Source organism: Papaver somniferum, chromosome 1, assembly GCF_003573695.1.
Source record: "Papaver somniferum cultivar HN1 chromosome 1, ASM357369v1, whole genome shotgun sequence".
NCBI classification, from domain to species: Eukaryota; Viridiplantae; Streptophyta; class Magnoliopsida; order Ranunculales; family Papaveraceae; genus Papaver; species Papaver somniferum.
The window spans coordinates 50,699,421-50,771,509 of NC_039358.1; the positions used below are offsets into that span (position 1 = coordinate 50,699,421).

Sequence of the window (72,089 nt, forward strand, 5' to 3'; positions counted from 1 at the left end):
CCATACAGATTGCTAAGCGAAATATTGGGTGTGGTTGTTGTACTCCCACTTTTCAGTTTACATCGTGGCTATTTTTACATTTTCGTCCATTTAAACAGTATCAAATTTTACATGTCTTTTCACCCAGGATTTATCATTATTGGATTAATTGACCTATTTTGTGTTAATTGTTTTAGTGCCCATAACACAACTTCATGTTTAATCAAATTATCAACACTCAATATCAAAATAAGTTTCACCAACTTCTTCACCAATATTCACCAACATAACTCCATATTATATTTGGTATATGTATTAACAATAATTAGATTAATAAAATATTTCCGGTGTATTATGTGCATAATGGTCAAATAAAGAAGAAATGTACTTTTGATCTTTCTTTTGCAAAATTGTAGAAGAATGATATGAAAGATTGTAAAAGATCCCAATGATCCCGTACATAGAAACTAACAACAAGTTAGGCACCAACATCCTTTTGAATAACAACCCTTTTAAAAAGTCAGTATTTTTTTCCCTTTTTTGAGTGTTGATTTGAACTCCCATATTACCCTTCCCAAATCAAAAATAAATTTTATTAATTATCTGAAAATAACAATTAACCCAAATTAACAATAACAAAAACCTACAGTTAAAGGGAAGGAAAAAAATGATCTGGAACATTATCTCGAGAATCTCAATACCTAAATAAAAAAAAATATATGATCTGATCGTAATGATGTTGATAACAATTGTCAAACTTCTTACATTTTTGTTATATCCAGGCCACTGCTCTACATTGTCTATAAACTGAATCAGTACTTACTGTTCGTTATCAAAATATGAACAAGTTTATGAGTTTATCGTTCTTGGAGCTGTTAATTTGGAGATCCCCAAAAGAAGAAGTGGTCGGTTAGTGATATTACTTAATGGTCAGTTAATAACAAATTGTACATTCTGATTTTGTTAAATGTAGCCAAATCCATTCCATGAAATTACGACTAATCATGTGGTCCTAAACTAATCGAGGACTATCAGTAATGGGTTTGCTATGTCAGTTATGAAAAATCTCCCCCCTTTTAATGGCAACAAGCCCAACTGAAAACAGTACCCCATTTTTCGTTGCTCCCGAACCTTTCGTCTATGCACGTATCTTTGGTACGTCGCCCGTATTACTCACCTCCCACGTTTGTTTACAACCCTCTGTTGGATTATTCCCATCTCTAATTAAGGCCGTCAGATCCAACTACGCCTTATAAAGAAAAAATTAGTCTCCATTTCTTGGTTTCGATCAGTCTATTCTCTTTGTCGGACTGTAGCTGTTAGAGCAACAAAACAACGATTAATGGAGAAAACTACAAATTGAATCGATTGTATTAGTGGAGAACATCGAGAACTTCTCTTAGTTGAACGATTCAATTTCTGATCTTCTCCACAAGAATCTTCAAATAAGTTTCCAACGATTAATAGAGGAAACTACGAATTCAATCGACAGTTCCTGTTTTCTTCAATTAGGTATGTACCTGTCCTCATATCTTGATTTTTTTCTACTGTAAGCTAGAATTTTAGGGTTCTATTCATCTTCTTCATTAGAAACTGGATTTCCCCTGAATTAGGTTAGGAGGAGATTACAAATTGAATCGATTATTTCTCTTTTCTTCAATTAGGTATGTACAAGTCCCCGAATCTTAATAGTTTTCTATTGTAAGCTGTAATTTTAGGGTTCTATTCATCTTCTTCATTAGAAATTGGGTTTCCCCTGAATTAGGTTAGGGCATGAAATATTAAAATGCTAATTAGTTGATTGTTACTTTAGCTGTTCAAAATTAGGGCTTTTTCTCAATTAGGGTAAAAAATTAATTTATAATTGTGAACTTGTTCCTTAATTTGGGTTTTTTTGCTTCCAAATTTTTGTCTTTTTCACTGAGTTTTTGTAATTTGTTGCATTTTTTAGTTTGAGGATGAGACAAAGCCAGATACATGAGATGGTATATGTAGCAAATGCTGCTCCAAAGTTTGCATATGAAGATGATAACAAGAAAAGAAGTTGAATCCTGAACCTTTTTAAGGTATTAACTGCAAACCATGGCAAATTGTTAGTTATGTATACAAAGTCCATTACTGTTTAGATGATGTTTGTATTTACATTCATTTAGTTTGTTGTTGTTGAATAGGGTGAACCCAGAAAACCAGAAATGGATACATCCCAGAGTCGTTATGCCGCTAGAAGAAGTAGGATAACCCAAGAACAACGAGATACTGAGAACGAAAGACGTCGTGTTCGCGACAGACAGCGTCGAGAAAACATGACAACTGAGGAGAGCTTGCTACAAAATGAGCGTAGGAGAAATCAAAATGGAGGGAGGCAACAAACTGTTGAATCTGAAACAACAGATGTGGAAACATCCCAAAGTCATTTTGTCACTCGAAGAAACCTGCTAACCGAAGAACAACGTGCTACTGAAACAGAAAGGCACCGTGTTCACGAGAGACAACGTCAAGAAAACTTAACAGTTGAGGAGAGGTTGCTACAAAATGAGCGTAGGAAAAGTCAGTATAGAGCGGGGCAACAAAATGTCGAATATGAAACAACAGATGTGGATACATCCCAATCCCAAATTTGGTTTGCCACTAGAAGAAACCTGTTGAATGGAGAGCAACAAGCTACTATAACAGAAAGACGTCATGTTCGCTATACAAATAGTCGACAAAACTTGACAGCTGAGGAGAGATCATTGCAAAATGAGCGTAATAAAAGCGAGTATAGAGCGCGTAAACATCTTCCGTCGTCATCAACAAGCACTGCTGAAGCAAACTTATTTGAACATATAATGCAACAACACGTTTAAGAAGAAGTGGAGAGAATAATCGGTCACGGCTCGGCGTTGTCGATGAACAATACTGCTGGGTTTTTGGAATTAGGACCAGATCATAGAGGTATGTTTTAAGTAAGAGTTTATACAATGTAAATAATGGAACTTTATCGAGTTTTTGGATTTAGGGCCAGATGATTCTGTATATAATGGTCCGCGGACAGCAAATTAATAGAACTTTCTGGCGATAATTGCAGCTCCACTACGTACGAGATATGAAGATATGGTCGAGTTTGATGAGAAAGTCGACAGATTTGAAGACGTTCATGATGAGAGTCACCAAGAGGATCCGCAGGAAGGTATTTTTTTAACAAACTTTAAGCTGAATTTGAATTTTTTTAGTCAAATAATTGAAGTATAATTCTCTGCATATATTTGTAGGTCAAGCGGAGATTCCTCAATCAAATCGTGCTAACATCAATACAAATAGGAGAACATTGTTGCCTAATAGGGGTTTCCATAATGCTGCAAGGGGTTTCATCGACGAACACTCACTTCCACTCCTGCGACTGAACACCATCAGCTCATGCAACCATTGTGGAGCTAAGTTGTTTCCTCATGAGACTAATCAGTTCTGTTGTTTGAACGAAAAAGTTAAACTACCCGATATTCCCGTACCTCCGGAAATCATGCTATTGTATACTGTACAATCAGAACTTGGAACTTATTTCAGGCATGATCGTTCGTTTGTTGAACCATGTTTTTGCCTTCACATCCATTGGGGTACGTATTGATCACAACACAGCTAATTCTAAGAAGGGAATATATACATATCGAGCTCAAGGTACTATGTATCACAAAATTGGTAGCCTCATTCCAGAACCAAGTGATCGACCAAGGTTCCTTCAGATGTACGTCTACGACACCGAACATGAATTGGAGAATCGATTGAAGGAACAATAGTTTGCATCCAAGAAAAACAAGGGTAAGGAACATGAACAAGAGCCACCTGATAGGGAATAAACTCTGAATAGAGAAGTGCTCGCTATATTGAAAGCAATGTTGGACAGATACAACCCATATGTACGTGTAATTCGTCAGATTTCTCAAGGTACTTACATGATGTTCGTCTACACATAAAGGAGCAACCAACATTTCGGCGGACGTATAACATGCCGACATCACCACAAGTAGCGGCTGTATTAGTTGAGGGAGAAGAACCGAGTGAAGTGCTTCCCAGAGACATTATTGTTCAAATAAATTTCGAGAACCTTTTGAATGTTCCCGACACAACATGTTTCTACGATCCGCTGAAGTATCCCTTACTGCATCCTTATGGAAGTTTTGCTTGGGATTTGACGATTTTCAGTGATAATTCAAGAAGGATAAGTTGTCGAGCATACTACGCGTATATGCTGCAGGTAAAGTTAATATACTATTTGTATGTAACTTCTTTGGTTAAGTTTGAGTCACTGTATCTTTTCTAACAAAAATAAATGTGATTAGATTCGGGAAAACCGGGACTCGATTCTGTTACGTGGTGGGAAACTACTGCAACAGTACGTGGTCGACAATTACGTAAAGATTTCCACAATGCAGCTGAGATGGGTTCGAGATAACCAGAGAACATTCCGAGCTGATTGGTATTCAGGCGTTCTTGATGCAATGGATTAAAATACAAGTAAGAAGAATCTTTACCTAACTACTTTCATTCCCTTTCCATTGCTTTGTCATTCCATTTGGTAGTTTTATACTGAATAGGATAGGTATAGGGAATATAGAGATTCGGCAGAAATCATATTTCTGACCTTCTGATTATTAAAAAAAAAAGATCAAGACATTCTGAATGTTAAATTGAAAATTTGGTTTAGATATAACTCAAGATCGGTGAGCTTACTCCTGGCCATCTGGCAACGCCATTAAATTTTCACTAAGCTCAATTCAATGTACATATTGTGAAGCTAATGAATTACAATCAACAATCAAAAAAAAAATGCAGTAGTATAACATGTGGATCATTTTTCAATTTTCACTAGCTCTGAAGTCCGAATATAAGCTGACATTTTTGTTTTGTTATTTTGGTTTCGCTTAACTTATGTTTAAATGGTTTGTGTTCCTGACATCTATGTTATGTTGTTGTTATTTTATCTTAAATTATGTTTGAATGGTTTGTGTGCGCTTTGCAGGTGATATTGGACAGCGGGTCATTCTGCCTCCTTCTTACACGGGAAGCCCACGTGAAATGCATCAAAGATATCATGACGCTATGGAATTGGTTCAGAAGTACGGCAAGCCGGATTTGTTTATAACCATGACGTGTAATCCTAATTGGGAGGAGATCCAGAGAGAAATAAAACCAGGGCAACAAGCACATGATAAGCCAGATTTGACGAGGAAAGTTTTTCATTCTAAATTCGAAGAATTGAAGGTGGATCTGTTCACTAAAGGGGTTCTTGGAAAAGTTGCTGCACATGTTCATGTTATTGAATTTCAGAAGAGAGGTCTTCCACACGCACATATTCTTATCATCCTGCAAGAGAGAGACAAGTTGCGTAGCCCAGATGACTACGATCGGGTTGTTCGTGCAGAAATACCAGATGAGAAAGTTGAACCAGAGTTGTATGCTTCTGTCCTCAAACATATGATACATACGCCATGTGCTTTGTATGCTGATAGTGTCTGTAAGAAGGATGGAAAATGCAAGAAACGTTTTCCGAAGAAGTTTGTGGCGGAAACTCTAGAAGGCCAAGATTCATATCCAGTCTATAGAAGGCACGATGATGGTAGAGCAATAACACTCGCCAATGGAAAAGTTGTGAATAATAGTTGGGTTGTTCCGTATAATCCTTGGCTTTTGAAGAAGTATAATTGTCATATTAATGTGGAAGTTTGTTCAAGTGTGCAGTCTGTAAAATATTTGTACAAATACGTGTGGAAAGGGGTTGATCGTGTCTCAATGGAAGTTTCAAGCGAGAAAGAGGAGGAAGATGAGATAAAGCAGTTTGTAGATGCTCGATGGGTTTGCCTGCAAGAAGCTCTATGGAGGATATACAAGTATCAAATGAATAAGATTTATCCTCCTGTCTTGTCATTACAAGTACACCTAAAGGATCGAAAAAAGATTCTACTACCTGAAGGAAATACTGTGAGAGATGTGATACGACGAGAAAATGCGTCCTATACTCAAATGACTGAGTATTTTAAGAAAAACCAAGAATATGAGTTTGCAAGGACTCTATTCTACAAGGAATTTCCCGAGCAGTACGTGTGGGATAAGCCACTAAAGCAATGGCAAAGACGGCGACGGAACAACAAAGTCATCGGCAGAGCTAACGTTTTTTTACCCGCAACGAAAGTTATCATTTGAGACTTCTGTTGGATAATATTAGAGGACCAAAATCTTTCGAGGACTTGCTAAAGGTGGGAGATCAGACGTTTTCGACGTATAAAGAAGTAGCAGAACATTTGTGTTTGTTAGAAAGTGATACTCCAATCCGTGATACACTTCTCGAAGCCGTACAAGTAGAGATGTCCTGCTCTTTAAGAAGACTCTTTTGCATGTTGTTAGACTTATGCAATCCTACAGGGGTTTGTGAATTGTGGGATGAGTTTTTCCCATACATGATTGAAGATTACTGCCAATCCAACACAGAAACAGGGGCAATTAATCTACTTTTACGGGAAATAAGGTCTGTTTTCGGTGAAAAGTTAATGGCCACATATAAACTCCCACCAATCACTGAAGACATAGGAACTTCAGGAGTAAACGAGTTTGTGTCTGAGGAAGTCAGAATTCCGGTTCCTCCAGAATATTTATCATCTATTGATATGTTAAACGCGGACCAGAAATATGCATTTGATAGGTAAATCTTTCCTGAAACTTTACATATTTATTTGTTCCGTTGTTTCGTTTTTATTTTAACTTGATTTCCCTTGCACAATCTCTCGCCATCGTGTATGTTGCAAATACTGACCCAAATGAATTCCACATGAGTCAACAAACTTTATTAAAGACGTTACATGTGTTTGGCCATCCTTTTTGTGAATCTCCATTAGTTTCAATGAACAACACGATACCACTTTCAGCTTTCAGTTTGCCCATATTATGTGCCTTTGTATTTAAACCATAGAGAAATAAGTACCTACAACAGACAAGATTAGTTTATGTATGTATGTGTTGATGGTGGATTTTCATTTAAGGCTAAAATTGTAAAAGCCAAAACTATGCGCTAACATCCTGCAAAGGATAAAGCCACTGATAAAGTGGAGAATACTTCTTCATTATAAACTTATAGCATTACCAATTAATGCAGGACAAACCTTGTATTTCCTGTACTACTCTATTCTCATTATTGGTGCGGCATGACGACTGAGTGATCGCTCTCAGCAGAGCAACACGAATCTCCAAGCATTAAATAAGGAGACATGTACGAAATACACGTATGCTATAACTCTCGGAGTGTTATATTAGCCCGATCGAGCATCTGGGCTTCCGTATCAGTCTCAGAAACGATCACGACCATCCAACTTCAGCAGCATGATAGGATGGCTTAGATCGGATCCATAACCCCCAGGCAGGTATTGGAGTATTCACCACCGATCCAATGCGGGCCCCGCATGGTCGGCCTCCCCAAAAAGGTAGCATGGCTTGCCAAATCGTCCAGCCAAAGCAGCGCGGACGAGAAACCCTAATTTAGGGTCTGCGGCACTGTACATGTGTCGCAAAGCAGTCTCAACCATCCATCTTCGCAGGCATAGATGGAGGGTGTAGATATAGATTCAAAGAGCCCAGAGCATGTCAACACAATCACCGTGGGCCTGCCTACATACATGACCGATCGGTCAGGACCAACTATAGTTGGTCGTTCCAGTTCGTGCGCCCAAACAAGGCATGACGCACGGCCGCTGACGAGCGTCCATTTTCTCCTGCGCGAATGAAGTGTCCAGGAATAGACTAGGTAGCTCCGGTGCGCATCAACATAATCTCCGTGGGCCCATCTATCTCCACACCCGGTCGGCCAAGGTATATCATGCTTGGTTTCCTTGATTCGCACGCCCAAACTAGGCGTGGTCACACCTCCCAATTGCAAACTAATCTCGACCACTCAACTTTGCCGGACAAATTGAGTGGCTTAGATCACGTTTCTATGGGACAATGAAATACAGGCGTGTACACCAGCCCGTCGTATGCACACCAGACTAATCGGCCAAGACCGACCAGGATTGGTCGCCTCGAAATGCACACCCGAAGTTGGCATGACGCGCGGCCTTTGCGGCACCGGATTTCTGTCGCAAATTGATCTTAACCACTCCTCTTCACCGGAAAAATCGAGTGGCTTAGATCACACTTTCACGGGACAATGAGGTATGGCCATGTACACCGACATGTCGTCTACACGCATGAAGGATCGGCCTTGCCAAAATCGTGTCCCAAGCTTGGATTCGATCAAGATGAAGAGTGATGCTTGCGCACCTCTTCATAAACCCTAATTCCACTAACGGTCGCAGATGAGTGTCTCAAAGATCATCTCGTTCGTTCAACTTCATCTGCTTGGTTATACAACCCTGGTCAGGAGTTAACTGGTCAATGAGGTGTCGTGGTGATTACCGTCCGTCACTGTACCACACCAAGTGATCGGCCAAGTCAGGACTTACCTGTACAACCCCAAACGATCACTTGAAGATGGCTAGACATGCATCTATTTTAAAACGCTTAATCGTGACTTACTCCATTAAGCCTTAAAACAATGATGCTTCACTCATGCTAAATACATTCAATGCATTAATGCGTAGAATTCATGTGATATTTTATAAGTATCAAATTCCCAAATAACTTAGTTATTTAACCTAGCATTACATGCTACTTCCTGTGGGTCTCACGATCCACACAATCGAGACATCAATCATGTCACAAACTGGGGGATACATACTGGGGTATTGGTTTGGCGGTTTACAACGTGCAGCGCACAACGCGCCATCAAAAGAATGTGTAAGGAAGATATGGACGGTTAGTGATGATGGGAGAAGTGGGCAAGACTGATCGTGTAACACTAACACACGCAACTCCACTACTCTATCACTCCACTTTCTCCACTTCCCATGTGAGACGTGGGTTAGGCTCAATGACATGTATAAATAGGTTCTCCTCCCTATTTTCAAACAAAGATAAGACAACAGAAGCAAGTGTTGATATAACCGTATTCAAACACCGGAACTGATAGCTTACATTCTGCAAGCTAGTTCAGCTTTTTGATACAAGTCATACATAGACAACACCTTCACAATCTCAACACCTTCTTCGCTTCCCTCCCTAAGATCAACCCCATCTCCTTCACTTTGTGACCGAAGCAAGTCTGGAACGGCCATTTCTTGGTTTAGGCTAGAATTGTACAGATTGATTTCTCGAATCACAAAGCACTCCCGTGCAGTGCATTTGTTTAGGGTTTAGATTCATTCCTCATCCACACACCCCAAATTACCAAATTCGGCAGGAATAATTTTCACCCATAAACAGTATGTATGTATGTATGTGATTTTGCATCATTATTTGTGAACATCGAGTTGTTTCCTGCACTAAATGTTCCATTACTTGCTGCAAAGGGGAAGCATGGGTTGTGCAGTGTATGGTGCGAAGACACTTTAAAACTGAGACTAAACAAAGTGAAACAGGCCAACTGAGTATATTCCTAATACTCTTATTTTGTTGCCTTTACCTCATCTTTAACTGATTGATTATAATTTATGTAGCTTCTATGCAGGGTAGTAAATTTCGTTATGTTAGGCGAGAAATCTATATTCTTCATTGATGGTCCGGGTGGTTCAGGCAAAACGTTTTTCTATAGGGTGATGTTGGATAAGTTATGACGTGAAAGACGTATTGCAATTGCAACTGCGACATCAGGTATTGCCGCAACCATGATGTCAGGTGGGAAGACGGCCCATTCTAGTTCTGCGACATCAGGAATTGCCGCAACTTCTACATGCAACATAGGCGCAGAAGATCCTTTGGCAGATTTCATTCGAAAAGCTGATTTGATTATTTGGGACGAAGCAACGATGGCAAACCGATATGCATTTGAAGCTCTGGATACAACATTAAGAGACTTGACTAAAGTTGAATTGCCATTTGGAGGGAAAATTTTGCTTTTAGGTGGGGATTTTCGTCCAGTGTTCCTTGTGGTTGAGCACGGGACACGGGCACAAACAACTAGTGCTTGCTTGACTAACGCAAAATTCTGGAAGGATGTTAAGGTGATTCGTTTAAAATAGAACATGCGTTCAAGGTTAGACCCTAGCTTCTCAGAATTCTTGCTACGCATTGGTGATGGGACTGAGCCATATGTCGTCGATGGAATGGTGAAACTACCAGATGACATTGTAATGAATTGGGAAGGTGAGCAATCTGTTGAGAAATTAATTGATGAGGTTTTTCCAGAGCTCGGAAAGAATGCAAGTGATAAAAGTTACATGAGTCAGAGGGCCTTGATAACACCAAAGAATGATTTCGTTGAAAAGCTCAACCAGAAAGTAATCAACATCTTTCCTGGGGATGAGGTAGTTTATCATTCTTTTGACATGGCTAAAGATGACTCTAACAATTTGTGGGCCAAAGATTTTCTCAACACTATTGCTCCAGGTGGATTGCTTCCTCATAGGCTTATACTCAAGATAGGTGCTCCGATAATTCTTTTGAGGAATCTTGATCCCAGTTATGGTCTTTGCAATGACACGAGGTTATTATGCATAGGTTTGTATAGAAACTTCATTGACGCGGAGATCGTTACCGGTAGTTGTTCAGGGCTCAGAGTCTTGATTCCAAGGATACCCATCGAACCTCCCAAAGAGGTGATACTCCCATTCAAGTTCGTCCGCAAGCAATTTCCAGTTCGTGCGGGTTTTGCAATTACGATAAACAAGACACAAGGGCAGACAATACCACATGTTGGTATTTATCTACCGGAACCGGTGTTTAGTCATGGAAAATTATACGTTTCTTTGTCTAGGGGAGTTTCAAGAACTACAACAAAAGTGTTAGTTAAGAATGGAGTTCTTCCGGATGTCTCTGGAACATGTACTAAAAATGTTATATTCCAAGATGTTCTCAGGTCGTCTGATATTGCTGAGTGATATGATATTGATAATTAAGTTTCAAATAACTTTTTTATTTTTATTTAGTTCGGTAATTTGAGGGTTTGGGGTTCGAAAATTGCAAAATATTGTTGTTTGCCGACGTGCAACGCACGTGCACTCCACTTGTAAATTTAATGCGACCATGATGAATGGAAAGAGGAAAAGTTCAAAATTTTTAATGACCCATGAAACTTGGAAACCGATGATGAAACTTATCAATATCATTACGATCAGGTCATATTCCTTCACTTTAATCCTAGGTCTCTGTTGTCGTTAATTTAGGTTAGTTTTTATTTTTATATAATTGACAAGATTTGTTTTTGATTTGGAGAAGTGTAATATGGTAGTTTAAATCAAAACTAAAAAAAAAAGAGAAAGAAAAATGTTGGTTTCTTATTGGTCCCCCATGCCCCCTTCGAATTTTTCCCCATCAAAAATTTTATCATGAAAATCTACCTTCACCAAGATGGATTTTTAGGGGGTGATTGAATAGGTTTCTTGTGTAACTTCAATTTTTGAGCAAATAAGTGAGTTTAGTATTCAACTTTCTATACGAAATTGAATCAGGGGTAGTCAACTCTTATAGTTAGTTTTTTGCATTTGTGGTCGTTGATACAATTTGGGAATGAATTATCGGGACTTTTAAATTTGTGTTGTTAATTCCTTGTTGGTGGTTTTCTTTTCCTTTCCTGAATGGATTTGCACGAGAAGAGAAAGGAAATGTTAGAAGATAAAAAAAAAAGTAACATGAAGAGGTCCAAGTCATTTTTGTCATGACTGAATAACTTAAAACAAGAATTTGAAACTGAGGTGGAAATAGCAGATAATGCTCCGAAAGCCTTTCTTGAGTCGTTGAAATCAAAATTTGTTGAAGATTTCCTATAACTCGAAGATGTCGGCGAGGGAGATTACGAGAAATTTTCTCGATGTACACATAGGTTTGACGACCATAGTTCTGCCATCAAACGAACTTGCTTTGTTGGTTCCAAATATTCGTTGATGTCGGAAGTCCAAGCTCTTGTATATTTGCAACGTGAGAGTATTATAAGATATTCAATTCATGGATGGAAGTCGATGATGTTGAGGCTAAAGATGTCAAGATCATTCAATATGGTGAAGGTGGTGGTGAAAGCCAATTCTTAAGATATTTTAATCTACGTGAGAAGAGTAGTCGACAATCTACTTTGATTCATATGTCAATGTTCATTCAAATAGAACTATGTGATAGGTGAGTCACTCATTGTATGCATACTTTTTTTTTTCTTTACTAAACAAATAAGTATATTATAGATGGAGGAGAAGATATTGTCATTGCTGAGATGAAGTTTAATGCATATGTATCTCAATATTATTGTGAAAATTGGTTTAGTCGCAGAAGTATTAGCTCATAAACACCCAAATTTAAGGACTCGAGTACTTTTTCCAATATGGTTGAGTAAGATCATAATACTTTCTAGTAATGTTAATGTGTTTTTATTCTGTTTTTAAGGCATGCATGTTCTTTTGATAATCTATTCAATGCCAAATTGAAAAAGTGATAATATCATATTTTCTTTTTAAACAGAGGGAGTCCTATATTTTCCCAGCTTGTCCACTGCCTTACATTCTCTTCTTATAAATTACACTGCTAATTATTGAAAATGTTGAAGAATCGACATAGAATCCACACAATTGTTGAGGTTGATACTTATAAGGAGAAACTAACTGGGGTATACCAGATTATGAAGGACTACGATAAAGTATATTTGCAGTCTCACTTACTGAGGTTAGTAAAACAATCAGTAGGTAAGTATGAAATTTCATTTTATCTTATGTTTCCTGACACATATTTAATCTATGTGAATTATATAATTAGAGATATTGAGATGAGTGAGATTTTGTTATTGTAGACCAAATACAACAATTTCTCTACTTAAGGATCATTTAGATAAATAAAGAAATCTGAGAAAGGAAGTTTGAGAAAAAACTGCAGCAGATTTGGAAGATCAAGAAAAAAACCCGCTTAGAAGCTCAGGGAACTATTCATGAACTGGAGGCTCAGTTGGTTACAGAAAGAGAAAACCTACAACAAAGTTTGATGTTGTGATGGATAAAAAACTAACTTAGAAGCTCATGAGGAGCTAAATTGATTGAATAAAATTGTTTCGAATGTATCAAAGCGAGTGTCAAATATTTATGAGAATAATAAGAAGTATTAGCTCTAGAATTGCTACGGTTATCCGAGTAACAAGTACCATCAAACAAATTATAACTGATTTAATGAGGTCTCATTCGTCCATGCACCACCACCCATAGAATCAAGAAAAAGCTCTCAGTCTGTAAATCCTTACTATGTCAAGATCTGGTAAGTTTTCCCATGCTGAGTAATATTACAATACTTGAATTTTAGTGATGTTAATGTGTTTTTATTATGTTTCTAAAGCGTGTATGCTCTTTGATAATTGGTTCAAGGTAATCATCACCGCACAAAGAAAATAAAGTAGTTATTGTTTGGGAATCAACACCTAAAATGTTGATTAAAAAGAATTAAATATCTACCAAAAATAGTTAAGTTATCCACTTTCCTTGTAATATGATTTTTTCCACTAATTGCCAAAAATACAACCTAATATTTGAAGCTCTAAATGTAGTGGCCATGTAATAACTTAGATAATCTACGAGTAATGCTCGAAGTTTTTCATGACTTCAGTTGGTAGGTTAGGCAAATAAAACAATCTATTATTTTATTATTTTTGATCGGTAAAGAAAAAATACATTGATAAAAAATGAGGATATAAAAGACTCGTACCATCAAAAAGAGTTGCAATAGAGAATAGTGGGCTAGTAACAGACTACTACCCGGAAATATATAGAGCGAAGCCATAGATACCCATAACCAGAAGAGTTACTACTAACTATTTTAAACTAAGGAGGATTAAAGTAAGCTCTTGGAAAATTCTCAATAACATCATATAATGATAAAGACTCGACTCTTTGAACACAAGACACCAAGTGAATATTTTGAGACCATCCACTATTTTAGACTTTAATCATTTGTGAGGACGGTTTATTTGGTATTTGTTGACGGTGGATTTTTGACGAAGGTCATTCTCGTAAAATCACATCGCGAAACATGTATCTCTGATCATGTCATAATGTATAAGAGGTTATGCCTTTGATTTTACTACAAGATAATGATGATGTCGAACTTATTACTCTTCCAAATATGAAAGACATTTTTTTCCGATCCAACTGGAAAAAAAATTCCTTGACAATACTGACCCCGGCTGAGAAATTATCAAAAAGTGAGAAATGAATAATTTCAACTGACGAGCTTTTAGTTTTCTCTTAAGAACACTTGTGTGTTAGCCCAACTTACTTTGAGTTGTTGTAGACCTGTGTGAAATATTTCTAGAGGCAAAAACTTTTATAAAGTGTTTCTAATTTTTATAGAAGGAAAAGTTAATCTCAGAAATCCATATTTTCTGGCGTCTCAAAGTTATTTTGAAATTGTATTTCCGGACTATTTTTAGCTTTTTGACTTAATTAAGGTGCATCCAGACACCCTTTTTATCTTCTCTATTTTACTAGGAAAATAACGTCATTTATAAAAAAAGATTTAAGCTATATTGTCATCCTTAATAGATATTTATAACTAGATTGAAAAACTAGATAAATTGAGCATCTAAATACAGTACACTAGAATTAGTAGCGCATGTTTCTTTAGCTAGATTATATGTTGAATTATTAGCTTCCCTTAGGACATGACTACAATTCTGACGCGGCGGTAACGATAATAAAAGCTTTGAATCCACAAGGTGTGTTTTGAATCCACAAAACACTATTCCGTATCCATGTAACAAAGTATAATTTCAAGAAATTTGTGTTCTAAATCCACAAAAACAACAAATAAAACACTCGAAAATACACGAACAAAAGACTAGTTCTTTTATCAAATAACAATCACAAGTTAATCTTATTTTGAAATCAGAATCATGAGTTAAAATACAAGTTAAATATTAGATAGTTATAATTAGATATAGATAGTTACTAGACGTACAATTAAGATAAGAAATAAGAACTAATTTAGAGAATTCAAACGTTCTTTAACTATCAGTGAATTATGGGGCATTATTATTTTTATGCATCAGATTCTCCATCCTTTAGAGAACTCGTCTCAATTTCACATTGAAAATAGTAAGTTGAAGAACAAACTTTGGCACTACCACTTACTTCATAACTCGATCTTGAATCATGCCTCTGAATCACCAAATGCTTGCAACACAGTTTCAACTTCAAAATCTTCTAAAAAAAAAAAAACTAAGGTGATGACCGGGTTCACTTCCTTCTGCTTTTAGAATACATAAACTCCCATGAATATTTTCATGCAATATCACGGCTTCCACAACATACAGGTTGCACTTCACAGTGTTCTGCAAAAGGATCCACATAATCATAGGATAACGCAATATTCGGTGTCAATAACTCCTTGATCGGAAATAGTACCCCACTTTGAAGAGAAACAAGGTTCTGAAGTAAACTGATTGTGGAACCACTTTGAAGTCTGCACATGTATCCTTTTATAACATTGTATCAGTGACTCATTCCCCTTACTGATACGTAATCAATCAAGGTACCTAGAGTCGGTGTTGCTTAGTAGGAAGTTAGGAAGAACGCAAAGAAAAATAACAGAATACAAAGAAAAGAACACGATTGATTCTTCTAACTTATTCTTCTTCTATTTCTTTTAAAGAAAAACTCTATTACAAACCAAAAATATGACTGCACTATCTCTCATTTTCTCCCCCTTTCTATCCTACAAGTCTCCTCCTTTTATATGGGTGTAAACTTGCTGGAAAAGAAATAAATCTATGAGTTTTAGAACTCATCTAAACTAGAAATCCTATCTAAGTTATGAAACCTCAAACTTCTAGGCTAAGTTATCAAACTTACACCTCTTCTAATATCTTCTAGATACTCTCTAGCCGCAATACGGCTCAATTAAACCTAGGCTAATGATTAGCCTCCTCTGGCAGCCTTAGCTGTCCCTATGCTCCTGTTATTTGCTTGTTTAAACTCATGTGAATACAATCTTCACACCTCTTAGTCATGTGCATATAATCTGCACATGCAACTACCTAGCCGTTGATACGGCTCTGTGAAGATAATCTTTACGTTATTATCTAGCCTTAATACGACTCAACTGTTGTGAAGATACTCATGTATCATGGCTCCCCATTTTTAGGAAGCTGGAACTCCTGTATAAGCTCTGAACTGAAGGTGGAAAAACTCAGTCTCCCCATGTTCCTTATTGAACCACCTTGCTTTACTAGGTTAAAAACCCATTACCCTATATATTCCGCAGATTAAAGCCTAATTTCTAGCTCAGTTGTCTCGAGATCATTCTCTAGTACCCTTGCGTAACATCCAGCTGACTTCCCACGGTCATAAACAAAATCCAAACCTTTGCTTCTAGTGCTGAGCTTAGTTACACCAATAGAAAACATCTGCTCCTTCCTCCTGTTTTTAAAATCTGAACATATTAATCTCTGGTTACCATCTACTCTTTTGAAAACAGCGAAGTCCATTTTCTGTTTTGACTTTCCTCGATCAAAAACAAAAACTACCTGATTTAGTTGATGATGTTGTAGGAGGTTGTTGTAGCTCTTCCATGTAATCTCTAGGAAGATAGAAACTACCGATAACCACCATAAACACACTACCAAGTTAGTGATGATATTGTTTATCCATTGTTGCAGCCGAAAGTTATCGACCTTTGTTTTTAACGATGGAAATGGATCAGGAGCTAGCTTTCCTTGACCATTCCTGACAATGGCACAACCTACTGAACCATAATTCTCGACTGCTTCTTTTAGTACTTGAGTTGCACAATAGCGCATGCACAAATCAGCTGCCATACTACAACGAATTAGTTTCTCGAGAAAAAAACTAGCATACGACTTAGGATCATGAATCGCATGAGCAGCCATGATTCTTAACGTCAGTTCTCTCAAACCTTTCTTCAAATAACAAATTAGGTTCCTCAACAATTCTCCAATGATATGAAGATTCTCATCGCACCACGCAACACATACACCGAAGCGGAAATAAATCATCACTTGGAGAGATAATGAAATGTTACCCGTACTCTCTCCGTGGATTGTATGTGTCAAAATTCCTTGTCTTGACATAGTCTTCACTGCTTGCTTTTGGACATCCTTGAAGATTTCTCTGCCGTCGGATATTGGTGGTTTAGATTCAAGTTGCAGCATCACTTCATTGGTATCCAACTGTTTTGAAGTGCACACAAAAAGCAAACTCTCTAGAGTCTCTGATAAGAATCTATATTGACCAGTGTCAACATAAGTTCCAACTTTTGTAAGCATGTCACAACCAAGTGTCAACATCATCTGGTTAATTCTTTGTGCAGTTGTCCATCCCATACCATATGTTTGTGTAGGCCATTGCACCAAAACTTCTTCAACCTGAATATCACTATTGGTATAGGATGTGCTAGAGTAACACATGACACTTCCCAAGTTTTCCGATAGCTTTTCAGCTATAGCTTCTCTTCCCGTATTTGAGAGGATTTACCCACGAGTTCTACTGAGATAATGTTCTCCACAAGTTTCTTGAAGACAGAACTCTTCCCTAAACTTATAAAAATCTGATCTCATATTAAGATAATTAATAGTACTTAAAGGTTGTATTGTGTATAAAGCTTGAGAACTCAAAAATTGTCGACAACATGTATAACTTTATTCCTATAAACATAATGAGTCTGGTTTACCGGAATACTTACTATGCTAGTCTCTTTGCTGATAAGAGTATCAACAGGACCTGCTGTAAGCAAAACTTCCTCTTCAACTTCTGAAAAACTATCAGAAAGTTATCTACAGATTTCTTCAAGACTAAACTCTTCTTTATAAGAATTTACGACTTCCTTCTCTTACCTTATAAGGGTATCAATAACATTAGATGTAAGAACTGTTAGAGCATTGCTCGGTCGAACTCGCATGCATTGCTATCTCAAGCATGTTTGTCAATGTTAGTGATCAAAACTATAAGTCTTGGTTTCTAGCCTACATAGCTAAAGGTCTCGGACTAGGATAGAAAGTGTAGTTGAGCTCAAGAACTTCATGGCAATCATCATACAAGACGAAGGACTACTCAAAGAACTGGTGGATCTTCATCGACTAAAAGGTATGTGGAGACTTGAACTTATCTATCACTCAAAAGTCTATCTATTCTATCTCCTACTCTTGAGACAAAAGTCGTTTTGATAAATAGACTTTCATTATGCACATTTGCTATTTCGAGCCGAGTTTATCTCGTCTATCTATTTCTCGAAATATGTGTTGGTAAGCTTTCGCTTTAGCCGAATTCATCATTACCTAGTGACGAAAGTCATGTTATGTTTCAATCACTTTGAAAATTGCTCTGACGAAAAATGGTCTGTGAATAACGGCTATATCCGTCCTCTGAGAATGTTTCAATGATTGAAATGAGAGTTTAGATTACATAACCATAGGTAGGATATAAGCATTGTTATGGAAACACATATATGTATAAGTCCTTATTCCTTGAACCAAAGTTTACGAACTTTGTTGATCAAGAGAAATGGAAGTGGCGCGAGCCAAGTCCGCGAACTAAGTCCGCGAATTGGCGGAACTTCTCGTCCCGAGATTTTCTGCTGGAGTTCGTGTACTCCTTTCATGAGCTTAAGTCCGCGAACCCAGCCCGCGAACTTGAGCAGGTTATATCTAAAACCGGTTGTTCTTGAAATCATGTTTATTTAAACTAAGGAATGCTTTTGCAAACCGTGGCTATAAAGTTCATGAACCGATTCGAGTGAATCAAACTGTTTTTGTTTCGATTGTGTCTTTTATAGTTACTTAGGATCTAAGCAATTGAACAACTATCTAACTAGTTCATTTGAGTTATTTGAACTAGTTATGGTGAAGAAGAATAAGGTTGATATGGGAGTAATCATATGGCTAACCATTTGGTTGACTTGTTGAACCAACAAATGTTAATGTTTGGGTACGGTTCATAAACCCAAAATTGGACATTTCATTTATGTGTGACAAGCTAAGTTTTCGATCTAACGGTTGAGAAATATTATCTTGAATCTAATCATGTTTTCATCTAACAGTGAATATTGAATGCTTTGATACTAAGATAACATTGATTGCAAATCCTGATTTGAAAGTGTATATAAGGGAAAAATCTAGCAACTGGGAAACCTAATCCCACACATTCTGTGTGATACTAGTTGTGCTAATCTAGAGTCGATTCTCCTTTAACCTTTGGTTTATTCTTCTAAACCAGGTTAATGACTTAAAGACTTCATTGGGATTGTGAAGCCATACCGATACTACTTTTCTTGTAGTTGTGTGATCTAATCTTGCATCTTCTATCGTACGAGTACAATTAAAATAATTGGCTTGAGATTTTATATCTCCGATAGGCAAGATAGAAAAGTAATCACAAACAAACTTCATCTCATCGTTTGTGGTTCCACAATATCTTTTTTCGCTGCGTCGATTAAGATTATTGTGAGGTGATTGATAATACTAAGCTGTTTTTCAGGAATATAAGTCTGGTATTATTGATTGGTTCATGTTCACCTTGATTTATCAAAATACGGAACAAAACTCGTAGGTGTATTCGTGGGAGACGAATTTATCTATTATCGTAGACTTTTCTGTGTGATACAGATTTGTCTATTAACGTCTTCGACTTTGGGTCGTAGCAACTCTTAGTTGTGGGTGAGATCAGCTAAGGGAATCAAGTGTGCGGTATCCTGCTAGGATCAGAGGCGTAGGAGCATAACTGTACCTTGGATCAGTGTGAGATTAATTGGGGTTTATATACAGTCCAGACCGAAGTTAATTTGGAGTAGGCTAGTGTCTGTAGCGGCTTAATACAATGTATGTTCAATCTGGACTAGGTCCCGGGGTTTTTCTGCATTTGCGGTTTCCTCGTTAACAAAATTCTGGTGTCTGTGTTATTTCTATTCCGCATTATATTTGTTTATATAATAGAAATAATACAGGTTGTGTGTTGTTCAATCAATTAGAATATCCGACCTTTTTGGTTATTGATTCAAATTGATTGACACTTGTATATTGGTCTTTGGTACCATCCAAGTCATCTCTCTTTGATAAAGACTCGCAGATTTCTATTTGCTTGAGTAAAAATAAAATCGAGAGATTGAGATATAAACTCTTTGATATACTTTTATCTATATTGAGTCTGACTGTCTAGTTGATTTTCTAGAAAGTATATTGGAGTTTGTCCATACAGATTTCTAAGCGAAATATTGGGTGTGGTTGTTAGACCCCCGCTTTTTCAATTGGTATCAGAGCAGGCAAACACGTTCAAGACCTTACAAGTCTGTGTTTGTAGCGATCTGATTCTATGGACAGAGGTGCTATCTCAATAAACGTACCAGCAGTATTCGATGACTCAAATTACTTATGGTGGAAAATTGCTATGCGAGCTTTTCTTCAAGCGCGTGATTTTCAATCATGGGTATATGTTGTTAATGGCTATGATCCTCCCATGGTGGCAGTTGGAGATGTAAACGTTCCCAAACCTATTGGTGAATACAGCTCTGCTGAGATACTTGCTGCAAAGAAAAAATCCGACGGTTTAAATGTGATCATACATGCCATTACCCCAAATATTCAGCACCATGTAACTAATTGCACTAAGTCGCAAGAAGCTTGGGATATCTTGGAAACCGTATTCGAAGGTAACTCCAGTGAAAAGGAAGCTAGACTTCAAAAACTTAATTACGATTGGGAAAATCTTTGTATGGCAGATGAAGAAACATTTGATGAGTTTAATCACAAAGTGTATGAAATTGTTAATGCATCTTTTGCATTGGGTAAGACTATTCCTGAAAAGGACATTGTGATGAAAATTCTCAGATCGCTGCCATCTAGATACGATTCTAAGAAGCATGCCATCATTGAGGGAAATAACCTTGATAATCTTTCCAGAAATACGCTGGTTGGTAAGCTTAAGATATTTGATCACGAACATTCATCCAAAACTAAGGATGTTTCCTTCAAAGAACAAAAGGACACTAAATTACTTGATGAGAGTAAGAAAGTGTATATCTCTGAAGATGATCATTCTGAGACAGATTCATCAGATGAAGATCTTGACAAGTCATTCTCGATGATCACAAGACAGTTTAGAGATCTTCTGTTGAAGAGAAGTAAACGGTTCTCCAGAGATAAACCTAAAGCCTCAGTTAAACCTCATAATCGTATTCCTCCTAAAAATAGGGAAACAGATGAGACTGATGATGAGGATATGCCTCAGTGCTTTAAGTGTAAAGTATTTGGTCATTTTGCAAACGAGTGTCCAAATCGTAGAAAATACACTGGGAATAAAGGACTTGCTGCAACTCTTGATGAAATGTCTGACAGTTATGATTCTAATGAAGACGACAAATCAAGTGTTGCACTTCTTGGTGAAAATATTGATTTTGATAACTGTAGCAATACATACATCAATCTCAATATTCTTTCAGAAGATAATCCAACTAATCTGGAAGAAAAAAATGACCAATTTCTTGGAAACTCTGTTTGTAATGTTTCAGGTTCCACCATGTATCTAGCTGCATGCACATCTCAGAAGCCTGATTTATATCCTAGTTTGACGTGTTCGTATTGTTCTCTAAAGGGTCATGAACTTTCTAGGTGTTACAAGTACAAACACCAATTGAGGCACGTCAACAAACTTCAACAAAGAGCAAATCATTTAGCAAGGAAGCTTAAACTTGCTCAGAAGACCGCTGAGGTATGTAGGATCTTATCTTCGTCTAAGAAGTTAGTTTCCAAGGATAAACCAAGACCATTAGAGAAGAAAGTATGGTCAAGTCGGTTTGATAGACAAAAGTCTGAGGATTCCTCTCAAGAGGAAAATGGTGGACAAATTTTTGTTCACCACAACACAATTTAATTGTGTTGATGAAAATCTTGTCTCATGTGCCTGATCAAAAGAGACAATGATTTTGTAACTCACAGGCTTTAGGAAAACTTTTTTTTTTAGATTTTCTTTTTTTTTTGTGTCTATCAAACAAAAAAAGAGGGTTATGATCGTCAATTCTACTCTTTATATGGTTGAGAGTTGGACGTGTATGAACCTGTTAAAGGTTTCGAAACCCTACATTCCTTTTCCTTCCTTGAAACTCCTTTTTATCTCAAGACTACTTGTTGAGATTGTGATTTCCTCTCACAAACCCATACACCTATGGAAGCTCCAAGTGCCCTGTTTTCTGATGGAAAGGATGTTAATATGATTGTTAATCCATCAATCATGAAGGAAAAAGAAAAATCTCCGTTAGCTCCAACATTGAAAAGAAAAAGAAGGAATGTGAGGAAGCCAAGAGCCGTTCCTTCAAACTTTCAGAAGTTTTCTGATGTTCTTGAAGTGTTGAAAGAGATGCGAAAGGAGATTCAACAAATAAAGTCTTTTGTGTATAAGACTCATGAGATTCAGAAGGTCCTGGTTCGAAAACATCAGCCAAGAAGGTTTATTGATATAAACTCCTACCTTAATGAACCTTATGTTCCAATGGCTGTTGACGACAAGGAGTTCGGGGACGATAAAGAATTCTTCAAAGGTCTTATTTCCTAGTAAATCTTCTATTTTTCTTGTTTTTAGAAGAATAACTAGAGGTTGGAACAACCATTATTGTGATTACACATAGCTATGACCAACGTTTTTCATCTTCATGTTTTTAGATTTATTGGTTTAAATTCTAAATTGTTTGGAAGATGATTTTTGCAGTATTAATCTTTATGGTTTTATATATTGCAATATTGTTATGGGATATGTGTGTTTGCGTCCGTGAACTTGATTGTCCCATATCTTGTTAAAAGTAAAGTCTTTTGTAAGTCGATATGCATATATTTATAAAAGAATGAATGGAATTTTGACAAATACAAAAGTTAAGCCTATATTGTCAATCTTTGACGGAAGATAGGTTAAAATCTTTTATTTGCAAGGATTATGTCTATTAAATGTCGTTATGCAAATAGTGATGGAAAATAGAATGAATCCTTGTGTATTCCGCAGTAATTGATCTTCCCTGATCCATATTTTATATATTACTGTGAGGCTCCGTAAAGTGTCTTATGTTGAGCATTAAACAACCAAGTTGATTATTTTTGATTAGCTATGTTGTTGTTCCGTAAGGTACTTTATGTCGAGCATTTTCAACTAAATTAATCATCTTGTTTGGTTATTTAGTTTTGACTCCATAAGTCTTCTTATGTTGAGAGTTCATGACTGGGTTGATTGTTTTCATGATTAACTTAGTCATTGCTCCATAGACTCTCTTATGTGAGTATGACCAATTAAATTGATTACTTTGTGATTAGTATGATTGTGTATTTCGATTAGATTAATTATGGGTTTGCTTGTGATTAATCTAATTGAGCGCTCTTAAGTCTCCATAAGTTTACTTGTGCTGAGCATTTTTGGTTAAATTAATCATGAACTTCTTGTGGTTAATTTAATATTTTGGATTCAAATTCATACTTGTATGTGATTTGTTATGTCCAAAGAAATCCTTCTTTTGTCTTTCGAAATTAAGGCCGCTCTTGTTGTTCCCTTGGGAATGACATTTTATGGGGGAGAGTTCTTTTTGAACTTGCACTTAATTGCCAAATCTTTGTGGGGAGTGCGGCTGTGGAATATTATAGGGGTTATCTTGTATCTTTATAAACTCCTTGATGAATGCATTTAGCTTCGGCTTTATGATTGCATCTAAAGAACAAGTTGATATTTTTGCTCTCTTTTGGTCATGAAATGTCTCTTTCGGAAATTTCATTAGGATCCCGTTCTTGTACCTTTGCCAATTTTATTGACAAAAAGGGGGAGAATTAATATGTAGTTCACACTACAAATACATATGGTTTTTGAATCATTATGTAAGGGGGAGTGGTTTCCATGTGAGATGGAGTATTGTCTAAGGGGGAATGATACATATCACCATAGTATTGTTGTTGAAGTTGTGATACAATTGAACTTTGACGTTGTGTAATGGTACTATGACACTGTATAACAATGATTGAGAACTATTGTTTTCTTGTTGTTATAGCTACGGATTTTCAACAACAATGATGCTAAACTTACAACCTTTGGGATCATTGAAGTACTTGGAAGTGACAAAGATTTCGAGTAATGTTGAAGATTAGGCATGTGGAATAGGAGATACAAAAGTTAATTTATTTATTTTTTGTATTTCATATGTATTAATAGTTTTGCCACTAAAATTGACAAAGGGGGAGATTGTTAGAGCATTGCTCGGTCGAACTCGCATGCGTTGGTATCTCAAGCATGTTTGTCAATGTTAGTGATCAAAACTATACGTCATGATTTCTAGCCTACATAGCTAAAGGTCTCGGACTAGGATAGAAAGTGTAGTTGAGCTCAAGACTCCATGGCAATCATCATACAAGACGAAGGACTACTCAAGGAACTGGTGGATCTTCATCGACTAAAAGGTATGTGGAGACTTGAACTTATCTGTCACTCAAAAGTATATCTATTCTATCTCATACTCTTGAGACAAAAGTCGTTTTGATATATATACTTTCATTATGCACATTTGCTATTTTGAGCCGAGTTTATCTCGCCTATCTATTTCTCGAAATATGTGTTGGTAAGCTTTCGCTTTAGCCTAATTCATCTTTACCTAGTGACGAAAGTCATGTTATGTTTCATTACCTTTGAAAATTGCCCTGCCGAAAAATGGTCTGTGAATAACGGCTATACCCGTCCTCTGAGAATGTTTCAATGATTGAAATGAAAGTTTAGATTACATAACCATTGGTAGGATATAAACATTATTGTGGAAACACATATATGTATAAGTCCTTATTCCTTGAACCAAAGTTTGCGAACTTTATTGATCAAGAGAAATGGAAGTGGCGTGAGCCAAGTCCGCGAATTGGCGGAACTTCTCGGCCCGAGATTTTCTGCTGGAGTTCGTGTACTCCTTCCATGAGCTTAAGTCCGCGAACTCAGTCCGCGAACTTGAGCAGGTTATATATAAAACCGGTTAATCGGGAACTCATGTTTATTTAAACTAAGGAATGATTTTGCAAACCGTGGCTATAAAGTTGATGAACCGATTCGAGTGAATCAAACCGTTTTTGTTTCGATTGTGTCTTGTGTAGATACATAAGATCTAAGTAATTGAACAACTCTCTAACTAGTTCATTTGAGTCATTTGAACTAGTTATGGTGAAGAAGAATAAGGTTGATATGAGAGTAATCATATGGCTAACCATTTGGTTGACTTGTTGAACCAACAAATGTTAATGTTTGGGTACGGTTCATAAACCCAAAATTGGACATTTAATTTGTGTGTGACAAGCTAAGTTTTCGATCTAACGGTTGAGAAGTATTAGCTTGAATCTAATCAGGTTTTCATCTAACAGTGAATATTGAATGCTTTGTTACTAAGCTAACATTGATTGCAAACCATGATTTGAAAGTGTATATAAGAGAGAACTCTAGCAACTGGGAAACCTAATCCCCACACATTCTGTGTGATACTAGTTGTGCTAAGCTAGAGTCGATTCTCCTTTAACCTTTGGTTTCTTCTTCTAAACCAGGTTAATGACTTAAAGACTTCAGTGGGATTGTGAAGCCAGACCGATACTACTTTTCTTGTAGTTGTGTGATCTAATCTTGCATCTTCTATCGTACGAGTACAATTAAAATAATTGGCTTGAGATTTTATATCTCCGATAGGCAAGATAGAAAAGTAATCACAAACAAACTTCGTCTCATCGTTTGTGATTCCACAATATCTTTTTTCGCTGCGTCGATTAAGATTATTGTGAGGTGATTGATAACACTAAGTTGTTCTTCGGGAATATAAGTCTGGTATTATTGATTGGTTCCTGTTCACCTTGATTTATCAAAATACGGAACAAAAAACTCGTAGGTATATTCGTGGGAGACGGATTTATCTATTATCGTATACTTTTCTGTGTGATACAGATTTGTTTATTAAAGTCTTCGACTTTGGGTCGTAGCAACTCTTAGTTGTGGGTGAAATCAGCTAAGGGAATCAAGTGTGCAGTATCCTGCTGAGATCAGAGGCGTAGGAGCATAATTGTACCTTGGATCAGTGTGAGATTGATTGAGGTTCAACTACAGTCCAGACCAAAGTTAATTTGGAGTAGGCTAGTGTCTGTAGCGGCTTAATACAGTGTGTATTCAATATGGACTAGGTCCCGAGGTTTTTATGCATTTGCGGTTTCCTCGTTATCAAAATTCTGGTGTCTGTGTTATTTCTATTCCGTATTATATTTGTTTATATAATTGAAATAATACAGGTTGTGCGTTGTTCAATCAATTAGAATATGCGACCTTTTTGGTTGTTGATTTAAATTGATTGACACTTGGATATTGGTCTTTGGTACCATCCAAGTTATCTCTCTTTGATAAAGACTCGCAGATTTCTATTTGCTTGAGTAAAGATCAAATCGAGAGATTGAGATATAAACTCTTTAATATACTTTTATCTAGATTGAGTCTGACTGTCTAGTTGATTCTCTAGAAAGTATATTGGAGTTTGTCCATACAGATTGCTAAACGAAATACTAGGTGTGGTTGTTAGACCCCCGCTTTTTCAAGAACAACTCCGTCTTCAACTTCTGGATAGTTGTCTTCATCTTCATTTAATTCTTATTTTTCTCTCTTTGTACTTTCTTTTCTACGCTTAGGTTTCCGTTTGACAACACTTGTTTTCATGAACGCAACTAAGATATCTATTAAATCTTGTATCTTAAGTTCAAGTTTAGCAAACTTGTCGTCGTTTGTCAGTTTCCTCTTGTATTCTTCACTTCCCATCTTGGTTCTAATACTTCCTCTTGGTTTCCTTGTGTTTGATAGAACAACAATATCTTCCCCTGATCGCGTATACTGAATTCGTGCTGAGTCCATGCACCACATCTAACCCTAGAAGTCATAACGTGGCTCTGATACCACTTGATAACGTAATCGATCAAGGTACCTAGAGTCAGTGCTGCTTAGTAGGAAGTTAGGAAGAATGCAAAGAAAAATAACAGAATACAAAGAAAAAAACACGATTGATTCTTCTAACTTCTTGTTTTTCAATTGCTTTGAAAGAAAAACTCTATTACAAACAAAAACTATGGCTGCACTCTCTCTCGTTTTTCTCCCCCTTTCTAGCCTACAAGTCTCCTCCTTTTATATGGGTGTAAACTTGCGGGAAAAGAAATAAAGCTATGAGTTTTAGAACTCATCTAAATTAGAAATCCTATCTAAGTTAAGAAACCTCAAACGTCTAGGCTAAGTTATCAAACTTACACCTCTTCTAGTATCTTTTAGATACTCTCTAGCCGCAATATGTCTCAAGTAAACCTAGGCTAATGATTAGCCTCATTTGGAAGCCTTAGTTGTCCCTCTGCTCCTGTTATTTGCTTGTTTAAGTTCATGTGAATACAATCTTCACACCTCTTAGTCATGTGCATATAATCTGCACATACAACTACCTAGCCATTGATACGACTCTGTGAAGATAATCTTTACGTCACTATCTAGCCTTAATACGGCTCAACTGTTGTGAAGATACTCCTGTATCACTTACTCAATTAACTGCTCTGGCAGGAAAAATATTTGTCTTTGTATTGTCGCTTTTCCTTCGACTTAAGACGTGGTGCTAGAATAATTCTTCTCTTCCCCCGCATAAATTCATATGAGTTGTCCATCGGCATGAAATAATCAAGGTTTACCAAATATGACATCAAATAAAGCCATGTCAACTACTTCTCAAATAATTTAAACTCGGAATAATACTTATCAAAAGAAAATGGAAATCTGCAGACCCCGGTATATACGACACATTTAACATGATATGGATACGGGTACCAATCCGCTTCAAGTCCCAAATATTCTACCAACCTCCTCGACACTAAGTTATCAAAACAACCTCCATCTATTATAAAATGACAAGCTTTCCTGCGAACATTTCCAGAAAACTATGGAAAGTTAGAGAAACTTCCCATATTATCTGATTCCTGAAAAAGCGGGGGTCTAACAACCACACCCAATATTTCGCTTAGCAATCTGTATGGACAAACTCCAATATACTTTCTAGAGAATTAACTAGACAGTCAGACTCAATCTAGATTAAAAGTATATCAAAGAGTTTATATCTCAATCTCTCGATTTGATCTTTACTCAAGCAAATAGAAATCTGCGAGTCTTTATCAAAGAAAGATAACTTGGATGGTACCAAAGACCAATATCCAAGTGTCAATCAATTTAAATCAACAACCAAAAAGGTCGGGTATTCTAATTGATTGAACAACGCACAACCTGTGATATTTCAATTATATAAACAAATATAATGCGGAATAGAAATAACACAGGCACCAGAATTTTGTTAACGAGGAATCCGCAAATGCAGAAAAACCCCGGGACCTAGTCCATATTGAGCACACACTATATTAAGCCGCTACAGACACTAGCCTACTCCAAATTAACTTTGGTCTGGACTGTAGTTGAACCCCAATCAATCTCACACTGATCCAAGGTACAGTTATGCTCCTACGCCTCTGATCCCAGCAGGATACTGCACACTTGATTCCCTTAGATGATCTCACCCACAACTAAGAGTTGCTACGACCCAAAGTCGAAGACTTTAATAAACAAATCTGTATCACACTGAAAAGTCTACGATAATAGATAAATCCATCTCCCACGAATATACCTACGAGTTTTGTTCCGTATTTTGATAAATCAAGGTGAACAGGAACCAATCAATAATACCAGACTTATATTCCCGAAGAACAACTTAGTATTATCAATCACCTCACAATAATCTTAATCGACGCAGCGAAAAAATATATTGCGAAATCACAAACGATGAGATGAAGTTTGTTTGTGATTACTTTTCTATCTTGCCTATCGGAGATATAAAATCTCAAGCCAATTATTTTAATTGTACTCGTACAATATAAAATGCAAGATCAGATCACACAACTACAAGAAAAGTAGTATCGGTCTGGCTTCACAATCCCAATGAAGTCTTTAAGTAGTTAACCTGGTTCAGAAGAAGAAATCAAAGGTTAAAGGAGAATCGACTCTAGCTTAGCACAACTAGTATCACACAGAATGTGTGTGGATTCGGTTTCCCAGTTGCTAGAGTTCTCCCTTATATAAACTTTCAAATCGGGGTTTGAAATCAATGTTAGCTTAGTAACAAAGCATTCAATATTCACCGTTAGATGAAAACCTGATTACATTCAAGCTAATATTTCTCAACCGTTAGATCGAAAACTTAGGTTGTCACACACAAACGAAATGTCCAATTTTGGGCTTATGGACCGTACCCAAACATTAACATTTGTTGGTTCAACAAGTCAACCAAATGGTTAGCCATATGATTACTCTCATATCAACCTTATCCTTCTTCACCATAACTAGTTCAAATGAGTCAAATGAACTAGTTAGTGAGTTGTTCAATTGCAAGGAAATCTTACGTAACTACACAAGACACAATTGAAGCAAAATCGGTTTGATTCACTCGAATCGGTTCATGAAATTTATATCCACGTTTTGCAAAAGCATTACTTAGTTTATTTAAACATTAGTTCAAGAACAACCGACTTTAGATATAATCTTCTCAAGTTCGCAGACTTAAGCTCATGGAAGGAGTACACAAACTCTAGCAGAAAATCTCGGGCCGAGAAGTTCCGCAAGTTCGCGGACTGAGTTTGCGGACTTGGCTCACGCCACTTCCAACTTCTCTTGATCAATTTTTTTTAGCAAACTTTGGTTCGAGGAATAAGACTTATGGATATATATGTATTTCCACAACAATGCTTATATCCACCAATGGTTTTGTAATCTAAATTCTCATTTCAATCATTGAAATATTCTTAGAGAACGTTATATAGCTGTTATTCACAGACCATTTTTCGTCAGAGCAATTTTCAAAGTGATTGAAACATAACATGACTTCGTCACTAGGTAAAGATGAATTCGGCTAAAGCGAAAGCTTACCAACATTTATTTCGAGAAATAGATAGGCAAGATAAACTCGGATCGAAATAGCAAATGTGTATAATGAAATTCTATATATCAAAACAACTTTTGTCTTAAGAGTAGGAGATAGAGTAAATAGACTTTTGAGTGACAGATAAGTTCAAGTCTCCACATACCTTTTATTCGATGAAGATCCACCAGTTCCTTGAGTAGTCCTTCGTCTTGTATGATGATTGCTATGGAGTCTTGATCTCAACTACACTTTCTATCCTAATCCAAGACCTTAGATCTAATAGGCTAGTAATCAAGACTTATAATTTTGATCACTAATATTGACAAACATGCTTGAGATAGCAACCATGCGAATTCGACCGAGCAATGCTCTAATAATCCCGATGATAGTGTGTAATCTTTAAAACATACAAATGATTTGAGACATGTTTGACCTACTAATAAACCAGGCTTAAAGTTCAAATAGGTTGGTTGGTTTTGATTAATTGAACATGAAAAAGCGGGGGTACAACAACCTCACCCAGTATTTCGATTAATAATCTGTATGGACTAACTCTAATATACTTTTAAGAGAATCAACTAGACAGCCTGATTCAATCTTAATAAAAAGTATATCAAGGAGTTAATATCTCTATCTCTCGATTTGATCTTTACTCAAGCAAATGGAAATCTGCCAGTCTTTATCAAATACTATAGAAATAAACTTGGATGGTACCAAAGACCAATATCCAAGTATCAATCAATGTAAATCAACAACCAAAGGTTGGATATTCTAATTGATTGATCTTAGCGCACAACCTGTGATATTTCGATTATATACCAAAATATAATGCGGAATAGAAATAACACAGACACAAGAAGTTTTGTTAACGAGAAAACCGCAAATGCAGAAAAACCCCGGGACCTAGTCCAGATTGAACACCACACTGTATTAAGCCGCTACAGACACTAGCCTACTGGTAAGAGCCTAAGACATATCATTTGAATATCAATTTCGTATGCTATTCTTAGCTATTTCTTTTGTATTTTCGGGTATTATGCTCGTTTTGCATTTTGTAGGTATTTTGGAGTCATGCGACGTGGAATGAGAGAAAACGAAGCTTATTTCATCGCTTTGGTACCCTTGGTCCTAGATGGCTCAAAGCACAGTAAGGATGGGAAGAAATTGTGCAAAACAGAATTAATGGATCACCTGCACTCATCTACTCAGGGCAACCTCCCTCCTTATATCTCAGATAAGAGCTAGGTTGATATTTTCTTCTTAAGTTCAGTTCTCGACCATCTCCCACATTAAGTTCTCTGCCTCTGCACCAAGGGTCCACGACGGTAACCCCCAGTCTGATGGGTTCTGTTTGATCGGTCAGGACATATTTTAGAAGCGAAAACAACACGGAGCAGTACTGAGTTATGTTCGAGTTGAGTTTAAAGCAGAGAACACAGGGAAGAATACCTGCTGCTGCTGCCGTCGATTTGTAGCCATGAAGGAGAAGACTAAGATGGGTTTTGAAGGTTTGACAAGAATCAAGAATTGGGTTTATGCTCAAACTCGAGTCAAGAGGATTTGGGTTCATTTCAGCTGGACAAATCAGGGAGAAAAGAAGGAGCTACTTCCATTGAGTTTTGTTAGTTACCCGTGGAGGATTAATGGCTATGAATCGAAAGGGCTTTAGAGTCTTGAATGAATGTAGTTGTTATCGAATTTGAATTGTCTTACAGGGAAGGAGTTTGTGCAACCTCCATTATACAAACGGTACGTAGGCTACACCAGTTTGCTAAACACACACAAAGAACTTGTTTGTTTGCAGCTGACTCGGCGTCTGAATCTGAGTCAACCCCTGAGTCGGACCGAGTCAGCAGTCAGACCGTTTGTTTTCCATTTTGAGTCAGATCTGACTCGACCTCTGACTCAGACATAACCCCTGACTCGGACTCATTTGAGTCAGGTAACAAAATACCCCTGACTCATGGGACCAAACCACTGACTCACTTATTTCCGAATCAGATGAGTCAGATCTGACTCAAAACAAACATATCGACTCAGATCCAGATGAGTCAGGTGATTTCACTCAGATCCAGATGATTCAGATCCAGACGACTCAGATGAGTCAGGAGTAAACAAACATGGTGAAAGTGTTTAAGGAAATGTCTGAGCCACCATTTTTACAGTTGTTTCAAGTTCAGTGCAACAAAATTAGCTGAACCAGACTTGCCATCAGCTAGCCATGGTTCCGGTGAGTGCTTGAGAAGACTTAGAAGATTGGGTTTGCCGGGAATTCAAGTACAGCGAGTTTTGACAAAAGTTTGTCCGAGAAGTCAGCAAGAGAAATATGTGTTGTTGCCATTGATTGATACACGCTGGGTTTGAAAGGATACTGCTATTGCTATATGACTGAAATAACCAAGCTTAACAGCGAGAAGTCAGTGAAATAGAGTTTTGCGGCCACAAGTTGTTGCCGTTGTTTAATTGATGAAGGGTGCAGATTGAGCCCTGTTTTTAGAAGTCGATAAGAAAAAGGAACTTGGGTCTCAATCCAATTGGCAATCGCAAGGGACTGGAAGCTATAAAAGCTCAAGGCTACAACGAAAAGAAGATCCATCCAATACCCCCGTCACCATCTGTTTTCACCACAACAATCATCACCACCTCCATCACCTGCATAACCATCTCCACCAGCATCATCTTTTCCATCACCTGCATACAATCCACCACCAGTCCACTGCATATACATCACCATCATCAGTTTGCATTATCACCTGCATATCTCCTCAACATCACTTCACCTCCGCTTGCAGTCGAAGTTTACCATACCGTCATAGCAGCAATACAGCCACCATCGGAGCACTGCCAGGCCTGAGTTCACGAAATACTGCATCCATCACCAGTTCCACCTCAAGCTTCGCCTAAGCCTGAACCTGTCGCCACCACTACACCTCCAGTACATACATCCACCTTGCTGTCGATTCCATCAGTCCATCATCAGTTTTACGGCGTGCAGTCACTACACAACAGGCAGCAGCATGCTTGAAAAGCATTGTCCATTACCACCAGGCATAGATCGGTTTTGTTTTCGAATTATCTTGCACTACAATATCTTATTCTTTGAATTGATTGTTGTGAATATGAACTCCCGTAGTTAATCTCTTGTTTGGTTAGGGTTATTTTGAAGCTATGTGACTTGTCTTTGATATTTATCAAGTTTGATCTTTCTTCCCAATATCTTTTTATTGCTTGTCTTTTACTATGCGTATGACCATGGATTGTTTGCGAGTAGTTTGAGTGGCCAATCAAATAGCTTGTTTGCGATACTAAAGCTAGATTTTTGAGCCGTGATCCGTAATTTTTATGGTGATTTAATCATAGGTAGCAAAACATCAACGTTGCAATGGGATGTTGTGGATTTTGATGTGTATTTGACAACCCTAAGTTAACATGTCGAACTTACAAGAATGTGGTTAGGATCAATTCGACTCATAGAACATACCGGTTATTTAAGTTACACTAGAGAGCTTATTCAAAGTGGCTTGATTGACTAGACACGAGTAGAGAACTTATTCTACGAAGTGTCTTTGGAGTTTAATGGACTTGTTGAACTTATAACTTGTCTAGGATTGTTAATAAACGTATTTTGAAGAAGATTCATGTTCACTAGTGGACAAAGAACCCCTAATAATTCTCATCCTCATTGTTTGCATATATATTTGTTTTCGAGTTTTTGCATTATTCATACTTTCAGAAATTTAATAGACAACTTTGACTCACCTCTTCCTTAGGAACGAACCTGCTTGTCATTTTGCTACTAGTTAGTGTTATGAGAAGTAAGGAATACGTTTTTTGTGAGTTTGACACCTCGTCACCTACTACAAACTAACTTCGGTCTGGACTATAGTTGAACCCTAATCAATCTCACACTGATTCAAGGTACACTTGCGCTCCTTACATCTCTTATCCCAACAGGATACTACACACTTGATTCCCTTGGCTGATCTCACGCACAACTAAGAGTTGCTACGACCCAAAGTCAAAGACTTCAGTAAATAAATCTGTATCACACAGAAAAGTCTATGATGATAGATAAATCTGTCTCCCGCAGATAAACTATGAGATTTGTTCCGTCTTTTGATAAATCAAGGTGAACAGGAACTAATTGATAACCCGGACTTATATTCCCGAAGAACAGCCCAGTATTATCAATCATCTCACAATAATCTAAATCATATGGTAGCGAAACTAGATATTATGGAATCACAAACGATGAGACGAAGATGTTTGTGATTTCTTTTTATCTTGCCCTATCGGAGATATAATCTCAAGTCAATTATTCAATTGAACTCGTACGATATAAAATGGCAAGATCAGATCGAACTACAAGAAAGTAGTTTCATCTGGCTTCACAATCCCAATGAAGTTTTCCAGTCGTTAACCTACAAGGTCATGAGAAGAAACCTAAGGTTAAAGGAGAATCAACTATAGCAAAACCAACTAGTATCACACATGAGGTGTGGGGATTAGTTTTTCCAGTTGTTAGATGTCTTCTATATATAGTTTTCAAATCAGGGTTTGCAATCTAAGTTACCTTAATAACAAAGTATTCAATAATCACCGTTAGATGAAAAACCTGATTCAACCAAGCTAATATCTTTCAACTGTTAGATCGGAACTTAGCTTGTCACACACAAATGAAATGTATTCATTTAGGTTTGAGTAATTGTACCTAAACGTGTACACTTCGTTGGTTCACAAATAGTTAACCAATGGTTAGCCATATGAGCACTTTCATATTAACCATATTCATCTTTTTCATAACTAGTTCAAATGACTCATAAGAACTAGTTCAAGAGTTGTTCAATTGCTTAGGTCTTTATTAATAGACACAATTGAAACAAAATCGGTTTGATTCACTTGAATCAATTCATGAACAATATAGCCACTGTTTGCAAGGATTGCATTCCTTATAACTTATTGTTTTAAGCTCATGAACTACCGATTTGAGAAATAACCAGCTTGGGTACGCGTACGGGTATGCGTACCTTAGCTACCGAATTTGAGTTTACAAACTCAGCAGAAATTTTCGGTTCGAAAACTTCGTGGGTACGCGTACGGGTATGCGTACCCAAGGTGACTGGTTTATTAGTTTGCAAACTTACAAACTCAGCAGAAATTTTCGGTATGAAAACTTCCACAGGTACGCGTACGGGTACGCGTACTCAACTTGTCTCCTTCACCAATACCGCATGCACACACACGCACATACTTGGTTTCTGGCACATGGATTTATACACTAATGTGCGAACACACTATATATGCTTATATCCATAGTTGGTAATCTCAACTCTACATTTCAATCATTGAAACATTCTTCTATAATGTTATAACAATCGTTATTCACGACTATCGTCATCAAAGCTATTTTCAAGATTGAAACGTCATCATGACTTTCGTCACGGGTACAGATGAAAATGGTTAAAGCAAAAGCTCACCAACACATATTTCGAGAAAAAGATATGCGAGTAAACTCGGCTCGAAATAACAAATGTGTATGTATGAAAACTATCATACTTATACGACTTTGTCTCAAGAGTAGGAGATAGAATAGACTTTTGAGTCACAGATAATTTCAAGTCTCCACATACCTTTTTGTCGGATGAAGTTCCACTTATTCCTCGAGTAGTTCTTCGTCTTCGTAAGATGATCGCCATGGGGTCTGGAGCTCAACTGCGCTTAACTATCCTAGACCGAGACTTAGTCATAAGTAAACTAGAAATCAAGACATATAGTTTTGATCACTAATATTGACAAACATGCTTGAGATAGCAACGCATGCGAGTTCGACCGAGCAGTGCTCTAACAATCTCCTCCTTTGTCAATTTTAGTGACAAAATTATCAATACATATGGATTACAAAATAGATAAAACTTTGTAGCTTCTTGTCCACATGCTTGATCTCTTTGGCGCTTCAACATTGCTCGAAAACTTCGTCTCTTCCAAGTACTCCCATGATTCCAAAGGTTGTAAGTTCAGCATCATATTTGTTGAAGTTCCGTAGCCATAACAATGAGAAAACAAAAGCTCTCGATCATTGTTATACAGTGTCATAGTATTATTACACAACATCAAAGTTCTCATATCACAACTTCGACAACAATACTATGGTGATATGTATCACTCCCCCTTAGTCAATACTTCGTCTCAACACAAAAACCACTCCCCCTTACATAATGATCCGAAAACCATATGTATTTGTAGTGTGAACTACATATTAATTCTCCCCCTTTTTGTCAATAAAATTGGCAAAGGTACAAAAACGGGATCCTAATGAAAATTTTCATGGAGACACTTCAAGACCAAAGAAAAGTACATATCAACTTTGTTTAGATGCAATCATAAGACGAAGCTAAATGCATTCATCATGGAGTTTATAAAGATACAAGATAACTCCTCAAATATTCCACAGCCGCACTCCCCACAAAGATATGGCAATTAAGCACAAGTTCAAAAGAACTCTCCCCCATTTGATGTCATTCCCGAAAGAACAACAAGAGCGACCTTACTTTTACGAGAAAAGAAGGATTTCTTTGGACACCAAAACCACAAAATGATTTTGTATCTAAAATTCTCAATTAAACTAACCAAAAGAGAACCCATGATTAATTTAATCGGAATACACAACCAAAATAACCACAAACGAATCTATGATTAGTTTAGTTGGAAATGCTCACACAAGAACACTTATGGAGCCACACATTATATACATAAAATATGGATCAGGGAAGATGAATATTGCGGAATATACAAGGATTCATTCTATTTTCCATCACTATTTGCACAATGACATATAATAGACATAATCCTTGTAAACAAAAGAGTTCAACCTATCTTCCATCAGTAAATGACATAATAGGCTTAGCTTTTGTTTGTCAAAAGTTCATCGATCTTGTATCAATACATGCATATCGACATATAAACGAGATAACTTTTGACAACGTATGGGACAATAATATCTCATGGACGCAAACACACATATCCCATAACACATTGCAATATATAAAACCATAAAGATTAATACGGCAAACATCATCTTCCAAAACAACTTTAGAATTTAAATAAATAAATCTAAAAACATTGGAAGATGAAAACGTTGGACATAGCTATGTGTAATCACAATAATGGCTATTCCAAACTCTAGTATTCCTTCTAAAAAACAAGAATAAATTCTCATAAGAAGTTTCCTAGGTATCAAGACAAACTCATAATGCACATATAAGATGATTTGTCCTTAGAGGGTAGATCTATCTTTTTTGCCCGAATTTACACCAAGAATAGCTACCAAAGGCGTATAAATAGATTTTATTAACAAAGAAGAACATACAAAGTCATTAATGACTATGAACCACATTTCACAGAGGATGATTGTGAACATTCAAGAATCCCAAAACAATGCGTACTGCTGCCCATTCTTGAACTTCCTTCTTTGTGATTCACCAACAACATTCTTGTAAAAGCTAAAAATTAGCTTAGAATATTAGTACTCCAAGAATCCAAGTTCCCAAGTCTAAGAGAAGTGGAACAAGTGCGACAAAACAGAGCAAAACACTCAAAAACAAGATACAGGACAAATACCAATTTTAACTCATCCCAATTCAAGGTTTCTCATCTCTATTTTGAAGAAAATTCAAAGAGGAAGAGAATGCAAAAAGAATGAGGTCAATCAGAGTACGGACGAAGAAGATACGACCAAAACAAGTTTACCGAATATCGACGTCTACAGGCAAGTATGCATACGGGTTTGCAAACGAATTTTCATGACCTGGAGCAGTATGCAAACGGGTATGCGTACTTAAACCCCTGGTAGGTGTACCATGAAGTCCAAACATCCCGAACTATTATTTTCAAACCCAACCGTTTAAGAACCTTAAACACATATCAAGTTATGTAGAAATGAACAATAAGCAAGGTACATAGATCATCATAAAACTTGCTCAAGTTTAGAGAGATACCTTTTTATAAGAATCCGATCGAATTCTATAGCGTTACCAAACATTCAAAATCATACCCAACTTAATATGTGTCCCCCAGTTCTTGTGCTTCCCTCATCGTATACATAACATGGCATTTCTGGGTGAGGATGCACTTTCAACACAACCAAGATGTGTTGAGGTGAACAATGTCTTGCTCACCATGGCACCAAGAAAGAGTTTCTTTCCAACAACTCTTATATCTTGTAGTGTTGAGAAACACCCAATGAACTGTTTTTATAAGTCTATCAAGGAACTTCAAGAGAACCCAAAAAGATTTGTGTTTCTGATTTCTTGTTTTCCAACTTATAAAAAACAATTTATGCATATAGTTTTTAGTACTGCGGAGGGAAACTCTTTTGATAAAAAGAGACGTCCTAGCTTCTTCATAAAAGAAGACAATACTACTATCTTGATAGGAAGTATCAGGAATTGAGCAATGAATCGATTCATGCTTTGAAGTGATATACTCAGATGAATGAGATTTAAACTCCTCTTGTAATTCATTTAGTTTGTTACAATTAAATGAATTACGCAGAGAAGAAGCATTGCTCTCACTGATTAGTAAATCAATATTGACTTCAACATGAATATTATTCCTCATAACTTGATTTAGCTTGTCAAGAGATTCTTGTTCTTTCTGGAGGTATAACTCAACATCAAGAGATAAGATTTCAAGTTTCTTTTCATGCCCTGAAAACACTTCAAGGGATTTTAAACATGGTGGAGGTTTAAATAGAATTTCTTCTACAAATTTTATTAAATCAGTCATAGAAGAAAATTCTGCAATCCCTAGATCTGGTGGTGCATTTATTGAGATAGCACTACTGTCCATATCAGATCACTACAAACACAAAATTATGAGGTCTTTAATGTGTTTGCCTGCTCTGATACCAATTGAAAAAGCGGGGGTACAACAACCTCACCCAATATTTCGATTAGCAATCTGTATAGACTAACTATAATATACTTTTAAGAGAATCAACTAGACAGTCAGACTCAATCTTAATAAAAAGTATATCAATGAGTTAATATCTCTATCTCTCGATTTGATCTTTACTCAAGCAAATGGAAATCTGCGAATCTTTATCAAATACTAGAGAGATAAACTTGGATGGTACCAAAGAAAAATATCCAAGTGTCAATCAATGTAAATCAACAACCAAAGGTTGGATATTCTAATTGATTGATCTTAAAGCACAACCTGTGATATTTCAGTTATATAACAAAATATAATACGGAATAAAAATAAGACAAACACCAGAAGTTTTGTTAACGAGGAAATGACAAATGTAGAAAAACCCCGGTGCCTAGTCCAGATTGAACACCACACTTTATTAAGCCGCTACAGACACTAGCCTATTACAAACTAACTTCGGTCTGGACTGTAGTTGAACCCTAATCAATCTCACACTGATTCAAGGTACAGTTGCGCTCCTTACGTCTCTGATCCCAGCAGGATACTACGCACTTGATTCCCTTAGCTGATCTCATCCACAACTAAGAGTTGCTACGACCCAAAATCGAAGACTTCAATAAACAAATATTTATCACACAGAAAAGTCTATGATGGTAGATAAATCTGTCTCCCATAGATAAACCTATGAGTTTTGTTCTGTCTTTTGATAAATCAAGGTGAACATGAACATGAACCAATCAATAATACCAGACTTTATATAGTTTTAAAATCAGGGTTTGCAATCTAAGTTACCTTTATAACAAAGCATTCAATAATCACCGTTAGATGAAAAACCTGATTCAACCAAGCTAATATCTTTCAACTGTTAGATTGAAACTTAGCTTGTCACACATAAATGAAATGTATTCATTTAGGTTTGAGTAACCGTACCTAAACGTGTACACTTAGTTGGTTCACATATAGTTAACCAATGGTTATCCATATGAGCACTTTCATATTAACTGTATTCATCTTTTTCATAACTAGTTCAAATGACTCATAAGAACTAGTTCAAGAGTTGTTCAATTGCTTAGGTCTTTATTCATAGACACAATTGAAACAAAATCGGTTTGATTCACTTGAATCAATTCATGAACAATATAGCCACGGTTTGCAAAAATTGCATTACTTATAATTCATTGTTTTAATCTCATGAACTACCGATTTGAGAAATAACCAGCTTGGGTACGCGTACGGGTATGCGTACCTTAGCTACCGGATTTGAGTTTACAAACTCAGCAGAAATTTTCGGTTCGAAAACTTTCGTGGGTACTCGTACGGGTATGCGTACCTAAGGTGACTGGTTTACTAGTTTGCAAACTTACAAACTCAGCAGAAATTTTCGGTATGAAAACTTCTGCAGGTACGCGTAGGGTACGCGTAAGCGTACTCAACCTGTCTCTTTCACCAATACCGCATGCACACATATGCACACACTTGTTTTCCGGCACATGGATTTATACACTAATGTGCAAACACACTATATATGCTTATATCCGTAGTTGGTAATCTTAACTCTACATTTCAATCATTGAAACATTCTTCTATAATGTTATAACAATCGTTATTCACGACTATCGTCATCAAAGATATTTTGAAGATTGAAACGTCATTATGACTTTCGTCACAGGTAAAAATTATAATGGTTAAAGCAAAAGCTCACCAACACATATTTTGAGAAAAAGATATACAAGTAAACTCGGCTCGAAATAACAAATGTGTATGTATGAAAACTATCATACTTATATGACTTTGTCTCAAGAGTAGGAGATAGAATAGACTTTTGAGTGACAGATAAGTTCAAGTCTCCACATACCTTTTTGTCGGATGAAGTTCCACTTATTCCTCGAGTAGTTCTTCGTCTTCGAAAATGATCGCCATGGAGTCTGGAGCTCAACTGCACTTAACTATCCTAGACCGAGACTTAGTCATAAGTAAACTAGAAATCAAGATATATAGTTTTGATCACTAATATTGAAAAACATGCTTGAGATAGCAACGCATGCGAGTTCGACCGAGCAGTGCTCTAACAGAACATTCATAGGGTTTGAACTAATGTTGGGTAACAGAAAAATAAATCCCACGAACTTGGTCTTCTTCTTCATGGAACCGACTTTTGTTATGTACTCCAAGTAATAAAATAGGGTTCCACAACACCACATAGTATCAAACTTGAGATACTTACAGAAACATCAGTATGCAACTTTATCGATGAATACATAGATTTTTTTTTTATATTAAACCTAGATGTCACGAGAATCTTCAATCATGAGAGCCATTAAACAAGGATCAAACCTTGCTCTGAATCCTATTGATGTCAGTAATGAAAGTGCTGGGGGTACCAAGATACACCACTAACTTTTTCGTAGGTAATCTGCATGGACAAACTTCACACAACTCCGAGAGTAAAAACTCAATCAAGAAAAGTGTATAGAGTTATATATATATATATCGAGATTAGAACGTATACAGAAACAAGTCCATGAACCTAATCTACAAAGAGAGTTCTTGGACTGTACCAAAGACCAATGTCCAAGGATCAATCAAGTTTTTTCCAACTAACAAAGTTGTACCTAGCTAATGTGATTGATCAACACGCAACCTGTGATATTCCAATTACAAAGATAAACAATATAATGCGTAAAAAGAAAGAACACAAACATCAGAAGTTTTTTTAACGAGGAAATCACAAATGCAAAAAAATCCAGGGACCTAGTCCATATTGAACACCAAACTGTATTAAGCCGGTACAAACACTAGCCTACTACTAATTAACTTCGATCTGGAATGTAGATGAGCCCGAACACAGTTTCCCGCTGATCTAGGTACAGTCCCGCTCCTTAGGCCTCTTGAATCCCAGCAGGACTCTGCGCAATTGATTTCCTTAGCTGATCTCACACACAACTAAAATTTGCTTCAACCTCAATTGAATACTTTAAACCAAATATGTCTCCCACATATTAAGCCTATACTTGATTTCCTGATTTACGATCTAAATGGATGATCAGATCAAATGATAGATCCAGGTGATGGAAATCGATAAAAACATAGACAAAAGTCTGGCTATCTTCAAAATCCGGACTTATGCAACCCAAAGTGCAACCTAGATTATTATTCACCTCACAAGTATAAAACTTGTGCAATGAACAAAGTATGAGACAAAGAGACTTTGTTGGTTACTATCTATCTTGATTGATGGATCAAGGCTCTACAAACAATCAAGATCATGATATTCAAGTTATCAAGATAAAAGATAACTTGACCTGGCTTCACGAATCCCAATGAAGTCTTTGTAGTTGCTAAACCCTAAAAGGGTTTCTGGAGAGGAAAACTCTAGATACAACTAGGACACACCAAAAAGTACTGTCAGAATTCAAAGATCCAAGCAAACAAAACTTTGGAACCAAGCTAAGATAACTTTGGAACCAAGCAAACAATATCCACCATTAGATGAAAGCTTTGAATCTAAATCACATATAAAATATATACACTGTGGTTTTAGGTAAACCATAACCGAACCATATGTAGAGACTATGTTCAACAAGGTTAGCCGAAACTAGCCGATTTGAACTTAAAAACTTAACACTCATTTTCATGTTCACTAAGACATTATATTGAGTCACAATCATGTGATCAAATGAGTCTAGTGTTAATTAGAGAATTGATCAAAATCAGATTACTTCATAAAAATAATTTAATCGCAATTGAATCAAGATCGACATAGTTTGTAAATGTACAAAAAAAATTTACTTGAATCATTCGTGAATCGAATGAGTCACAGTACACGGACCAGTTTGCAAACTTATATGTAATTACCGAGTTCTGGAGTCTACAAAAATTTTTCAGTTCATAAACAGGTTTGCAAACTTATACAATTACCAAGTTCCGGACTCTACAGAACTTTTCAGTTCAAGTACCGTTTTGCAAAACTTTGAACCAACTCAAGTTCCTGAGTCTACATAACTTTTTTTAGTTCACATACCGGTTTGGAAAATAAGACCTCTGGCGGTTCCGGAGTTTAATGAACATTCAGCTTGTGTACCGGTTTGGGCACTATACTGGTTCTATAACATATAAAGTTTTGGCTCGCATACCGGTTTGATTATTTTAACCCGGTTCCCTTACCACAGTTACACAGTAGTTTGGATACGAATATACATACCTATCAGGATCACGAAACAAACAGATTCTCCCATGATGTACATACGAGTATGCATATCACACAAATATGTAAGTCGATATATAGCTACTTTATTACGTGTACGAATACATGTAATACGACTTCAGACATATAACAGTTTTCTCAGTTTATAAGACTGATAAGACTATTGTATTCCGAATATAGTTGTTCTATATTTCTCTAAATCAATTCTAAACATTCTTGAATAACATCAATGACACATATCAATTTTTCTTGCTATTTTTGAACGATAAACTTGGATCATGATTTGGTTACGAATAATAAATTGTTCTCCACCGAATTTGATCAAGTATGAATAAATGTTCATTAAGCTTAGTTATTATATTTCGAGAAATTCGTAAACTAAACAATTAGTTCTCGACTCGAAATTCTTGTCTATGCAAGCTAGTTTAATTTAGTTACGCGACAATCGTCTCAAAGATAGAAAGTGAATATAACTTGAGAAGTAGGTAGTTCAGTCTTCACTTACCTTTTGATGATGAATTTCTCCAAAAGCTTCGGCTGATCTTCGCCTTCAAACCCTAAAATAAAAGTGATGACTGGCTTTCTCAACTTCATTATCCTAGACCGAGACTTAACTAATTCTAGACTAGAAATCAAGATATAAATTTGACAACTAAATTTGGCAACAATCTTGATATAGAAACACTTGTGAGTCCGACCGAGCAATGCTTTAACAAGTAACGATAATAAAAGTATTTAATCCACAAGACACTATCCCGAATCCACACAACGAAGTAATCTCAAGAGATTTGTGTTCTGAATCCACAAGAACGACAAATAAAACACTTGAAAATAAACAAACAAGAAACTTGTTCTTTTATCAAATAACAATTTCAATTAATCCGATTTTGAAATCAGAATCATGAGTTTAAATACAAGTTAAATATTAGATCGTTATAAGCTGTTATAGATAGTTACTAGACGTACAATTAAGATAAGATATAAAAACTAATTTAGATAATCCAAAATTTCTTAAACTATCAGTGAGAATAAGTCTGGGGCATATTCTTGTTCTGCATCAATTTCCAATAGCTATGAAAATAAAGTAAAACTAGATAATCCTTAATGACAGAATTTGTAGTCCATTTAACTGTTGAAGCATTTTCATTCAGACCCGCTACCACATTGCTATTATCCCATTCCAACTGCGGATGTGTGATGTCTTTTTCTTTGGCCCATATGATAGCATGCAATGCATGTAGAACCTATATGGCCGATCCTCATCATATGCAATCATAAGGATGTTGACTGTTATTGCACCTTCACCTAAAAAAGATCTAAGTATTAGTCCCTAACCGCACCAGTTATATCTATAACTTGCATCAAACTTAATTTTTGTGAAAGGAGTTATAGGTTTACTCCATTTTTGATTCGAATCAATTTTGAGTTCCCAATCATGTTTATTCGCAATATAAGATGGCAAATTCTTTTCCCAGTCTGATATACTTCTTAATCTTACCGATTAAGCTAGAGATTGTTGTGATTAATTTTTCAAAAACAAACAAACATCTACTCTTCCAAATAAACCATATTATTATCCCTGCAACAGTACATGTTTATGCATTTGGTTTTTTGTACCAGGCAAAACAATAAACTATTCATGAAACCAATCATCTAAGTTGTTATGCTTAATTTTGTTGAACAAAACAGGGTCTAAAGCATTCCATATATATGCAACATAAGAACAGCTCAGAAACAAGTGTTGAATAGACTACTCCTGATTCATACAACGTGGACAAATACTTACCACACTATTAACAATTCTACTAATTTTCTCCCTAACATGAAGACAACATTGTATACATTTCCATAAATAGATAAGAATTTTAGGTGACAATTTGGTCTTTCAAAACTGATTCTGTTAGAGCATAGATCGGTTGAACTTACCAAGCATTGGTATGTCAAGTTTGGTTGTCATATTTTAGTGAATCAAAACTCATTTAAAGAGTCGCTTGATTATTTACTAGAGTTAACTTCGTATAGGTTAGCTAGAAAGTTAATAGGATATGAGACTTACAAGTATTACGTGAAGACTTGAAGAATGTGAAGAAGTAAGGAGATACAACAACAACATCATCCTTCCACTTGAGTTTAGTAATACTTGACTTGAACTATTTCATTCCTAACGTATCTTTCAAGTCGTGCATATTGAAAACGTAACTGCGAAGCTGTGAATGATTATACTCTAGTTAGACATAGTATTAAGGAATTACAATATGAATTATAACGTCTATCTTTTGAACTTCGTATATAAGACATCGATATAATCGTGTGAATGCTATTGTGATTATGTATGGGTATGGGTGAATATTTCGTCCTAGGAAACAATGTTTTACATTTGTTTAAAGGAAGTAAATTCATGAACTTGTTTTGTGAATCGAAAGGGAAATCGCTAGGCTTATTGGTATTGTTATTCATTGCAAATCTTTGGATTACCAATATGTGTGTTTAGTATAACCGCTCATAACTTGTTTATGTATCTTGGTAAAACTATTCACAAGGCCTGACTTTTTAGTGAAACCGAACTTAAGTAATCACCTGAGATGGTATGATCGATTTACTGTAATTGGTATGACCAACTCTAGACATTAGGGAACCGATCCTAGTAAGAGGTGCAACCGATCACAAGTAGGGGAATCAATCCTTGTAAGAGGTGCAACAATTTCTTAGTGATTGGTAATCGATCCTATGACTTGTGTAGCCGAATACAAGTTAGATACCGTATATATGTGGTAACCGATCCAGTACCTAGTCAACCAATTTTTGGAAAGCTAGTGTGACCAATCCTAGTATCCACATGGAGGTAGAACCGAAACTTGTTTTGGTAGATACATTTAAACCCATGATTGGTAATTTGATAGGATAATCAATCACATAGTTCTTGGAAGTCAGAAGAACCAATTCAAAACTTGTTTGGGAGTGTGGAAAATCGGTTCCAAGATGGTAAATATGAAAAAGGATTTACCAAGTAAAGATGTCGACATACTTTGAACACGTGCATCAATTCTTACCTTTTATTGTTCAAAGATATTCCTTAATATCTAAAGGAGAATCCCGAATCGAAATAAATTGAGAATCTTTTAATTAAGGTTTTTAGTTTTATATGCTTTTAATTTCCAGCAATTAAAATGCATATCTTTAGAAAATAAAAATTAGTATGTGCATTTACTAGTTGGAGATTTTCTACCGAGATTTCGGTCAATATTTGGACAGAGCATTTCCGGGAATTATGAAAACCGAATCTGGAAATATATTGCATATCTTGAGAATATTTTCGGTGTTGGAAATTCCTTGGTGCCCAAACTTCCTTGGTCTATAAATATTGAAGTTTGTATTTCAAGCAAACTAATCCTCAAAGCCAGCAAAACTACCTAGTTGTGTTGTTACTGGTGGAGCCATCTATTCGGAGAGGAAAGTACCCTAATTAGGCGAAATCTATACGACCGCTCGTTTTAAAGACTTTTTTGGGATTGGGAAGCTTTACGAGTACCGTTGGTAGGAAACTAGATAGTTGCAGTTTATTATTAGTTTTCGATTGATTTGATTGACTAACGGTTGTTGAACTTTGATTGCACCTAGTTTGTTTATGCTTGAGAATCTTCTCTTCTGATATAAGATTCACTCAAACTAGATCGAAGTTTCGACGGGGATCTTTAGACTGTTTGTAGATCTAAAGACGTCTTATGATAATCCGTTGTTAACATACTCCATTTTGTGTGTGATTGATCACAAGTGATTCAAGTTGATTGTGCGCATGTGTTTATTGAAGATTTAAGAAGATTTAAAGACGAAGAAGATTTCTGATTTGGGTTCATATTATTTGGTGTGCACAAAACTTGATCGGCTGGGGATCCAACTATAATCGGTTTATCTTTGTGATAACCATGATTGATTAGTTGAGTAGATCGGCATCAATACGTTTCTTTGTGATTCGAAGTATTGATTGCAAAATCTTGACATTTACTTTGCTAGTTGTTATTGGATAGATCTAAGAACCTGACAAAGGAGTTTATTGGGATAAACAGAAGAGCCTTTTGTCAAACTCATATCACGTTGTTTGAAAAGAGTTGTTACCGAACAGATTTGTTGTTCCTTTACTGTTTGGACTATGAACCAAAGGAATTGTTCCAAGTGCGTGACTTATTGCAAGTTGGAGGTGCAGGGATACAAACGGAACTAGGTGAACTATAGGTTTAGTTGCTTGGTCTCAACTATACGAAGTTGGTTTAGATTTTGTATAACGGCTTAATCATGAGAGTATTCAATTCTGGACAAGGTCCCGGGGTTTTTCTGCATTTGCGGTTTCCTCGTTAACAAAATCTTATTGTGTCTTTTACTTTTCTATTTCCGCAATTATAATTGTTTTTATTATAATTAGAAGTAAAATACACAAACGTTATTTTTTATTTACTTGATAGCAATCCTATTGTGTTTGGTTAAGTCCGAACCTATTATCAAGTAAACATACTTCGTTGTTGTATTATCTCGATCTTGTATCCATAGTCAATCACATAAGTTATCTTGTTGTCGTATTGTCTCGATCTCGTATCCATAGACGATCACGCGAAGTGTGAACCGATTAGTTATATTGTCTCGACTCAGTCCATAGACAATCACTTTCGGAGAAAGGACTTATAGGTGGAAAAGTTTTAGATTGAGGTATATTTGGGTACCCTCGTATTTTCAGATTCCAACGAAATTGGCTATTTGTGACAAAATTCATATCAATTATACTATTTATGATAAATCCATAAGCAAGCTTAACACTAAAGGGTGCACTATTGGTTTGAGACCATCTCACTTCATTAATTTTATTAAGATGAATCCTAACTTGAGTTATCTGGCTAACTATTTGACGAGCAAATAAGGTACTAAGAATCTCAACCTTCTAAGTTCTGGACTCTTCATATATAAGGTCACTGACCTTTTGAATCCCATAAAATGCATTCTAAAATCAATAGTTTTATCAAGTCTGCGAACCCATTTGTGTTTCAAAACACCAATACTAGATTCATCGCCTAATTCCCAACAATAATTGCTTCTAACTATTTCTAATCCTTCTCTAATATCTGATCATACCCATGAACCATGTGTAGGAAGAGCATCAGCAAGATGATCAATATTAACAAAGTATTATGTGTAAGTATAGTGTCCCATAAAGCATCAAATTGATCTATCATCCTCCAAGCTAATCTAGCTAACAATGCAGCATTAAAGATGTCAGATTTTTTGAAATTCAGTCCAACAAACTTCTTCTGTATAACAATATAATCTTAATCCCATCTCCTAAGACTAACACCTCTGGTTCCTGGTTTTCTATTCCACCATAAATTCATCTATTCCACCATAAATTCGTTTTGAATGAACGCGTCTTCCTAATAAGATCTTCTGGCATTGAAAAAGTTGCCATATGATGAGAAGCAATAATTCCTAAAATAGTGAGTTAACACTGTTTTTCCAGCAGTACTAAGAACCTTTAACTTTCATATACTCAATTTATTTATTAATTTGCCTGGAATTGGATCAAAAAACACCATTTTGTTTATTTGCAATATAAAAGAGGGACACCAAAGTACTTGTCCTGAAGTCCATAATATTAATTTCCACAATATTGACTGTCACTTTTAATTCTATTGTTAGTTTTACTACTAAATGATATGCCGAAATTATCAAAGTTTATAGATTGTCCAAACAAAGTGTTAGACTTTCTTATAATATCATGCAGAGGCATAGCTTCAGTAGATCTAGCTTTCAGAAATATCAGAAAATCGTTTGCAATGAATAAGTGACTGATAGGAGGTATATCCTTAGTGACATTAATTCCACGCAACTGACCATTTTATTCAGCAGGTAAATGATATTTTGAAAAATACCCCATACACAAAATAAAGAGATATGGACTTAGGGGGTCTGCCCATCTGAGACCGCTTCTAGGAAAGTAGATATCACTTGGAACTCCATTCAATAATATGGATGTAGAAACTAAACGCACCCAGGAGAATTGATAAGGGCACTCGTTTTTTTGGTCAAGGGCACCACCGTATGATAAAGGCACCCGCAATTTGGAATAGGGACATCCCATTGTTCTTCGTTTGAAAATGAAAATTGACGGGAAAATAATTCTTGTTTCTGTGTAACTTCCTGGATCAGATTTGAAAAAGTTTTAGTGAGATTCAATCTCTAGAGTTGATTGGGTTTGTTCCATATTGGGCTAAACAGGGTTGGTAATTAAGGGTGTTGTATTCGACTAAGATTGGTTGGATAATCCGGTAGATATAAAAAAGAGGAGTGAGAGATATTCACGGGATTTCACGGGATTATGTATGTTGCTTTGAGTTCTAAATGTGCAGCACACATGCTTGAGAACTTAAGCCATCATTTGGAGCGTGTTTGGAATGTGTAGCTTGGAGGAAACATCGTGACAGAGATTTAAAAAGAAATATTTCTCGTAAAAAGAAGAAAAGTATAATTGAGAATATACGGGAGATTAAAGAGGAGATTGTTTATGGGTGAAAACTGTTTCTGCCGGTTTTGATAAATTCGGGTGTGTGGATGAGAAACAAATCTAAACCCTAAACAATGCACTGCACGAGAGTACTTTTGATTCGAGAGATCAATCTGTACAATCCTGGCCTAAACCAAGAAATGGCCGTTCCAGGATTGCTTCGATCACAAAGTGAAGGAGAAGGATCGGTCTTAGGGAGGGAAGCGAAGAAAGTGTTGAGACCAGAATCGTTGATTCTGAAGGTGTGGTTGTTTACGACTTGTATCAGAAAGCAGAACTGGCTAGCAGAATGGAAAGCTATCAGGTGATTTCTGGATACTCTGTTGTTCTCTGACCAAAACTTGTTGTTTGGTGGAAATAGGTGAAACCTATTTATACAAGTCGTACTAAAACGTACTCTGGTATCTAGGAAGTGGAAACGATTGAGTGGTGGAAGAGTAACGTGTAACGTCAGGAATTATGCTTCTATAATGAAGAAGGTGGATCCGTTTACACCATTACTTCTTGCCATTACTAACCGCCCCGCTTTATGACACTTTCTTATAACGGGCGTATTGCACGCCGCAGGCTGTAAACCGCCAGACCAATACCATGATGAGCATCCCCCAGTTCGTGACATGTTTGATGTCTCGAGTGTTTTCGTAGAAAACATGTAGCATTTTGCTACGTGTGGCAAGTTAAAATCAAGAGGCTTGCCGCAGGAAAATAGCATGTGATGCTATTATACTTGTCTTGGTTGGTCGCCTAAACCTTGCCACAAGTCTGTTAGTTCAGTGGCGAACTTCGATGGATGAGATCGCATCTCATGAGGAAGGGTAGTCGTTGATTATGGCTACCTTGTGTTGACGCCTGATAATGGCGCAGTGGCGTTTTGGTGTACGCCAGTGGCAATGTGGCATGCCTGGCATGGCTCGTGCATGCCAGTGGCACGGTGGTGCAAGTGGTGCTTGGCGTATCTATGACCACTAGATTTAGGCGGTTGGTCGCCTAAAACTTTCCACAAGCCTGTCATCTCGGTGGCGGACTTGGATGGCTGAGATTGCATCTCATGAGGAAGGGTAGCCATCGATTATGGATACCTTCTGTTGGCGCCTGATAATAGTACAGTGGCGCCTTTAGCGCGCGCCAGTGGAATTGCGGCATGGCTGGCATAGTTCGTGCATGCCAGTGGCGTGGTGGAGTGGCTGGCATAGTTTGTGCATGCCAGCGGCACGATGGTGTAACTGGCGCCTGGCGTAGCCATGACCACTGAAATTTTGGCATGTTGGTGTTAGACTCAAACGTGGTGTGGCAACATCAGTTTTAATGGCCACATTGATCCCCATGTTCCATGGAACATTGTTTGGCTCGGTTGGCGTGGCAACTTTGCCTAAATTAGGGTTTGACATGTCGAAACCCTAATTAGCATATATGGCATGTAGCATGCGGTAGGTGGCCACGCCATGGAATTTTATACAAACGATGCCAGATTCATGCCGGAGGAGACATAGGCAGGTCACCATGTAGAAACGGCGACATGAACAAATATTTCCACGAGTGGCCATGGTGTGGCGCCTTTTTTAGGGGTTTCCTAAATTCGTACGGCTTGCAGCATGTTGCGGGCTGATGGTGTTTTTCAATGATGTTGTAGTAAGATGATTCGTTCACTCAGACTTGTTGAAATTGTTTTTAGGATTAATAAAGGAAAAACACTAAAAATATACAAATTATGTCACAAGATGAAGAGACACTGAGACGCGGGATTCCACTACTTTTCATATTGTTGTGGTTCAGTCATTAACTCTAGACAATATAGCTCAAACAAAAGAAGTTGTGACTCTAGTTTTTTGCCAAAAATAGATTTCGTAAAATATTATTTGTAAGTTAAAAGCATGACGCATCTAAAGTATTTAGAACTAAGCATGCGACATCTAACAAAATAACAAATAATTAATAGAAATCAGAAAGCAATTAAATCTATGCAAAAAGTCAATAAAAGAATTAATTCATTTACCACAATCATGAAAAGTTGCTTCCTCCGTTGTCCCAGTGATGGGGTCTAGCTCCGTATGGTGAAAACACACTCAAAGGAATTTTTCATTGCTCAAAAAGGTGTTTACAAGGAGAAAAGTATAAAACAGGGCCTTTGTAACAATTATAATTGTTACAGATGCAACTGTTACAAAGAAACACTGTTACAAGAGGTGTTACTAATTGAAGATAATCGTGACTAATGAACTGTTGCAGACTTGAAATATACGACCCTAGAAAACGACTGTCCTTAACAGCTAATGTTCTTCATGTTCATCCTCTCTGCAGCAGCAAAAATTTCTCTCTGCAACTCGTGATTTGATCACTCTGTTGCTCTCTGTTCTAACCCCTAACTCTCCATCCCCCTTCTATGATACACCAGAAGCCTTTATATAGCTAACAGAACCAAGAAATCTCGCGCAATCACTCCAAAAATTCTTCCATTACTCGGTAGTAAATGCAAATATTCTCGAGATATTTTTGTTCCTGATTTATCTTCTCACGCTGTTTCCTCGTGTAAAAACACTCCAAACACGTTCATTCATCATCCAAGAAGTGGTTAAACTCGCAGCAGGCACATGCAAACCTCTTAATCACACACAGAAAACTCGGGTTACTCGTGATACTCTGTTTTATCCAAAAGCAATGATTCTTCCCTTGTTGATCGATTCTAACCCATATACCCGTCCTGTTTTGTCGTAACATGACCATACTAATTCAAATTACCGATAAAATCTTTCTCAAATCATTCCCTATTTCAAACTAAAAACCCGTGAGAAACCATCCTTCCCTGTTTTGCGAAGTCCACATATACAACCCAAGTTTATCGAAACTAAACACGTTACCAGCCCTGTTTAGGTGTAACAGGGTGAATATAACCAATTGTAGCGATTAAATCTCCATGGAATACCTAGAAAATTCGAACCCTAATTCTTCTCGTACGCTGCAACTGTTCCCGCCAAAACTGGATTTTGAAAGGTTGGGGATGGCCTCCCCCTAAAAGATAAGGCGGTGCGAATAGCATTCGGCGCCCTGGGGTGCAAATAGTAATAGTGGTGCCCCTTAGTAATTGAGTGCCCCTTAACTGAAATTGGGGTCCATTTAACAGTTGTCCTCCCGGGGTCCAAATAGCACTTTTTGAGCAACTTTTTCCACACAAGTGTATTTCTCCAAAAACACCTACACAAACATAAAAACACCATAATAAGTACAAAATCAAGCACTAACAATAGAGACACAGAGGACAATTCAGATACAAAAATGTGTCTATCGAATACCCCCAAACTTATTATTTGCTAATCCTCGAGCAAAACTAATAAAAAATAAAACCGAGTTAATCTCGGTAGGGTTTACCAGAGGTGTACCCACAAAACCTTTACTCCAAACCCTAGCTATCTATGCAGAACCTTGGAAGGCACTAAAGAATCTCCTTGGTTGGCATACAATCATTGACTATCGGAGGAAGTACCCTGATGCGAAATTCCAATTGCTGTATACGAGTTTGCACTAAAGCATACTAAAATTCATATAAAATGACAGAGCTCTACTCAGATAGTTTATGGACATCATAAACTGGAGTCAACCAATCACATGGATAGATTAAGAAGATGGATGTAGAGAAAAACGTGGATGATGTTGACTAAGGTGAACCTATCCTAATGGACTGAGATACTGGTCTGGACTAGTATCAACACACTGGCATATACAAGGGAACCAGTGGTCGATAATCCTAACTCTAGGTCAACTCAGCTGGCATATACAAGGGTACCAGTGGTTGACTTTATTGTATTTATTCCGGTTGGTCTGGTCTTAAATTTTTTATTTTTTTTCGTATCTCGGTCACTCTATTTCACCTTAGCAATGGTAAAAAAAAAGAAAGAAAAAAGTGATCAGAATTCTTTTGACGTTTCCATCACGAGGATATGCGAAACTACCATGTTTTCTTTTTCTAACACCCGAGCTCTGTGCTTTTATGAATAAACTCTTCTAGATGTTTCCATCTAATCAGATTGGTTCCTCAACTCCTACAACCAAGATGTTCCCATCCACTTAGATTGGTTAGTGCCGACCTTAATAAGCATAAATTTCTAGTCTCTGGAGTTTTTTTTTTTTTTTTACTGCAACTAAAAAGTTTCTCCCATACCCCCAAACTTAAATCTAACATTGTCCTCAATATTCTAAAGATAAAATTAAAAACATGAGCAAGGAGAAACTGTTACCACTTGAAGCAAAAGAGTTAAGGAAAGATATTACCGTGTTGCATGAGCATGGGTTACCTCCCAAGAAGTGCTAAGTTTAAAGTCTTCAGCCAGACATTGGAAGAATTAGTCACCTCGTAGAATCATATAGCAGTAGCCGGAATAACTGTGGGTCATCTGGATCAAAAAGTATTACCCACAAGAAGAGGAAAGTGCAACAGACCAAGAAGATACCGAACATACCCTTGCTTAAGACAACTACATCTAGTTGTGGTTCAGGTTCAGGCTCTATAAAAGGGTCTAAATAAAAAGCTTTCATTGGTTGGATTTCCTCAAAGCTAAGATCCGGTTCAGGCATTAGAGTCTGGAAAAACTCAACTAAGAACTTAGAAGCACATAACAACAACCTGAATAATTGGGAATCCTCTAAGTCAATTAGATTTGACTCACACAACTGACCACAATTAAAGAAGTGGTCTTCCTTAAGAAAATGTGTCGACCCTAATATCCTAAAGTAATTAGGTTTAGTCTCAAAACTTAATAACCGACACATCTGAAAATCATATGTTCCCACAATTGGTTGAAAACTTTTTGGTGGGAAAACAAAGTCAATCTTGGTATCATAGCCTGGGTTAACCACATCAACCAGATGATGGGTTTCTAACAACTGAGCTTCTTTCTGGACATCATTAGGTTCGGTAAAACATGTATGAAGATAATCTTGTAATATGGTTGAGGCATAAATGTCAAGTCCTACATGAGGGAACTTTCTAAGAGTTAAAGAACACGGAGAATGATAATCACCCCCAAACTTAGAGTTTTCTGTGTCTCTATAAGGACTAGTCACAACTTCCCTAATTTCTAGGTCATCAGATTCCTGGAAATGGTCAATTGATTCTTCTAAGTTGGGTTCATCCTCACTCATTTCTACGAGTTTATCATCTTCTAAGACTAGTGTTTCTAAATCGCTAGATTCTAAAACAGTATTCTCAGGGTAAACTCTTTCCTCTAAACCATCATCACAATCATATAAAGAATTATCAGCGGAATTTTCTAGTAAAGGCTCATTAACTAAGGTGTTAATCATAATAACTTCCTCTGATTCATTGATAGGCACATCAAATAATGGATTATCCAACACACTGCAGGCTAAAGGATCATGAACTGCATCGTCTAAAACGGTGGTATCTCTAGTCAAATCCTCATCCTTTTGAATAGGTGAATAATTATTAAAATTATTTGGATTTGAACTAGAAACAACACTATCATTATAAATCTCGATTGGAGTAACAAATTCCTGATCACTATGCCTACATATTTCATGTTTTTCATCAATACTATCCTCATCATAGTCATCATTATTATAACATGAAAACGATCGAACCTCATCTAAACAAGTTTTGTCACCAATTCTAACCTCTTCATCTTCATTATTATAAAAATTATCCTCATTTTCACGGGTGAGATAGGAAAGAATATATTGGAAATCACGAGTAATTCGAGCAGTTCTTTCTTCCGTTTCTAATTTATGCATACGTGTTAACTCAGCAAACTCACGTATTGACTCAGTTAACTTACATGTTGACTCAGCTAACTTCCTGAGGTTATCTTCTAAAGAAGGTTCACTCACCGTTAAAGTTCTTTCGTCCATAACTAAGTCATCTGTGTCCGCTAACTTATGTGTCGACTGAAGTAACTTACGCGTTGACTCAAGTATCTTACGTGCTTCATCTAGAGGAGAGGAATTATAAGAATCTTGCTCGCATGACTGGTATGCATGTGGATAGTAATTTGGCTCACCATGGTATGACCCATATCCTTCAAAAGGATGGCGTTCCCAACCACTATTCACACTCTGGTCATAATAGGAATAATGTGCATACTGCTCAGTCGGATACTCATTGTATTGGCTATTATAATACCAGTTCGACATCCTAAATGCAAGGGAATTCTAAACAAACACAAATAAGGCTGATTCGACCACAACAAGCCTAATTTATCTAGCAAACAAAAAGCATGATGGCTCCACTTGGATTGTTTCTAGACCAGTTTCTATTCTTTCGAAAGGGAATTCGTTATAATTTAAGCAAACCCCTCTGGAATCAATCCGAGTCAAAGTAAGTTGAATAGAGGCGAGGGAAGCTGCATGGAGCTTTGATACCCAAGGCCTCACCGCTTTTACAAGGTGGCGCAGTCACACATTCAACTCACAGAAACCATCATGAACTTCGAAGTATGCTTAAAAGAGTAACCAATATTTTTCGAATGACTTTCCTATTAAGCTCGTTACCCTATCGGTCTCGTTCTAGTCAAAATTTTAGGCTTAGGTTCGTGTTTGGTTTCGTTTCCTAAGGTGGGAAGGAAGAGAACGGTGATGAAATCCGAACCCTTATCTTGTATGGCCAGGCCTTGCCCTTTACTAGGAAATTAAAACAGCCGATTTCAGGTCCTCAACATATATGCATACAAAATCATCCAGTAAACCCGCTGACTGGGGATTCGCGGGTGTTTAGAATTCTTACCTCCCGTTCCAGACGGGGGATGAACCGTTGAAGTCGACTCGGGCCACGACTCCTATGTCATGTACGAACCCGAGGGGCCGAGGCGATATCATAATCGCCGTCCTTCCCTGCACACAGTTTATATTTAAAACTACCCTTCCGTAGGGTTTAATAAAAATAAAGTCCCAAAGTTCAATGTCCGAAAATAAAAAAATGTCCAAAAATAAAAGATTACAAAAATAAAAACCTTAATTACAGTTTCTAAAAAAATAAAATAAAATAGAATATTTATATACAAAATTTTTCTTCTTCACTCCTTTTGGATTCCTCCTTTGATTTCTTCTTTGGCTTCGCTTTTGTTTTCAGCACTTTCTCCCCTTTTCTTTAGCTCAGTTTCAAATCTGAAAGCAAACAAGAAATACCAAAAGGCGTAAAAAGGAACAAATAAAAAAAAATCTAAAAAAAAATTATAAACAAATCCGCGTCTGCGGCGCCAAAAATTGATGGTGTTTTTCAATGATGTCGTAGTAAGATGATTCGTTCACTCAGACTTGTTGAAATTGTTTTTAGGATTAATAAAGGAAAAAAACTAAAAATATACAAATTATGTCATAAGATGAAGAGACACTGAGACGCGGGATTCCACTACTTTTCATATTGTTGTGGTTCAGTCATTAACTCTAGACAATATAGATCAAACAAAAGAAGTTGTGACTCTAGTTCTTTGCCAAAAATAGATTTCGTAAAATATTATTTGTAAGTTAAAAGCATGACGCATCTAAAGTATTTAGAACTAAGCATGCGACATCTAAAAAAATAATAAATAATTAATAGAAATCATAAAGCAATCAAATCTATGAATAAAGTCAATACAATAATTAATTCATTTACCACAATCATGAAAAGTTGCTTCCTCCGTTGTCTGATAGACGCATTTATGTGTCTATTTTGATCTCTTTTATGTATTTTATTAGTACCCATTTGTTCTCATTATGGTGTTTTGATGTTTGTTTAGGTGTTTTTGGAGAAAATACCCTTGTATGGAAAGAGTTGCTCAAAAAGTGATGATTTACACCCCGGAGAAAAGTACTAAAGGCACCCCAGAAATGTCCCGGAAACGTCCCGCAGGAAACCAGAAAATTACTATTTCAACCCAAGAATTACTATTTCAGCCCAAATTACTAAGGGGACACCAAGACAGGATAGGGGGACACCCCTCTTCTTCATTTGAATATCGATTTTGGCGGGGAAAATGTTCACAGCACAGGAGAATTTTCGATCGAAGAAATGAAGTAGTGATAGGTCGATTCAATGGCTGAATTTTGGTATAGAGATGTGATATAGGTTGAGAAACACAGTATGGGTGACGGAATCAGTCAATTTTGGCTAAAATTCCTGGTTCGATTCACCAAACCAAAACAGAGCAACACGCACTGTAAGCGAGCTCAAGTGTGTTTCTGCTGTGGATGGAGTGATGTGGAGGTGCGGGAAAGCTTCTGAGGCATGAAGAAACTAATTTGGAGCGTTTTGGGAGCGAGTTAACGTGTGGAAATTCTATAAATGGTAAGTATTCTCATTTTTGGGCAGCAAAAATATAATCGAATTAAAGAGAAAATATACGCAATCAATGGTCGGATTTCTTGCTCCAAAACACTATAAATACAAGTATCGGTCATTGGGAAGAGTCTGTCGAGAGTTGGGAGAGAGTTAGAGACGTAAAAATCAAAGAACCAGACGCTGTGAAGAAGTTCCTGCTGCTGCTGGAACTGAAGAACACGAAGAACATTGGACGAGGCAGGAAAGTCGTTAAAAACTGTCGCTTTATTGCGACACTTTTCCACTCCTTTCCGCGACTGAGTCGTTGTACCAACAACACTATATCTGTGTCGTTGATTCTGGACGCCTTCTGTGGGTCGCAGAATCCTGTTTTATACTATTTACTTATCTTTCTCTTCATTGTAAAACACTTTTGAGCATCAATGAAATTCTTTGAGAGGTTTTCCAATATGATGAGCGACTAATTCCCTCGTAACCAAGGCAATGGAGGAAGCTATTCACGCAACATAAATGGGTACCTATTTCATTTAATTATTTAATTCACCTAATCGCTGCTTTTGCAGAGTTTTAAATTATTTGAATGATTGTCTTAATTATTTGTTATTCAGTTTGATAGGTTATACTTGGTTAAATCTCTTGATAATCTATGCTTAAAGTTTACAAATAAAATTTGAGAATTTGTATGATTGATAGTGAATTAAAGATAAAAGAGGACTTAAGAATAGAATAGAGTTTTGAAATATTTATCAATCAATTTTGCGTAATAGTGGAATCTAGTGTCTTGGTTACCTCTCGCACCCATTGTTAATATTTTTGTATATATATTTTTAAATCTAAAAATCCATTATCTTTACAAGTCCGAGCAACGAAATTTTACTACCACTTTCAAAACTACAACAAAATGGCGCCGCCGACGCGGACTTGTATATAGATTGATTTATTTTTTTTTAGGTTTATTATTTTTTTTTAGAATTGTTTGTTCCTTTTTACGTTTCTTTTTGTCTTTATTTTGCAGGTTCAAAGTGAAAACTAAGGACTTGGAGAGGAAAAATCTTAAAGCGAAAAGCGAAGAAAAAAAGGACAATTTTAGGATTTAATTTTTAATTTGTAATTTTTTTAGAGTGTGTGAGGAAAACTGTAATTTTTTTTTATTTATTTTGGACTTTGGACTTTAAACAATTGGACTTTGTTTTTTTTAACCCTACGGAAGGGTATTATTATTAAAAAAAAAAAATTATTATATAAACTTTGTGCAGGGAAGGACGCGATTACTATATCGTCTCGGCCCCTCGGGTTCGCACACGGCATAGAAGTCGTGGACCGAGTCGACGACAACGGTTCATCGCCCGTCTGGTACGGGAGGTAAGTCCAATCGAAACACCCGCGAATCTCCTGCAAGCGGGTTATTGTCTGCCTTAAGGTGATAATTGTTTGAGGACGAACCAGACTGTCTTTATTTTCCTAGTAAAGGGAAAGGCCTGGCCTAAACAAGATAAGGGTTCGGATTTCATCACCGCTCCCTTCTTGCCCGCCTTAGGAAAACGAAACCTAACGCGAACCCAAGATTTAAAATTTGGAATAGAACGAGACCGATAGGGTAACGAGCTTAATCGGAAACTCGTTCGAAAAATATTGGTTGCTCTTTAAGCACACTTCAAAGTTCATGATGGTTTCTGTGAGTTGAATGCGTGACTGCACCGCCTTGTGATAGCGGTGAGGCCTTGGGTATCAAAGCTCCACTGAGCTTCCCTCGCCTCAATTCAACTTACTTTGACTCAGATTGATTCCAGAGGGGTTTGCTCAAATTGCAACGAATTCCCTTTCGAAAGATAGAAGCTGGTCTAGAAACAATCTAAGTGGAGCCATCATGCTTTTTGTTTTCTAGAAATCTTTAGGTTTGTTTTGGTGGAGTCGAGTCGGCCTTGTTTGTGGTTGTGTATAATTCCCTTGCAATTAAGAATGTCGAACTGGTATGATAGAAGCCAATACAATGAGTATCGACCTGAATTTGAATATGGACATCATCAGTTTTATGACCATGGTGGGAATAGTAGTTGGGAACGCCAACCTTTTCAAGGTTATGGTTCATATCATAGTGAGCCCAATTACTATCCACACACGAATTGGTCTTACGAGCAAGAAAATCAGGAATATTATAGTACTAGTCATGCGTTTTTGGAAAATTACTTAAAAACTAGTCCTGATTATGACATTTCTAAACCTGTTCAATCTCTAGAAGAAACCTACCAACAAATTAGAAGGGAGTATGAACGTGCAGTTAGTTCAAGAGAAGAGAGTACACAACGGTCTAAGATATTCAATGAGACTTGTGAACGTATAAGTGTTACGCTCAGTGAAATTCAAGCACGTTTAGAGGCAGAAAATGAACAGTTAGCTAATGCTGCTCGAAATAATCTAAATTTCCAAAATAGTGTTTCCAATTCTACCCTTGATATCAATAGTGAATATTTTCCCAATCTAGAGGACGATGTTAGAATAAAAGACACTACTTATTTAGATAAGGTTCAATCATCTTTGTACTATTATGATGATGAGGATAGTAGTAATGAAGAATCTGAAATATGTAGGCATAGTGATCAGGAATCTATTAATCCAATTGAGCTTTATAATGATTATATTATTTCTAGTTCAAATCCAAATAATTTTTATGATTATTCACCTATTCAAAAGGACGAGGATTTGATTAGGGATACCACCGTTTTAGACGATGTAGTTTTTCCTTTTGATTACGGAGCCGATAGTGGTTTAGAGGAACGGGTTCATTTCGAAAATACTGTTTTAGAGTCTAGCGACTTAGAAACAATAGTCTTGGAAGAAGAAGATAGACCCGTAGAGATGAGTAAAGATGCACTACCTGATAATAAATTAGAAGAATCAATTGACCATTTTCAAGAATCTAATGATACAGAAATTAGGGAGATTGTTACTAGTCTATCTAGAGACACTAAAAACTCTAAGTTTGGGGGTGATTATCACCTTCATAGTGCCTTACCTTTAACTCTGAGAAAGTACCTTCACTTAGGAATTGACATATGTGCCTCAACCATTTTACAAGATTACCTTCATACTCGTTTTCCCGAACCTAATGATGTCCATGAAGAAGTTCAGTTATTAGAAACCCATCCTCTGGTTGATGTGGTTTGCCCAGGCTATGATCCCCAGATTGATTTTATTTTCCCACCAAATAGTTTTCTTCCAACTGTGGGAACGTTTATATTCCAAATGTATCGGATATTAAGTTCTGAGACTAGACCTAAATGCTTTAGGAAATTAGAATCGACACATTTGCTTAAGAATAACCACTATTCTCATTGTGGTCAATTTTGTAAGTCATATCTGATTGACTTAGAGTATCCGCAATTATTTAGGTTATTACTTTGTGATTCCAAGTTCTTATTTGAGTTTTTCCAGACTCTAGGACCTAATAATTTGGATCCAACCTATGAAGAAACGCAGCCAATGAAAATATTCTATTTAGACCCTTTCATAGAACCTGAACCTGAACCGCAATTAGCGATAGTTTTCAGGAAACTAGGTAAGGGCATGCTTTTATTGTCCATTTTCTTGGTTCACTGCAGTTTCCTATGGTCAGCTCTTTTTGGTTTTGAAGACCCACAGTTATTTCGACTGTTACTTTATGGTTCGAGTTGACCAATCCTTTTCTAAGTCTGGATGAAGACTTTAAACTTAGCACTTTTTGGGAGGTAACCCAATCTCATGCAACATGGTAATATCTTTCCTTAACTCTTTTTCTTCGAGTGGTAACAGTTTCTCCTTGTTCATGCTTTTAATTTTATCTTTAGAACATTGAGGAAAATGTTAGATTTAAGTTTGGGGGTGGGGAAGAAACTTTTTGTTAGTTTTAAGTTGCAATAAATAAACTCCAGAGCCTAGAAATTTACGCCTATTAAGGATAGCACTAACCAATCTAAGTGGATGGAAACATTTTTGTTTTAGGAGTTGAGGAACCAATCTGACTAGATGGAAACATCTATAGAGTCTATTCATAAAAGCACAGAGCTCAGGTGTTAGAAATAACATGATAGTTTCGCCATATCTCGTCGAGTCCTTTTCACTTTCTATTTTTAAGTTTCTTTTATTTCAAGTGATTTGGTGGGGCACACGATTCAAGTTGTTACCTTTGCTAGGGTGAAATAGAGTGACTGAGTTATCAAAAAAAAAAAAAAGAAGACCGGACCAGTTAGACCAATCGGAATAAGTATTAACACTTGGATAGAAATATGCGTGTGTTCTCCCTGTTTCCGTCGCCTAAGAAAGCGTGGAATGCAGGACCCGTGGGAACTATCGTGTAATCTGCTGACAAGAAGCATGCGCTTGGATCAAAAAGATCTATTCATGCCGTTAAGTTAAAAAAAAATGGTTATTGTTATGTGTAGTCAACTGCTGGTTCCCTTGTATTTGCCAGTTTGTTGATCTAGATTTAAGTTATTGACCACTGGTTCCCTTGTATATGCCAGTGTGTTAATATTAGTCAGACCGGTATCTCGGTCATTTAGGTTAGGTTCATCTTGGCAGAGGCCTTCAGAAAGATATGGGAAACACCGTTCGCTTTTCAACCATCTACATTTTTCTTTTTCCATCTTCTTAATCTTTTCATGTGATTAGTCTGACTCCGAGTATGATGTCCATCGTGAAACTATCTTAGTAGAGCTCTGTCACTTATATGAATTTTAGTATGCTTGAGTGCAAACTCGTATACCGCAATTGGAATTTCGCGTCAGGGTACTTCTTCCTGTAACTAATAAGTATGCCAACCAAGGAGGTTCTTTAGTGCTTTCCAATATTTTTCGTAGATAGCTAGGGTCTGGAGTATTGGTTTTTGTGGGTACACCTCTGATAAACCCACCCGAGATTAACTCGGTCTCTTTTCAAGAATAAAATTTGCTCGAGGACTAGCAAATAATAAGTTTGGGGGTATTTGATAGACGCATTTATGTGTCTATTTTGATCTCTTTTATGTATTTTATTAGTACCCATTTGTTCTCATTATGGTGTTTTTATGTTTGTTTAGGTGTTTTTGGAGAAAATACCCTTGTATGGAAAGAGTTGCTCAAAAAGTGATGATTTACACCCCGGAGAAAAGTACTAAAGGCACCCCAGAAATGTCCCGGAAACGTCCCAGAAATGTCCCGGAGGAAACCAGAAAATTACTATTTCAACCCAAGAATTACTATTTCAGCCCAAATTACTAAGGGGACACCAAGACAGGATAGGGGGATACCCCTCTTCTTCATTTGAATATCGATTTTGGCGGGGAAAATGTTCACAGCACATGAGAATTTTCGATCGAAGAAATGAAGTAGTGGTAGGTCGATTCAATGGCTGAATTTTGGTATAGAGATGTGATATAGGTTGAGGAACACAGTATGGGTGACGGAATCGGTCAATTTTGGCTAAAATTCCTGGTTCGATTCACCAAGCCAAAACAGAGCAACACGCACTGTAAGCGAGCTCAAGTGTGTTTCTGCTGTGCATGGAGTGATGTGGAGGTGCGGGAAAGCTTCTGAGGCATGAAGAAACTAATTTGGAGCGTTTTGAGAGCGAGTTAACGTGTGGAAATTCTATAAATGGTAAGTATTCTCATTTTTGGGCAACAAAAAAATAATCGAATTAAAGAGAAAATATACGCAATCAATGGTCGGATTTCTTGCTCCAAAACACTATAAATACAAGTATCGGTCATTGGGAAGAGTCTGTCGAGAGTTGGGAGAGAGTTAGAGACGTAAAAATCAAAGAACCAGACGCTGTGAAGAAGTTCCTGCTGCTGCTGGAACACGAAGAACACGAAGAACATTGGACGAGGCAGGAAAGTCGTTAAAAACTGTCGCTTTATTGCGACACTTTTCCACTCCTTTCCGCGACTGAGTCGTTGTACCAACAACACTATATCTGTGTCGTTGATTCTGGACGCCGGCTTCTGTGGGTCGCAGAATCCTGTTTTATACTATTTACTTATCTTTCTCTTCATTGTAAAACACTTTTGAGCATCAATGAAATTCTTTGAGAGGTTTTCCAATATGATGAGCGACTAATTCCCTCGTAACCAAGGCAATGGAGGAAGCTATTCACGCAACATAAATGGGTAACTATTTCATTTAATTATATAATTCACCTAATCGCTGCTTTTGCAGAGTTCTAAATTATTTGAATGATTGTCTTAATTATTTGTTATTCAGTTTGATAGGTTATACTTGGTTAAATATCTTGATAATCTATGCTTAAAGTTTACAAATAAAATTTGAGAATTTGTATGATTGATAGTGAATTAAAGATAAAAGAGGACTTAAGAATAGAATAGAGTTTTGAATTTTTAACAATCAATTTTGCGTAATAGTGGAATCTAGTGTCTTGGTTACCTCTCGCACCCATTGTTAATATTTTTGTATATATATTTTTAAATCTAAAAATCCATTATCTTTACAAGTCCGAGCAACGAACTTTTACTACCACTTTCAAAACTACAACATTATCCCAGTGATGGGGTCTAGCGCCGCATAGTGAAACCGCACTCTAAGGAATTTTTCATTGCTCAAAAAGGTGTTTACAAGGAGAAAAGGTATAAAACAGGGACTTTGTAACAGTTATAATTGTTACACATGCAACTGTTACAAAGAAACACTGTTACAAGAGGTGTTACTAACTGAAGATAATCGTGACTAATGGACTGTTGCAGACTTGAAATATACGACCCTAGAAAACGACTATCCTTAACAGCTAATGTTCTTCATGTTCATCTTCTCTGCAGCAGCAGAAATTTTTCTCTGCAACTCGTGATTTGATCACTCTGTTGCTCTCTGTTCTAACCCCTAACTCTCCATCCCCCTTCTATGATACAACAAAAGCCTTTATATAGCTAACAGAACCAAGAAATCTCGCGCAATCACTCCAAAAATTCTTCCATTACTGTAGATGGGGAAAAACGATTTGCTGGTTTTTAAGGAATTGAGGAGACGACCGTACGGAGGAGACTCCTCGGACGAGCGAAATGTTAAACCTCACACAGATGCACCGCTGCAAAGGGGGTGCTTTTAGATTCGAGAGATCAATCTGTAGTATTCCGGCCTAAATCAAGACAATGACCGTTCCAGAGTAAATTCGGTCACAAGAGAGGATGGGTTGATCTGTAGGAGGGAACCTGAGAAATGTGTGGAATCAATGGTAATCAAAGATCGTGGGTGTGTGAATTCTGAATACGATAAGCTCTGAGTGATTGAAATTCTCAATTGAGAGTAGTTGCTCAATTGATGAGTCGATGATCTCGTGTTGCCATTTTGACGTGAGATTGATGATACTGATGATGATTCAATCATGATTCAAAGACTTATTTATATTGCTGGAATTTTAGACACCATGATCCCATGAAGTGTAACAGTTGATGGAATCAAGGAGTGGGGAAGTGGAAATCGTGTTTGAAACCAGTTGCTCAACGTGTGGAGACTTGGTCGATTTTCCACCCACTACCTCGTGAATTCCTTCAACTGATTGCACGACTTGCTCACATTCCATCGTATGTTTGAACACACGTGCAGCAGACCTCCAGACCAAAACCCTAAGTGATATCCCCCCAAAGTGACACGATTGACTTCTCGTGGTATGTTAGTCAATTGATGACTTCGTGGTTTGATGGGACGATGAGTCCATGTAGTTGCTGAGTTGAACATGATGTTCTGAAACTCATGAGTTGAACATGTCACGAGACATAGGTATAGTTCTTACGATGAAGTGAGCAAGTATTGCTCATTTGATGGATCGTTGAATATTGATTGTTGAACCAATATTCCTTGGTTTGAGCAAATATTTATCATCTGAGCAAGTGTTGCTCATGTGATGAATTGTTGAATATTTGATCGTCTGAGCATGTGTTGCTCATCTGATGGATTATTGGCAGCGTACCAAAAATATTAATTAGAATACTGGTCATTGAACGCAGCATAATTAATAAAATTAATGACCATGAGGTCGTCATAAAATTATTAAGGTTAGAATCTGGAATGATGATCCTTGGATTCAGAAACCCTAATTTGATCAATTGATGATCAATTCATGGTTCGTCATAATTTCAACCATGGGACGAAGGAGGGAGCGACTACATGGGACCGTGAATCAACCATGTAGTGTCCATATGCTCACGTGAGCAAATACGAAGAACTCCTGAAGAGTTACGATTTGTTGGTGGAAGAATGATTAAATACTGGTTTAATCATTTATTCAAAAAAATGCTCGTCTGAGCCTTAGGTGAGAAAACCTAATTAATTATGACGAGGCGAGGGACCGACCATGGAGTCATGAAACCGGCCCTGGGTTATCCCGTGACCGCCTGACGATCACTTCATGAAAATCCAAAGTGTTTGGGAGAGTTTTGGACCTAATACGAGCAATTGTGCAAATTAGGTCAAAACTGTGAAAATTGATGGGACCGGCTTCCGTGAGCCAAAGAGCCAATCTTGGTCGGTCAAGATAGCACGCTCGTGTCCCCAAGGCGTCCGCGTCGAGAATTTTGATATTTTCTGGCGTGCAATTGAGCATCCATTCGAGAAAATATGCCAAAATTAGGGTTTCAACGAACTGAGGAAAAACACCATGAGATGATGAAAAATAATTATAAAATAAGGAATGAGGAGGCGTGGGACCGCCGTGGTCAAGGCATGGTCGGTCGGTCGTGACCACGGTCCCGTGGTGCCTTTTCCTTAATTTTATAATATTTTTATGATTTTATGAAAAATTCATGAATTTTGAGAAATTTGATGAATTTTGGGAGTTTCCATGAATTGAAGGAGTTTTCATGAGTTCAAGGAAGCAAAAGATATTAAAATAATAAAACAAGTGCGTGTGGGACCGTGGAAGGCATGACTGGTCGGCCAGAGCCCGGTCCCACAAGTTTCCCTAATTTTATAATTATTTTATGAAAAATTCATGAATTTTGAGAAATTTGATGAATTTAGGGAGTTTCCATGAACTGAAGGAGTTTTCATGAGTTCAGGGAAGCAAAAAATATTAAAATAATAAAAACAAGGGCGTGTGGGACCGTGGAGGCATAGCCGGCCGGCTAAGGCCGGTCCCACGAGTTTTCAGACGCCCGGTTGTTGATTATTTATTACTAATTATGGAATTCGATGGAGAATAATTCACAAAACTGAGTAATAAGATGTTTATTATTAATTCATAGGATCAGCTGAGGATTCGACTACGAATTCAGAATAATAAAGTGAGCATTACCATTCCATGGGATCGTAGATTCGACCATAAAATCAGAGTAATTAAGATTTATCTATTACCGTTTATGAGACCAGTTGTGGATTCGATCATGAAATAGGAGTAATGAGATAATATAGTTATTGCTATTCTATGAGATCAAGTCGTGGATTCGATCATAGAATCAGAACAATTGTTATCGACATTCCATGGGACCAGTCTTGGATTCGACCATGGAATAGAAGCAATTAGGAATAATTAACTTTGTGTCTCCATACTGTAGAGAAATTTGTCTAGGATCATTAATCATCCCGATATGAGCTTGTCGGTAAGTCATATCTTTTATATAGTCAGGGTAAACTCGTTGTTTGTTCCTGAAGACGTCATCGCTCTATACTAGCAGAGCAAGATTTCTAGGAGCCGTCCATCACGTGATGATATATAGAAATAATCACTGAAAGTATTCAGTATTCATGAGATATGCCATTGTCCAGTCGTGAGACTGCATATCTACATGTACTCTGAGAGAAAATACTCTCTGTTGAGAATTCGATGAGAGACTCGTGTCTCGATACTCACGTCCGATTGCTGAATCAGAGTTTCGTATGATTATGAGTTTACGAATTTAGCCTTTGTCGAAAATCCACCATATACATTAAGTCCCCTGCTTACTGAGGAAGGCTGTGTTCCTCAGTCAGCATTAAATGGTGATTTTCCGACCATAAATAATAATACCAGTAATTGAACTTAGTCGTAAGTTGAGACGTTACCGGATTTAGAGAGCATGAGAAAACCACGACTTGATGAAGGATTCAATGTCATGATTGGAGCATCGTTTGATGAGCATAAATTGGTGTTGGACCGCTGGTTTGGATGACGAATCCGTGGTCGGTTAGGATTCGGGGGTCGGGCCCAATAATGAAATCCTTAGAAAATTAGGTTTTGGACATAAAATTGATATAAAAGGGATTAATCCTCTTTTTTTAAAAAATTTTCTCCACACACGACCAGCACCTTCATCACCTTCACGCCAGGGAATGAGTGTTTTCTCGCCGCCGCCGGACCACCACATGTCGTCGCCGGTCGCCGTCGTTGTCGCCGCCGGCCAATTTTCGGCCGGCGCTCCCAGGTACATTTTCTTTTTGTTTTCTGATGTTTATGATCCTCATGAGTTGTTCATGCTTTGATCATGATGAAGTTATATACATGTGTGTATATTAGTGTGAGTTTTATGAAAAAAACCCTCGTTTTTGAAAACGTATGTTCGTTCGATCGTTAGTTTTGAAAACTAATTATAATCCCTGATTTAGGAGAGATTTTCTTTTTAATATAAACCTAGGTCCAGTGAAAAAACTTAGTGTATGAGCTTTCATGTATACCAAGGTTTCATCATAAAATAAGTGATTTTCATGAAATTGGAAAAATCCTTCGTTTTAAAGACAAATAATGATGACACGAAGGAAAATATGTATGATGAACTTGTGTCCAGTGATAAAATTTTTCTTATGAGCTTTCATATAAATACAAAAATTTATCATATGTATGAGATGTGAGCTTTCACAATATTTTTTAAAATAAACATTCGTTTTAAAGACAAATAACGACGATACGAAGGAGAAATATTTTTTTTTTCTTATATATATGTTGCCGTGACATATATTGTGTAAAATATGATGGTATATTTTATTTGCATGAATTTGTTTTCATTAGATAAAATTCTTTGAGAATTTATATATGCAAGTTGCATTAATTGATGTTTTTTTCGAAAAATCAGAAACGTGGGTTTTGAGGAACCTTCGAAGATAGACAAATATTTATGATGAAATACTTTACTGTTGCAAACTTCATATGTCAGTTGTGTGAATGTTCACATTATGAAAATTGTGTCCGTGATTTCATGAAAAATCAGTTTCGGAAACATAAAAACACCATAATAAGTACACAAACATAAAAACACCATAATAAGTACAAAATCAAGCACTAACAATAGAGACACATAGGAAAATTCAGATACAAAAATGTGTCTATCACGGGCCCGAGGTGACATAGTTTTGGGTCACAATTAGAAATTAGGGTTTCATCCACCGCCACTAGAGCATGGTCGCGCCTAGGGTTCATGCTAGCCAAATTGAAGTCCGTTGTGAAGCTGGTCACGCACGGAGAGTGGGTTGGCAAGTTTTGGCATGCTATCGCAGTAAGTGGCGCGTTTGGCATATGCACTTGGTATGCATGTTTGGCGTGTGCGATTGGCATGCTTTTGGCATGTTTGGCATGCCGTTTGGCATGTCCGCCTGGCATGTTTGTTTTTGGCATGTTTGGCATGCCGTTAGTATGTTGGCATGGTTTTGGGAAGCCAACTTAGTATGGCGACTTCTTGACACAATTTCCACCTCTTTTAAGGCTGTGGCAGGTTTAGAGCAACCTGATTGGTTAATGGGGAATAGGGCCGGTTAGGTTTACATGGGGCGTGGCCAAGTGGCGTTGGCTGGCCTGTGGTGTGGCCACGCTTCCTCTCGTTGTTGCTCCTTCTTCGCGGCTCCTCTATTCTTTGTTTTCTGATTTTGGGAAGGACTCTGCACCTATTAATCCGCGGTGGATTAATTACTTAGTTTCTTAAGCGTAATTTCGACCAACGGGGTCTAATATACTGTACAGGGCAGAAAAACCCTAATTTTGAAAATTAGTCAGGTTCATGAGTTTTTTGTGAGTTATCACAAAATTAATTGGAATTTGTGTGTTGCCACAAAATTCCTTATTTCAGAGTGCAGTGTGCTTTCTGTCTGAGCATTTTGTGTAATGGCCTTAACTTTGGTACTTGGAAATCCGTGCTACTCTGCTGCGAGTGAACACAAATACGTCATGCCATACCGATATTAAAGGTTCTGCCGGGGAACATAGCACAGGAAAAGCACTCAGTGAATCTTATATTAACAAGTAATATAGACAGGGCGCCGAAATTTACAGAACATCTGGGATGGTTGCTACATGCGCCAGTCTGGATAAATTTCATGTAAATATATTGAACGGCTCAATAAATATGCCAGTGGAGAGGTTAACACTCATGGCTCTGTTTCCTTACAGAGTGACGTCACATCAGATGCAAGGTTTTATAATTTTAACCCTAAGCTAAAAACCACCATCAACATTAAGTCCCCTGCTTATCACGGAACAGTGGCATTGTTGCGGGGTAAGCATGAGATGGTGACAGACAAGGATAAAATCGAAACAAGTCATGAAGAGATTTTCAGGAAGATTTGGCTAACCTTTGTCAGGAGGCATGAAAAATCTGTGATCCTTGTATTGCCGGCTTTGCATAAATTCGGCTTGACCATGGGGTGTTGGCATCAGCGCTGCAACTTTGGATACTGATCGGCAGAGGTGGCACTGCAACTTGGTCTGCGGAACGGGCGCTGGCTGGCTAGGAAAGGTGGATGGCGCTGCTTTGGATGGCTAGGTTACTGGAATTGCTGGCTACGGAAAGGTGAATGGAGCGGGAAGATGGCGCTGCTTTGGCTGGCTGTGGAGTGGAAAGATGGCGCTGCTTTGGCTGGCTGTGGAGCGGAAAAATGGCGATGGCTAGGTCATGGAATGGCATGGATGGATGCTGACCTGGATGTTAAACCCTAATTATCCTGTATATACAAGTATCTAATCCAGCTGGTATCCCGTGTTCGGAGCCTTAATACACGGCTGGTAAAAGGGTTTTCTTTCTCAAGCTTCACCTGGCAATACAGTGGTGAGTGTTGAGGAATTTTCACGTCTCAACACTAAGAGGAAAACGTGTTGAGGCAATATGCATGTCAACACAATAGTGGTGTTGAGGAATTTGTACGTCTCAACACCAAGAGGAGTGTGTGTTGAGGAAGCATGCCTAGAAACACAGTGGTGAGTGTTGAGGAATTTGCACGTCTCAACACTAAGAGGAAGGATGTGTTGAGGCAGTATGCCTGGCAACATAATAGTGGTGTTGAGGAATTTGCACGTCTCAACACCAAGAGGGGTGTATGTTGAGGAAGCATGTATCGCAACACAATAATGGTGTTGAGGAATTCCCACGTCTCAATACCAAGAGGATGGTGTGTTGAGGAAGCATGCCTAGCAACACAGTGTTGAGTGTTGAGGAATTTTCACGTCTCAACACTAAGAGGAATGATGTGTTGAGGCAGCATACCTGGCAACACAATAGTGATGTTGAGGAATTTGCACGTCTCAACACCAAGAGGGGTGTGTGTTGAGGAAGCATTCCTAGCAACACAATAGTGGTGTTGAGTAATTTGCACGTCTCAACACCAAGAGGAGCGTGTGTTGAGTAAGCATGCCTAGCAACACAGTGGTGAGTGTTGAGGAATTTGCACGTCTCAACACCAAGAGGAGGGTGTGTTGAGGAAACATGCCTAGAAACACAGTGATGAGTGTTGAGGAATTTGCATGTCTCAACACTAAGAGGAAGGATGTGTTGAGGCAGCATGCCTGGAAACATAATAGTGGTGTTGAGGAATTTGCATGTCTCAACACCAAGAGGAGGGTGTGTTGAGAAAGCATGCCTAGAAACACAGTGGTGAGTGTTGAGGAATTTGCACGTCTCAACACTAATAGGAAGGATGTGTTGAGGCAGCATGCCTGGCAACACAATAGTGGTGTTGAGGAATTTGCACGTCTCAACACCAAGATGGGTGTGTGTTGAGGAAGCATGCCTAGCAACACAATAGTAGTGTTGAGGAATTTGCACGTCTCAACACCAAGAGGAGGGTGTGTTGAGGAAGCATGCCTAGCAACACAGTGGTGAGTGTTGAGGAATTTGCACGTCTCAACACTAAGATATTTAAAATTTATTGAATATGCCTAATAGATATAAAAAATTTAGTTTAAGGATAGTTACTTAACTCTGTCTCCGCTAGGCATGTCCTTCGCGCATGATTGGGCTTTGGGTATTTTAGGCTCCC

At 37.2% G+C, this 72,089-nt stretch overlaps 3 protein-coding genes across 5 annotated transcripts; all 3 read left to right on the top strand.

The window, feature by feature from the left end:
- The first annotated feature begins 1,282 nt into the window (after positions 1-1,282).
- LOC113286340 lies at positions 1,283-7,223 on the top strand. 3 transcript variants are annotated; one of them, XR_003329246.1, is made up of 8 exons: positions 1,283-1,491; positions 1,931-2,045; positions 2,151-2,913; positions 3,047-3,148; positions 3,231-4,210; positions 4,296-4,470; positions 4,976-6,652; positions 7,103-7,223. XR_003329246.1 is itself a non-coding variant. In XM_026534994.1 (7 exons), the coding sequence occupies exon 7, from the start codon at positions 5,032-5,034 to the stop codon at positions 6,154-6,156; it is 1,125 nt and encodes a 374-aa protein (XP_026390779.1). In that variant the 5' UTR covers positions 1,283-1,491; positions 1,931-2,045; positions 2,133-2,913; positions 3,047-3,148; positions 3,231-4,210; positions 4,296-4,470; positions 4,976-5,031; the 3' UTR covers positions 6,157-6,680. The 3 variants fall into 3 exon arrangements, 2 of the variants coding, with proteins under 2 accessions (XP_026390779.1, XP_026390771.1); XM_026534994.1 differs by lacking the exon at positions 7,103-7,223 and having other exon boundaries at positions 2,133-2,913; positions 4,976-6,680; XM_026534986.1 differs by lacking the exon at positions 7,103-7,223 and having other exon boundaries at positions 4,976-6,680.
- LOC113307881 (ATP-dependent DNA helicase PIF2-like) lies at positions 6,411-10,058 on the top strand. Its single transcript, XM_026556377.1, has 3 exons — positions 6,411-6,652; positions 9,548-9,612; positions 9,691-10,058. Exons 1-3 carry the CDS (start codon positions 6,411-6,413, stop codon positions 10,056-10,058), a joined length of 675 nt encoding a protein of 224 aa, XP_026412162.1.
- Positions 10,059-10,061: 3 nt separating this feature from the next.
- LOC113307967 lies at positions 10,062-10,916 on the top strand. The gene has a single exon (XM_026556455.1). The coding sequence runs from the start codon at positions 10,062-10,064 to the stop codon at positions 10,914-10,916; it is 855 nt and encodes a 284-aa protein (XP_026412240.1).
- Positions 10,917-72,089: the final 61,173 nt, after the last annotated feature.

Bases quoted from the DNA above. Each gene is read 5' to 3' on its own strand.
- LOC113286340 (XM_026534994.1), top strand. From the start codon at position 5,032: ATGCATCAAAGATATCATGACGCTATGGAATTGGTTCAGAAGTACGGC.
- LOC113307881 (XM_026556377.1), top strand. From the start codon at position 6,411: ATGATTGAAGATTACTGCCAATCCAACACAGAAACAGGGGCAATTAAT. The intron at 6,653-9,547 runs GTAAATCTTTCC...GCTTCTATGCAG, and splicing joins CAGAAATATGCATTTGATAG to GGTAGTAAATTTCGTTATGT. The intron at 9,613-9,690 runs GCAAAACGTTTT...CTGCGACATCAG, and splicing joins TGATGGTCCGGGTGGTTCAG to GTATTGCCGCAACCATGATG.
- LOC113307967 (XM_026556455.1), top strand. From the start codon at position 10,062: ATGCGTTCAAGGTTAGACCCTAGCTTCTCAGAATTCTTGCTACGCATT.